This window comes from Glandiceps talaboti, chromosome 1 (genome assembly GCF_964340395.1).
Source record: "Glandiceps talaboti chromosome 1, keGlaTala1.1, whole genome shotgun sequence".
In the NCBI taxonomy this organism is placed as follows: domain Eukaryota; kingdom Metazoa; phylum Hemichordata; class Enteropneusta; family Spengelidae; genus Glandiceps; species Glandiceps talaboti.
The window spans coordinates 19,226,534-19,298,622 of record NC_135549.1 but is presented as its reverse complement, the minus strand read 5'-3'; the positions used below and the strand labels follow the sequence as shown (position 1 = coordinate 19,298,622).

Below are 72,089 nucleotides of genomic sequence, written 5' to 3'. Positions count from 1 at the left end.
TGTCTAATGAAGACAGTTACAGAGAATTAATCTCATTTCTACTATGAAATATTTATGTTGTGGTGGTTGACTGAAATGGACACATACTGAATCAGATGTTTTATAGCTTTACATGCAAATCATCAGTTAATAGATTTCTAATACGTTTATGGGGCATATTTAAAAATACAGTGAAGAAATACTGTACAAGTAAGTGTAGAATTATTAAAAGTAGTTGGTTTATAAAATGTTGAAAAATGATTTTTTTTGCTTGGTATCTGCTATAATCTACACCAATGCCCATTAATATTAAGAAGTGTTTTGCCAAGAGATGGTATATGCATCAGACACTAGGGTATTGAAATCAAGCTGAGAATGGAATCCAGCTTTGACAGGGTAAGAGTCTTTTCTAGGGCGTGGCATCATTCATTGGTTTGAACAAATATCACTGTATTGGGCTGCATAAAGGAACAAACTTGAACATTGACAATTACGCATCGTATTGTGTAGAAATAATATCATTATCTATATTGTTGCCAATGAAAATGCTTCCTGTGTAATAGATCTATGTACCAGTTTTAATAGTGGTGAGTCACAACTCAAAGTTTTATACTTTATGTTATTATGCAAGCAGACAGTGGCATGCTTTAACTTGAATTCAGTTGATTCGTCAAAATTCAAATACAGAATAAAATGTGTGGTCGACATTAGCCAATGCGTACACACTTTTTAGTGAGCATGCTCTATAAAGCACTCTAATTATTTGTCTAAATTTAATTAAGAAGTGATGTCATGTCTTTTTTTTAGCCACTGCAGACACATCTCTCAGAACATAAGCATGCACCACATCATGACTTGTCTTTCACATATAGATCTGTGCAATATTTCAAATCTGATGTTTAGATATAGAAGGGGGTTGGGGGAGGATGCAGCACCGCCATGCATATTGAAGAAGTGTTTTACAAATTTAAAACACACAGTAAGTTTTTTTGAAGAAAAAAATTGAATTATCACAGTGACAGTGACCTTATAACATGGGAAAAGAGATAATCACTTGGAGCTATGTATTTCTCTACCCCGTAGTTACTTCGAGGTCAAAGGTCATATTGTGGTACAAATGTGTAGTTCTTAGCCTGGGATGATAATATATACATTGGTACTCAGTTGTAATATTTTTGTACATATTTGTCATGAAATCATGATGCTACGTTTGGCCCATATAGGTAATGTTTAGAAAACACAAACATGTTTCAACTTGATAATAATATTATAATATATAGATATAATATGACAAGTGGGATGGATTTTTTTCAATTCCTTGTATAGATTGATTGACACACACAGTACATAGTTATGTATTTATTTAAAGAAGTCAGAACAGACCCTTTGAATTAATGTGGAGCTGAAATATTCATTGCAAATGATTTTCGAGTTACTACTATGGAAATCAAGCTACCGTATTAGCAAACTAAGGTACAGACTAGAACTATTGTTGTTGATATAAGCTGTCACTGGATGTTGATGTGTGTTAAATTACACTCTTAGTAGGGTGTTGTCTCTGGTGACAATTTTTCCTTAAGTGGTAACATATTTACAAGGTGATATTATCCACATTAAACCAAGGCAACTGCTAAAACCCACAATAGCAACAGTAATAGTTCAGTTTGTATCTATCTTAGTTTGCCTTTTAGCGTGATAATGATGGTAGTAGCACTATTATAGAGATTCCAATCAACTCTCTCCAACGGTTGCTACAGGTCAAACAAGATATAAAGATATGCCCAACTATTTTTAATTAAAATTACCAGGAACAGATCTTAAAGAGCCAATAGATATTTGAAATACAACTATTGTCTTTCAAAGTGTAGCTACCAAGAGAAAATGAAGGCCATGCCATGTTTAAGTTATAGACATCTTTGAAAACGCTTTCTCTTGTAGTTTGATGTACCTGTATTATATTACTGTAAAGTAGGTGTTCCTTGATGATCTAGACTGTTGTTTCACTTAATAGATTGTTGTAACTAGTAACAACGATACTACTACTCACTGTAGTCTGAAAGGTTCAGCCATTAGTCCACTTATGTAATCACACTCAGTAACCCAGAGCGAGAGAGCATATTACATAAGCAGAAGAAATGCCTGGATCATGCAGGCTATACTCACTGCTTCTCTTTACCAGTCAAGCGCACTTCCATTTCAGTATTTTGATGTCTACAGCTAAGGAGAGAGTGACGGTAATGTGTTTATAGAAATAACCACCTGTTATTATTTTAGATTTTTTAACACGCCACATTTTTTGCATCAGAGCAAAATAAATGTGTTCTGTGTTTTCTGTTGGTTGTAAAATTCCCAAAGTAAGTTTTGGAGTTATTGATGTATGCTGACTCTATTGGTTATAAAATACATATGATTATATATGATGGTGTAGTTGAAAAATGTTCGGTATACTTTTGGGACATTTCTAAATTTCGTTCAAGATTTGAATTTTTCAACAACAAAAATTCAACAGATAAAAAAATTACACAACTAGAAAATTAAAGAGGTTGAGGTAACAAAGTTATTTCTCAAGTAAAACTTGTAAATAATACATTCCTAGAACATATCTGTGATTGTGATGGTATCCATTTTGTAATCAAATATGAAAATGTAATAATGTAAATTTATGTACAGAGCTTGGTGTTGGTTCTTAGCATCAAAATGTTTACAAGTATTTAGGAGCTAGAAAAATTCAACTTTTGTTTTATAGGTAGTATTGGATGCAAGGAATGGATTCCTTTCATTTCATTATCAATCTAATTATCTCATAAGGAATTGTACATGTAATGAGGCAATGCATGGAACTTTATTGGATATTGGATCGCCTCTTTTGCATATTGAAAAATGAATTAAATCATTTATGGGCCAAATTGATCACTAAGTTGTAAAGTGTCTGGGTGTTTTTCTGAGAGGTAGATAGATAATGAGTAATTGTTTTGAATGAGTGACTTCGGGGAGAGATTCCTGAAAAATAGTGCCGATGGTGTTGCAGCACAACTGAAATAATCAATTTGATGCTATTGTGAATAGATAAGTAATTAGTAGCATTTGCCAATAGGGATTGCATGGTGGTTATACTTTCACCTGGAGGAGTACATTGCAAAGAAAGTGATGGGGGTGTGTGGCAAGGAAGAGAAAGTCATCATCTCTTTTCAAACATTAACAATAACAAAATTAACTACACCTTTTGAGACAACACATGGATATTAGACGTCCCTAAAACATCATGAACATGGGGTCAATAAAATATGTGTACCTATTACATACTTTATAAAGATTTTCTCAAATTTGAGAGTAAAAAGGGAAAATCTACTCCAAAATGTTCACAGAAGTCATAGTACATGTATATAGTGTTCAGCATGTTCCTATGACACTGCTATCACATTTCTGTTTTATGGCATGCATGTTTAGATAGCCTTTGGCGTTCCCTGCCCAGTAGTGGTAAATATAGCGCCCCCAACGGTAGGAATATCATTATTCATGGTTTTGTTGGATGTGAGTGATCAGTTTTCACGGCTGAGGCAAATCCGGGACCATTTCTATGAAATCAAAGATGGGGGTTCATAGCTTTACAGGGGGGGGGGGGGGGGGGGTCTCTTACTTTTGACACTGATTTATGGCTCTTTGAACCAAATAAACCTCAGGAAAGGTTTTCATCTTGTATATAGCCAAATTTCTTGCAACTGCACAAAAACATTTACCTATATATAATGGCAAGGCAGGTAATAATCATGCTTCTGTAATGCACACACACACACACACACACACACACACATATATACATACACACACAAACACTTAGTCTAGGTGACCCTGATTTGCTGCCACTCTCCCCTGTGTGTGAAAACTGATCACTCCCTGAACACAACATAAAAACTGGATGATGACAACAAAACTCAACTCAAAAGGGAGGAAATCATATTAAATTGAACGGAAAAGTCAATGTGGTTGCGTAAAACTCAGCTACCACTCTTCCCAGTCTCTATAATTTGAAGAACACCATGTGGACAGAGCATCGTCAGGTGAGCAAAGATATTTATGTTTACATAACAAGGGTAAATTGAGGACAAGGGCCTGGTGATACGTACTGGAAATAAAATTGCTCAATAACCGAGATGTTGAAGACCATTATTCAAGTATTCTATGGCTTTCAATTCTAAATGGATCATGCAACAAACCTGAAATTGTCCTTTATATATATATGCAAAATAAACTTTTTTTCAAAAGTGCATGAGAAAAAGTGTATGTGTATGTGTAGTTTTGATATTGTATGCCTCTGCACCGCACCAGTTACAAATGGAAATGGCTTCCTACATGTCATTTCAAAAACACTTTCACTGTGGGAGATATCTTTCACAAGACACTCAGACATCATGCCTAGCCTATGCATGTGTAGCACCTGTGTTCTGTTGCACTGAATGTGGTAGTGTACGTAGTAGGTTCAACCATTCTTGTATACATGTAGTTTTAAGCTTTACTGTCAATCGGGAAGGTCTGCCTTGTAACTGGGCCATGCAATAGGAAATTTGAATTTCAACCCCAGCATCACAAGCTGAGAGAGGATTGTGGAAATATTTGCAATTACTGGTATAATAATACTAACACATAAATCATAGCTAATCTGTGCTGATAAGAGGAATAATCCTCCTGCAAGGGTCTGAGTAAGAAGGACTACACTGTATGTTGTTACAATGTAACACGATGAAGTGAGGGACATCACGTTTCCCATAATGAGCCATTCAACATTACAGACAGCAAAACTTCCTACTCCATCCACTTGTCACATCATACATTATACACCAGTTGACGTAACAATGCCCTGTCTGCACTACTCACATGGTCATAAACCAAATTTCCACAGGACATGTGACCCATCCTGGCCAACCACGTCGTATATGATAAAGTACACGTATGTATAATACACAACACACAGACAATTAAGCTTGGTTAAAAGATCATTTTCCTGTTTATTCTGAAAAAAAACTTGAGACAGCAAGATGTTTTGGTGACCAATCTACGGTATATGCAAAAGAGAGTTTGTTTGAACTACATTGCGACATGATAACTGGACTAAATACTCAATTACTATACTTGTTAAACCACAGGGTATAAAATACATGCCCCAACGTGGTGGGGAAGAAATCAAGACAAAAATGTGTACCAGGAAAATTTCTTCGCTATTATACAATAATTTGTTTTCTTTTCTTTTCCATTGGTCAACAAAGTATAAAAGCACTAAAACGCAAAAAATGCTAATCACAAAAATTCTTGCGACAGTTCACAAACTGAAACAGGCAGTTGGTTTGTTATGATACATCAGGGAAACGGTTTGGTTTTTCATGTGTCGAAAGGAAAACAAAAATGATTTTTTTTTCTTCTTTTTTTTCTTCTCTCCTTTTGAGAATAAGATTTGAAAATACAGAATTAATAACTTAGTTCTCAAGTTGAGGCCTTGAAACCATACTCTACACCTAGGCACGAGTCTAACACTACGTTTTCGTTTATATATCAGTGCCAGTACACTTGATGTCTCTATGCAGTGTCGTTCATTCCCTAAAATCTGCCCACTTACAAACACTTTACACATATTATTATTTTCTTTGCCTATCGGTATACAAAAAAAAAAGAAACCACTGTTTTTTTTTAAATCTTCATAATGGTAATATGTGAGAAAATTTTCCGAGTACATTTGATTAAATACTAAAGAGACCTACTGTCAGACACTTCGTCACAAAATTACATCAATATTGCTACACTAGGTAATCTTGAATAACAAGCAGATAGCTATTAGGTGAGATTTCAGAAATAAAGGTTGCATTTTCCTGGATAAATTGGCTATATTGAGAGGGGAGGGGGGTGTTTTTTCTTGCATCGCTTGTCGTCCCACATGCAAAGTCGCTGGCGGAAAATGCAAACCATCACTTGCTCGGTGCAAATTCCTGTTTTTTTTCAATAGTCTGACAAAAGTGCATATGACAGCTACACATATAAAGCAAAGACAGTGAGAGTTCTCTATAGTACATTGTGTGCCTAGTTGTAAAGAAGACACTATCTCTAGCTACATCTACAATATCAAACATTTGCCTCGCTTCTTTTTCTTCACTTGTAGTGCAGCTCTTGTGGCCATTTCAAACACTTCTCGGACTCCATCTTTGGTTTTAGCTGAACATTCCAAATAACCAAAGGCACCTATTTTATCTGCCATAGCACGTCCTTCTTCTGTTTTCACTGGTTCCTGCTTCATCTTTGCTAATTCTTTCCGTGTGTTTTCATCGTTTCTTAAATCCTTCTTATTTCCAACTAGAATAATGGGAACATTTGGACAAAAATGTTTCACCTGCAAAGAAACAAGAAAACATCCCATAATTAAAGTTAACGCATGTGCACCACATTAAATCAAGACATCCATAAAAAATATTTTTGGGAATATTTCCAAAACTTTTTTTTCTGGAAATAGTGTGACCCACCCATCTTGGTGAACATTTTAATTATTTATTTATTTATTTATTCATTCATTCATTCAATTGAAAACAAATGAACACTGCAATAATTTAAAGACAAAATCTTCCTTGCCAAATGTACAGTTATCAAACCTTACTGAGTTTGCATGACTACATTACAGAATAACAAGATTTTCACGAAGATACGGCTAGTGACAAGAGTTTCGATTTCAGATTTGGCAGCACTGTTTTTTTTTTGTTTTTTTTTTTGCATTTTGTACAAGGTTCTTAATTACAAATTTACATCAAACAAAATATAGAAACTAATAACACGCAAGCATATAAAAGTATACATTTGACCTCACGGCAAACACAAATCATCATTATCAGATGAAACAATGAAGATTCAAACACAAAATGGTGTTCAGTGAATGAAATGTACCATTTCACATGGCATGTGTTCTATCAGTTTCTGGATTTTATTTGTGTAATTCATAACAAACGCTATGTGAAACATAAAACACATCATGCTGCCTAACTCAAACTCTACAGTCTTTTTGGTTTGGTCGTAAACAGTATATGTTCGACATTAAAATTTGATCATTAAAAATAACTAAGTAACCATGTAACTTTCAAAAATTCAAAATGAAACATTATGTAAACATGTCTGTATGTATTTGTTCATCATTTTAATCTCTCAGTAATTTTCTCTCTCAAAAATCATTTACACTAGATGGGTGTGACAATAATGCATTTCATCTCAATTCATGAAAACTAATCTGTTTTAATTGCTGAATAACATTTTCAGTTTGAACTGTTTCTTTACCTACACCATTGGTAAACTTTACTGCATTATGGCAACATTGGGCACAGACCCAAGAATGGACAAATTTTAGAATTCTCCAAGAATACCAACTATCTGGGTGATGTCATCTCACAGCTACACTTGACAAAAAAAAAAGTTACACTTGACAAAAAATGACCTACCTCTGGCGTCCACTTCTCTGGAATATTTTCTAAGCTATCGGGACTGTCAATTGAGAAGCACATCAATATTACATCTGTGTCTGGATACGAGAGAGGCCTTAGTCTGTCATAGTCCTCCTGTCCTGCGGTATCCCATAACGCTAATTCAACCTGTAATCAACACATGCATCAAGTCAGTGAGTGAGGGAGTGGGTGGGTATAGTAAATTTACATCATAGTATAGTAGTAGTAGTATATAGTAGTGATATAGTAACTTTGTACACATTTGAAATTACTATCATACTGTTATTAATTTCCAGTATGTGAGAAATGGAAGATTAAAAAGCCACTATCTGTGGGCACTGGGGTATTACATTGCAATACAAAAATCTAGTACTTATTGTCATTAACAAACTGATTTATAAACATTCATTTGAATTCTTGAAACACATGTTTCTAACTTTCACTTCCCTTTCCACACGCATATTGAGGCAATGGCTTATCTTTGCGCTCAATTAAATAATTACATCAAAGCAATAAGGGTGTACCAACTTCAAAGACAATGAACTGATGAAATTTGTGTTCCTGTACAAACTGCACCTATTTCTAACTCTGATCTACGTACTGTCTTTTGTCAGACAATAATGTCCTGAGCACGACTAAAAGTGCCTTCCACATAGCTTTCATGACATTTCCCTTTTCTGGAAATACAGCCTGTATGAATAGTACTGGCAAAAGCACTGTCCTTTTCAAGCCATCAAATAAAAGTAGTGGAAACTCACCTGTTTACCATCAACTTCTATATCTGCAACATAATTCTCAAATACTGTTGGTACATATACTTCGGGAAACTGGTCTTTACTAAATACGATTAGCAAGCATGTTTTACCACAAGCTCCATCACCAACGATGACTAGTTTCTTTCGTATAGCTGCCATCCCAAAGCTTGTCTCTCTGAAAGCAAATGATGGCAAAGATTTTAAAAACTGACTCAAGACTTATTTTTAGATCTATTCAGAGTGACTATTGTTCAAACAAACAAACAAACAATCAATCAATGAAAGGTCAGTTAAAATGCGTGTGAAATATCAATTTCACCTAGACACAAAATTGTCCTAATTGCAGCACATGTACTTGCAATACATATAGCAACTGATGAGTCAAAACATCACGGGAAATTCACAATGTACACCCACAAAAATTTGACAATAGGAGGGAAAGTCAGTACTATGCCAGATAGACAGCCCAAAGTGGCACACCCATTTCATAAACAATACAGATATAGAAATGAATCACCTCAAAACTGCCCATGAACTTCATCATATCAGTCCCTTGAAGGATTACCCTACAAGGAACGCCACTTTCACAAACGCAAACTAGCTGCTTCACCTTATCACAGACAAGTAAATCACAGAACTGTCCAAGTTGTGTAAATAAACATGCTAATTAGCACCCACCTAATACAATAAATGAAAGCAGATCTCAAAACTACACCCACAAAAAAAGACTAAGTGCACACATTAAATGCAATGTAGCTGAAACTATATTGCTACAACTGCATGTAGAGTAGAGAAAAACACAACTAAGGTGAATCAGGAACTGGAATTTTTACAGCTTACATGATGCCCTATGACCAAATGGGTGGAGTCCGAATAACAGCGTTGGCCTCACGCCACTTCCTTTTGCATGGCTGTACTTGGGTCTAACAAAAAAAACAGTGTAGGCAGACTATGGCTAGTACATAAACCCTTCGTGCGAGTAAGGGAAAAGAGCAAAGTATTTCCAAGTGTTCTCTAGAACAACGAAATTTTCAATAAAGCGACAGACACAGCGGTATGCCCTTGGAAAGTCTCATGACATGACTCATTCAAATGTATTCAAACAAATGACACCGCCAGCTCGACGAGACTCGAGGAACATAAATGTATTAAACCGCTTATGACAATATTTTACTTGCATACACATCGATCAATCATAAATCATGTGCTTCCATAGAATTTTTGAGTTGCAGATGCTGGAAACAAGAGTTACAGACGTTCTGGGCAAGTTCGATTGACGTCCTGGTTACCTCCTGCAGACAAAATGGCCGACACGACGGTATATTCATTGACAGACACACGAATGTCTCTGATGGGAACATAGAACACCAACAACAACTACAGTCACACATTCGATGTACAGCAATATTAAGAAATCTTACCCTGTACAGATTTTATGTCACTTGTGAACACTGAGGGAAACATGACGGGTTTAATGACAAAATTGACCAACCAACCGGTTAACAAATATGATAGCGAAAAAGTTGTAAAAAATCACTCGTGGAAACCGGACAGCCTCTGTAGGTATCGTACTAACTTCATTCATAATATTATGTACAAATCATAAAGTTACAATTCTTCCGTTACCTGTATTATCCAGTATTATCCAAACACACCAGTCAGATACGATTTCTCCAATTTCAGCTAAAAATTTCCGTTTGAACCACACCTCAATTTGGCCTAGAGGGCTCACATCAATTGATCAATAGCACTACCCCAATAGTGACGTCACTTTGCAAAGCATCATTGGAAATTTAATGCTAATATATTTCAATGTCGTCGCTCATTGGTCAAATGTTAGATACGTCACATGTTCTAAAAATAACTCCTCTATATGTACGATTCTGCTTGTATATGTCCAGTGGCCGTGGATATCAACAAGAAATGCGGAAGTGAACGTCGCTCGCAGTGCGGCTAGTGCGTCACGGTGCAGACTTTACTTTTGGGGAGTGATTTGACTGGCTTAAAATGAAAAAAGACTCACCTCTGTGGTCGAAAACAGCTAAACATTTACTGTAATTTATGTGTTTCTTCTAACAACCACGTTCCGGATAGGCGAGATCCTGGTATTGGTACGGTAACAACTTTTCGGAAGCGACGCACTCGAGTTGATTGTCGAGTGACCAAGGCAATCGTGGTCACTCCCTATATATGCATATCAAACAACTGGAGCTAAAAATAGCCACACCTAAAAACAGCAACTTATGCATCAGACTTCTTGAGTTATGCTAATGAGCAGTGTTTCGAAATAGAATTCGGTATATAATAAACACCAGGGATAAACTCGAACGTATTTTCCATTTGACCACCTCACTACACCTGGGCCATTTCAACTTTTTATCTGCTAGATTGATTTTAATCCCGTATTTATATCTGGATTACATCGAAAAGTTTAGGTCTCTACCACTATCAACCCACTGACGACAAAATAATTAGTGTACAAGTAAGATAAGCTTTCCTTTATAATTAAATTAGTCTATAAATATTTTTTTAGACTGACACAAACACCGGAGAGACTCAAGGTGCAAGAGTTGTGCACATTTGATAGCTGATGATCTCGACTCATTGACACCACAGACCTTCCAGATTACCTGGAATATGTAGTATTTCAGTTTATCAAATTATGAGTTGTATTCCGACCAGGCTACGAAAGGGTATCTGATACCATCATGTTGGACCATTTTAACCGTTTTGTTGTTGTTTCTTTGCCGATTTCGTCATAAAGTTGTCGTTTCACTATGCTCAATATACTTGCATTTGAAGTTGGATGTTTGAATTAACCTGTCAAGGCAACATTTTAAGTGGTTGATGATACATGTACTCTTACAGTACAGGAAGCTGCACATCCCCCAATAACCTAGTATTCAAGTTTGTTGAAGTTAAAATTCCAGTGTGAATGACACTATACTGAGATTGGTAATACTACCATACCATACATTCGTCATACACATCTCAATGAAATGCAGAATTAAAGTTGACTTCAATAAATTCATATCAAGATGTTTTCCTGAATTACACAAGTAGAACACGGCAGCGATGATGGCTAGCTAGCTAGCCATTGCCCATTGTAACTTCACAGCAATAAAGAAAAAAAAATGAAATATGTAACCTGAGACATAACATAACAGCAACATCTTATAGAAAAATTATGCAAGACTGGAAAATGAAGTTGTAATTATGTTAAAGCGGTACTGGATTTTTTTTGTAACTGCTTAGTTAGATATAATAGTGTTCACTCTGCACAGTACTCAATCACCTGTGGGTAAACAGATTTGTATAGCAATACTACAGTGAAATATAACCAATCAAATTTATATTTGGGTCCACACCCAAAAATTATCGCGCACCCCCCCCCCCCCCCCATGAAAATAATTATGTCAACTTATTACTATACTTCTTATTCATAAAATAAACCGTGTCTAATTATCGTTATTTAATCAATTTTTAGAGAATATATAGTTGGTTGTCTGATCAAAAAACTAATACCCCAGTTACAGCTAGTGCAGGTTTAATTTGCATGTATGGTCATCAGTGTAAATGAAAAGCTTTCCTCATACATTGCTAATCTCTAAGTTTCTACCAGTGTAATTTGTCACTGTAAGCATAGACCTTCCTCCTGGAGGGTCTATGGTGTAAGCATGTATGGCACAAAAAAATACCTGACACAAGAAAGAAACTATAAAAACTGTACCTCTCTTGAATGATAGGTTACTTACTTACTTGTATTAAAATCACACAAATCTGAGCATTGTTGATATCAAGTTTACAGAACTTGAAATAAATTATTGTGGATATCAAACTATTTGTTGCACTCTCCTATAATTTGTCTTTTGCTGTACAAAAGTAATTTTAGTACAGCAAGAGACATTCAAAACCATTTGATATTTCTATGGGTATGAGGGTGGATGGGTGTGGATGTAGTACTATAGATGTGTCAAACTGCCATTCAGTAAGGACCAGTATTTCCCATAAGTTTCACACACTGACCAACACCCTAGTCTTCCCAATGGTTCATGTTAATACCTCCTTGTTGTATATATTCAGTGTGATGTTCACAGTTCTATCATTGTTAACAAATTGTATTAATGCATGCCGCCTAGCTAGTACACACAATTCCTGCCTATATCACATCATTCAAATATTTGTTTTTCTATCTCTTTTGGCAAATTTAAACTTGAGTTTCGGACAGTGTCAGTTTTTTTTTTTTATATCCTTACCTTAACATTTTGAGCTCAAAGTAATTGTATTTCCTTTTTTTTCCCATTAACATGACAAGTTCACATTTCAAAGAGCTGAAGGGGTAATATTCTCCCCAGTCCCAAGGGAGTGCTGGTTGGTCATGAATATTCATTCATAAGTTAAATCAATATCAGGAGATCGATAACAATGACACATAGTATCCAAGTTCATTATTTATACAAGTGGTGGAACTGATTAGAAGTATATTTATTACTGGAGGTGTATTTCTGACTGCTGGTGAACAACCCGTGCCAATCAGTGTGGGGAGAACCCTGGGGTTAAATGGGATATGGGCCAACTTGTGATTGGTCTTAATTCTTAATCATTTATATAAAACTCATACAATATTGTATTCATGACGTTTTTCTCTCTGAAAGAGCATAATATATCCACATAGCATTGAAGTTTACATATGTGTATATTTCCTATGATCCTGATATCTGTGGCATTTTGGGCGCACCACCCTGGAAGTATATAATGTAATTGTTTATTTCGTTTTGTCTGAACTGCTATGCTATAGATCTCAATGTCATTTGTAATGATTAAACATGTTTCACTAAGTAAAACAAATATGGCACACAAATCTGGCCTATGCCCCTTTAACATATTACACTGGTAACTGTGGTTTTGGTTTATAAGACAGACACAAATTAAATGTAAACTACATCGATTGTTGCAACATTTTGATACAACATTGATAAAATGCTGAGTAGACATTGGTTTAATTAGATATTGAATTGGTTTAATTATAGTCTCAGTTGGGAGGCATCTCTGAAAGCTAGTTCCATAAACTAACAATGTACTGTTTTGGGACTCCCAATGTTTACATTATCTTGATCACAGGGTTAATTAGATTCACACAACAGAGGAACTGCTATCACCAACTTGTGTAATTTACCACATTAAAGAACAACAATAGTTTTAAGTTTGTGTCTATCTTAGTAAACAAAAGCCTGGATTACCAGAGTTGTACTTCACCATGATGATCAGATCATATTCTAAGACAGACACCACAATTGAACACTGGTTTTTAGCTATAACACATTTTAATTATAATTTTGTCCACAAAATTCTGGTTAAACTTTACAAAGTTTGAAGTCATTCTTATTCACTAAAACATGTTAGTCCAACAAACATCATCATCTGTTCAACTTATATTAAATAGTGTCTTGATAACCATATATCCACAGCTTTTTTGTACATTTCTGCAATGTTGTCATCCAAAAAAAGAAGAAGCTGTAATTGATGGTGCTTTTCTTCATAAAATACACATATTGACTGGTACACACCAACCACAAACACTTTACAATTCTAGTATCGAACCCAGTACATTCCACCTCTAACTCTGTTGTAATCCGGTAACTGTTCAATGGGACCTACAACAAATCAACCAAGAGAGGTGTATTATTAGCTTGGCATTTGTAAAAGTTGTGACAATGTGTGTGCAACACGTAAAGGAGACTAAATATATGCAGTAACCTTTAACCTATTCAAATTGTCATGGTACTGTTTGGTAACTGAACAGGCTGGACTCAGCCTGGTCACATTCAAAATTCATCACACAAGAAAATTCACTGGTATAGATCTTGTCCAGAGTTGGTTGAATATTCTATATTCAAAGGTGAACTTAGGAAAACACTAGCCTTACATCAACACAAAATATCAATCATATAACTTCAATCGCATTGAATGTGACAGCGCCCTCAACCACAAATGTACATATTGTGGTTGAGGGCGCTATAAGTGAAAATTTTACTTGAGTGAAGTCAATCATGCCTTGACATTATGAAGCAATGTAATAATGCCCCATTTCATATGAAATTTCTTGAATTCAGATTACATATACAGAGTTAAATTGGATGCAGCTTCACCATCATTTTTACAGTAGATTACACAAATACTGAAAATGGAACACTCAATTTAAGTGTTTAACCAATGCACTAAATGCACACTCAATCACTTACATGTATGGTTTTTAAAATCTTCAGTAATTCATAAATATTCACTTTTAGAGATGGATTTTACCCGGTTTGTCAAACTAATAACATTCAAAACATGCAAGCACAGTCATGGCCGTCTAAAACAGACCAATCCTATATTCCCCTTGCCCACTGAAATACTGTACACGATATATGTATATGTGATTCAATACATCCACTTTACACTGCACAAAACTACCTTGACTCTTATTTGCACAAAAATGAGAGGACTGTAATCATAAAAAAATTACTGTTCGCAATAGTGGATTCACTCACCTACACCAGCTACAGCGGGACATTTGTCATAAATATACCTAAAACATGCATCTCTGACAGTCTTAGCAGTGATAGCGTTAATGCGGGCGTCAAGTTCTGGCAGGGAAATACGACGTCCATAACACAGCATTTGTCTGCCAATATCTTCACAGATGGGAGTAGAACCTGTACAAACCAAATATAAGAATTGATATATGACACCTATATAAAGAGACAAGTGACAAAATATAACAGTTTCATGCTAAGAAAACAATATGTCCTCTATTAATGCATGCATCAGTACACACACACACGCAATCTTGCCATTTGTTTCAGATAGGGACATTTGGGTTACTTGCCAGGCAGGCAAGTGAAGTTTATACTGTTCATGCGAAATGCTAAATACGACAAATTGGAAGTACCTCATCAAAAAATTCTGATTTTGCATGATATTCTTATACTTTGGCTATATACCTGCATGAAATTGTATTGACAAAATCTAATATACATTACCTACAATAACGTTACAGCCAAAGTATGTATATTTGAATCTTTGGATCAGGATTTTATAGATACCTCTCATGCCAGCCAGATTCCTATCTGGTCCTCACGCCTAAACACCCATATTTGGGCATCTAATATATTTGCATCTATTGTAAAAGTTTGTAACTTCATCACAAAACTATGTATTTCCAACCTAAATATTCCAAGTGGACTGAGTCCCAAGTAATGTCAAACTATTAAATTCTACATTCAGTAAAAGTTTATTGATATGATATAGCATTCTTACCATCTAGTTGTAGTAACATGTTGGTCTTCAAAAGATTCTTTGCTCTGTCGACCTCACTCTCTGTAACACTTGTACAGATTCTCATCCACTCTTTCTGAACATAGAACATCATGTCCTCTACGGTCAAACCATCACTTACAAAGTACATACCCCTGTACAAAACACACACAAATAAAAAAAATCAATCCATTTTTATATTTTGACCATAATTTACAAAAGAAAGCATATGGCATATCATTGATTAGACATAGTGAGATATACAAGACATGTACCGGGGGGTAGGTACATTCTGCAAGTACGTTCATATCAAACTCTCATTCTGTACAGATATAGAGTCTTAACTGATATTTACCTAATATTCACCTAACATTCCTATTTTGAATAGACTCACATACTGCATTTTATAATGACCAATAGTCAATTTTCCGGTTCCAAGGTGCATTGCGCGAGAGGACGTCGCTTATGTTGTTAGTCGTATTTTGTCTTTATTACATTTGAAATAACATTTTCATCAGGAAATGATGGAAAGACATGTTTACGTCTTTGATTAGGAGTGATTTTATAGAACAAAGATTTAACACCATCAATAACACAGGAATTTACAGATGAACCCAGGGTACAGTCAGGTGACAACCATCCTGCTGAGTAGCACGTGCAAACCCCTCAGCACATACACAATGTATGGTATTGTATGGGTAGATGCGTAATGCATCTTGGAACCGAAAACAGGTCAATCCTTTAACTCACATGGTTTTTAGGGAAATAAAAATCCCGACAGATTGCAGGATAGATCAGTTCTGCCATGATCCCCCCCCCACCCCAACCCACCTATAATCAGACTCATCTCTCCTAGCTTGAAAATATGTGACTATATTGAACCTACAGTCAGTACACAGTTCTCCACCCACATCACTATTACCTGTCAGCACTATACAATGCCCTTACATTTGCAATGGTATTTGCTAGTTGATACTCAAGAGATATACAAGATAGCTTTGAATGACTTACCAGAGACCAGTGTCAGTGTAACATGTATTGAAAGACTGGAAGGAGTGACACAGGTTAGCTTCTGCACAGACAGATGCTAGCTTGCTGGCAACATTCTACAAGACAAGATAAATAGAAGCACATGGATTTCATTTTCTCTACATGTACATCACATACTTCTGTTCATCATTCTATGATTCATTTCAATTTTGCATTAATCAAATGAATTGATTTCATAAAAAATACCAAGAACGGCATTGTATCATGATAATTTTAAGTGACTCTGCGTAATATCCCTATCAAATACTATGGCAATCAGATTTTTTATTATCACACACACACACACACACACACACACACACATGTATGCACACACACACATAGGCACGCACGCACACACACACATGCATGCATGCATGCGTGCACACACACACATGCATGCATACATACATACGCACATAGGCACGCACGCATACACACACACACACACACAAACACAGAAAGAACTACAATGCAATAACTAAACATATTAGTACTCTTACACTTCTCCTTTCAAAATTTCATTAAATATATGATTGTAACAAACTTGAAATCCAACAAAAGAATGCAAGAAATATATACTTACGGTACCACCACCATGAGAACGGTCCCAAGTACCAATCAACTGTTACAAGAAGACAGAATTAATTTAATCATTGAATTGTGTGATTCCTTCTTGTTCAATACTTCAAATGTAGTAATAACTATATGGAAAGTTTATTGTCAACTTATAAATCTTCAACATACATGTATTGAGTACATTACCATGCTTAGCTTAAATTTGTGTGACACAGAGTAAAAATCAAAATCATTCATGAATGGCAATATGACATTGATATTACTGGTACATGTTTTACTTGAATCAATATCTATCCAGTAGTTTGACACAATGTTTTGGAGTGGGTCAACTCTACAGCAGTGGGTAATATAATGCAAATATATAGTATTGGTTATTTGGCTGTATCAGATGAAACAAAAACTAGCTGTACCAGAACATAATACCATTCAGTATATTAACCCATGTCATATCAACCACACACACTATTCATGGTATGGCAATGGGGAATTTGTGTTGATGTTAACACCTCTGATACAAATTGAAATCTAATGTCTGTAATGTGACAGACACGCTTTTTTCTACAGACATAAAAAGTTCTGATTTGGAAACAGAATAGAAATACTTACTGTGTTAGCTACCATCAATGGAATGGTATCAGGATGTGCCCAGCCTACACTCTCTACAGCTATAGCAATATGAGCCAATGGCATCGAATCATCTCTCACACGGATCTACAGAATCAAAAGAACTTTAAAATCAACTCTTCGAAGTCTATTTATGATTTGTCCTAGGTCATCATAGTTGTCCAGTTGATAAGGACATCAACAAGCCTGCATTATAAATGGGATTGTACTAAATCCTTTAGTCACTAAAAGTTTGTGTCGTCCTCGTTGGTTAGTAACAACAATTTCAAGCCTGCACTCTTGATTGGATAGCACTAGCAGTGTGCATTCTGATTGGTCAATACTAAAGTCTGTCCCTTAATACCGACTGACACAACAAATCTGTTTTCTGATTGGTCAGTTTTAAACATCTGGGTTCTGATTGGCTACTGTAGAATACACTCGTTTTCCAATTTGCAGCTTCTTACCTCACTACCTGTAAACCTACAAGGTGGTAGAACAGGGATTTCATTCTCATACTCTGTTCCAAGATAACCAAGATTCTGACTGGCTAGTTTGACAAGTTCGTCATGATTGATACCACCTGATGCGGCCAATACAATTCTAGGTCCCTTGTAGTGGGTGGAGATATAGTCAACCAGGTCGTCCTTGCTGATAGATCTACAGTGAATTAAGAGAAGTGAATGTCACGTTGCTACGAGCAAAGTGGAGATTTGCTAAAATTCATGCCAAACATACTGGAAGCTCTTGTTGATCAGTAGAGATGTCAAAAAACTGCTGAAGTCAAACAGTTATCAACATGGAGGTTTAGTTGAAGTACAACACTTACTTGATATTTTCTGTTGGCCCTAATATTGTCCTCCCTAGTGCTGTTCCCTGATAGGCTGTGGCATGAAGGTGATCAAAGATGACTTCCTGTAGGTTGGTTTCTACTTCCTGTCAAACCCAAATAAGGACATGGTTACAGTAAACATTGATAGAGGTCAAATTTTACTCAAATCTCATAGAAATGGCCTTGTAAGTTACAAGTTGCTGTTCTCATTATTTACAGAACAACTAAAGACAACTACATGTATAAACATGCCATACATCATGTATTATGTGAACATCATGTTGATTCAAAATAGACATTTAAACTTTTGAGACAAAAAACACAACTCATGTGACCAACCCAGAACATATTAGACTGGTGAACAAGTCCACAAGCTTCAGTTTCGCTGTCACTAGATATCACTTGCGTGTAGTGTTTGAAAAGTTGAAATATCTATGCTGAATACAGTACCCTACACAGATGAGGTTACATCACTATGTATCATATGATTGACTGCCGAGATGTCCACGGGATGACTAACGCAGCAATCATGTTCATGTTTTGATAAATTTTGTACTTTACAGTGTTAAGAGTCTATAATCATCATTTTTGCAAAAAAATACCTGTAAGACTCAACAAACCCAACCATCTTTTTTGATTGGCACTTGATTCACACTATATGCAAATTACATCAAGGCAATAAATCCATCACAAGATTCCTGCATGTGTCACTTTCAATCCCTAAAAAAATGTTCTCCACATCAATAAACTCCACATCCAACCTGCCTGTTGTACATCATTTCAGGCATGCCATTATTTGCATATATTTGCATAAATGTTAATATTGGCCTACCTCCATTTCTCTGAGGATAACTCCCCTTTCTCTGTTGATTTCAGCTTCACCAAGTGTACTGTTCTGAACGATGTCAGCTAAGATTTCAACAGCTATGAAGTAACAAGACAGTACATCATAAAGCATTACATTCATACCATAACTACAGTATGGTCAAAAACGAATTTTCATGTGCTGCCCAACTAATATACAACAGTCTACCCATTACACCACGTCAATCACCCACCCTTGATATATTCAGGAAAGATATTCAGACTCATCTCTTTGCAAGGACATTTTAGATATATTTTTTTTGTTCTTCAGTGACTCAGCCTCTCTCAACATTACTGTGTATTGAATTCAGGAGCTTTACATGTATATAATATTATGTTTTTCACTCACCTGGTCAACATAAAACTTACCTTTGGGTAAATCATTAGAGAAGGCCTTGGCATAGTAAACAGTTTGTTCTCGTGAGGTATATGCATTCAGATGAGCTCCCATGTTTTCAATTTCTAACTCTAACTGCATTTGTGAACGGTTCTTAGTACCCTGTTGTGGAAAAAAAACAAAGGGGGTATATTGACTCAAATCTGACCAAGTTTAAACTTCAAATATTATTATCAACTTGGCAGAGTATAAATAAGTCAACTCAACAAGCTAGCATATGTTAATGAATGTCCGTAACAACGCCTTTCCACTGAAAATTTCATAGTTGTTCCTGGACCCTCAAGTACAAATGGTTCAGCCTTATTTAGAGTAAGTTGGCTTTTGAGTGAACACTATGGCGACGAAGTTTTCAATCTTTACATTCAAAAAAAAATTAGTTTGTAGCTATATGTCTCCTTTGGCCCAGTAAATTGATCTCCTTACACCACAGGAGTCTACATTCAATGTTAAACAATCCTGGGCCCACTTGATAGCAAAAACATTTCCTGATGTTGTTTTTTTAAATTCATACAAGTTTGTTGTAATAATGAAAGTTTATCATGGTTAGCTTAATCTTGCAAATACTCACCTTGAAAATCATATGTTCTAGAAAATGTGCAACACCATTGGTTTTGTCTGTTTCATATCTGCTTCCAGCATCTATCCACAAACCAACCTGAGAGAAAAGACAGTGAGTCATCTTCACATCAGCTTAAATGATAGAATTATCCAGCAAAATAATTAGTAGTAAAAAATAAATACTGAACAAATGATGGCTGGTGGCCCTCACTGGACTTCTTGGAAGCCAAGTTTATAAAAACCTAAAGAACTATCCAGAGTAAACTGAGATGATTACATGTATTATCAGAAGTTTTTCAAATGAAAATTATTCAGTAGATTTCATGAAATACACCGATGTTTGGTGATACAAAATAAAGGTATGGAAGGAATATAGAAAATAGAAGTCAAACGCTTCTGTCACAATAAAAATTGTTATCAGGTTAGCCTACATCATCATGTAGGTGTTATTGGGAATGACAATAATGGTGATCACTACATTGGTATAATGGGAGCCTTTGGAGGTGGTGGTGGTGGTAGTGGGTCATCATCTTAATATACAATAGGTTCTCTATTGATTATGCGACTGGAAAGATACACAATACAGGATGAAAAATTGATAACACAGCTTGGTCTTTTTGAAGTAATTGGACCTGTTCTCTCAGTTCTTTTGAACATTACTGATTTCTACTTACAGTACAAGTTTGGATTCCTGAATCTTCTGATGCTACTCTAAGACCATTTTCTAAAGTTGTTACTTTAGTCTCTGGAACATTGAGAAGTGTTTGCGGATATGTTGCTGCATGTCTCCTCTGCCACTTCTGTGAGCACACTGAGCCAGTTCCTCGCACCTATTGATATGATATGTGTGTGTGATAAAACTAATATTAAAACACAGTACATTGACTACTCTTGGCACAGTACTGTACCATGACACACAGTAAGGAATACATGTGTTCTGCGAAGACTGCTGCAAGAAAATTTCTGCAAAATGGAGATATCAGATTGTGTTGACTTTCACAACAGTTGAGTTTTTTCCCCACAGGTCAGTTGTGCTGTCCCTGTACAAAAAATATACCTACTACTGTTTTACATTTAGCCAGATTGGCTGATGCTATAATCAACTTTCAAATTTGTATATACAAAGAGATGTTTTAGAGGATTGCATGTTTTCAGTAAATTCAAATACCTCGGATATCATGCTATTGAGAATAACACATTTCAAATACATGTGGGTGAGGTTTTTTTTTAAATTTCACACACATGTACAGTACAGTTACCAAGACACTGAATTTCTCATTGGATAGAAGGCAAAAGCCATCCTAATACTACTGTACCCAGGTCAAGAGCAAAATTTGAGTATGAACTTGTATAGCTAAGTAATGAAAGGAAAATCTACAAGATTTTGAAATTCCTTTCATCTTATAGATAAAGCAACTCTTCCTTTTCCCAGAAAGTATATATACGGATGTACATATGTACATGTACATATATGTTTCTTTCAGTTTTCAAGATTTAGGAACATGCTAAAAAATATGGAAATATGGAAATTAAATAAGGTTTTAGGAGTGGTAATACTTAACATTATTTTTTAGAGAAATTTGGATGTTATGTTATAAAGCTGAAACGTGAAACTTTCTGTTATCATCTGTATCGTCTTCGCCATCATTGCTTCTTTGTAGGGCTTTCCTTTATCTAATGTTTAGAATTTAGCTTTAGCTTTAGAATTAGAGCGAAATATCACTAGCTACTTCAAACATGTCAAATGTTCACCAAATCAAATGTTCAATTTCAATGATGATGTATGGATGATTTAATATTCAAAACCCATTCAAATCTATATATTACATTTTCGTTCACACTCACAGCATTAAATTGATTTGACATCAAAAGTCTAACACATATTTCAAATGTAGCGGAAAGCGATTAACTGTCTCTTTGGAGTTTCGGCGAGAGCAACCGGTATATAACTGTAATGTAAAGAAACGTGTGTACGTGTGGAAGGTCACTGTTAAATTCGCCGGGTTTTCGGCGTTCAATAACCAGTGCAGTTCATAATTTTGTCACTAGATTTTTTCATACATCGGTAAGGGTATACTTACCGAATCTGTGACATTCATCAATAGCACGTATTTTACTTACCAAAGACTGTCGTGGTGCATTTTTACATAGTAAAGTTGCAGCTCTCACCAACTTCGACGCCATTTTGGACCGCGTATTGCTCGTGCGCTTGCGTAAGGATATTTAGATCAAAATATTAGTTTCGTACATTGGACTTGACTCATTTTTTTCTAAATCTTCCAATTTTTCTTCATTTTATCGTAACATTTGTGTTTAAATACTTTTAATACCTCATTTAATATAATGAATTTGATTTATAACCCTTACCACTATATATTTGTGTCAAGAATATTATTGTTGAATCACATAGCGAAACATAAAATATTGTTTTATTTCCTGCCTCGTTTTAGTTATTTTGAAAGGTCACTGTAAAGGTCATGTTGCCTAACAGCAACAAGACGAGAACTGCATATCGCTAATTTTCCACAAATTTTCTCATCTTGTTTAACCCCATTCAAAAGCTGGGCGGTCTGTACTAATTATTCGATGTTGCATATTGTGACGTACATGATTTCATGAGCAATTTGGCATTCAAATTACATCAGCCTGGTAAACATGGATAGATGACTTGATCCATCATCGACACATGATCATGAGCCGTCTGTTGGTGATCGAGTCGTTCAACTTCGAACTTCCTGAGTTTATAATGTTCAGTTCGTGTATGCTATGGTTTTGACACGATCATTGAAATCAGCGTGTCATTTAGATTATTGCAGAGGGCTAACTTGGCGCAAATTTTACAAGTCAACGATCATCTCTGTGAGTTATATTCTGTTTCGCAGGTAAGCGAAATGCATCTTAACTTCTAGTCTTGTGAACCTTCGCCCTCCTAGTCCTACTCGGTGATTTCAACAATCTAATAGACATTTTAAGGTTATTTATCTACATATGTCAATCTTGGGGAAGTTTATCGCATTTTTGCTACAAGAAGGTGGATAATGCCCCGGGGGATACTGTTTCACATTTGCTGTGGTGAATTTGATTTCACGTCATACACCCCTTGTAGTCATCAACATGTCCACACACTGCCACAGATGAGCGAACATCCAAACTGACAGAGGTCCAATAAATCTTGTATGAACTTTGAACCAAGTCAAATTCTCGAATGTCGATCGCCGCGCAGAGGACGGCGTATAATTTACATGTATATCCTGCTTTGGCAGGTCACTGAATTGAAAGTTCCGGGTTCTTTGATTCATCAGTCAGTCAGTCAGTCAGTCAGTCACGGCCATCGCTGAACTACACTGCAGTGAAAGTAACGCCGTCAAAATGTTCGGATCGGCAGGAAGAAAAAGTCAACAATGTCAAGAACCAGTTCTTTTGTTGTATGTTTGCTATTTCACAATATCTTTTGTTCACAGAATCATGTGTTGATTTATTCCCATGGAAAAATAACACACGTCTTACGTTGTTGTGTGTTGCGACACTAGGCATACTAGTATTCTGTGGTTGTTATAACTTATGATAGCTATGGGTTGCTGTCCCTTACATCGGGTTGGGTGTTTATGGTAAACGTTCGTACAAATGATGCAATTTCTTGTGGAGCCGTTTATTTATTAACCACAGTGCAAATGACACACACAACTGATCAAATGATACTATTGTTCTCATAATTTCTGGTTTTATGCAGGAAAATGACCAGTACTGAAGAATCAGGAGCAGCTGGGCCTGCTCAACCAATTTATGAAAGCATGCCAGGAGCAGAAGGGGAGTTTGATTATGAAAGTGTAAGGTACCCAAACCCACATCAAATAAATAACAATGAAGGACAACACTCAGAGGAAGTTACTTCAAGACAACCACCACCAGGAAGCAGCTGTGAACGGAGTAAGAGACCTTCTAGTAGCCTTGATCCTCGCCAGATGGAAGATGTCCAACAATCTGTTAGGAAGAATGGAAGGTTTGTCAACCCATGGCCCAACTTCAAGATGCCTTCACTTGGTGCTGTGATGAAATGGAGTCTTTTGTCTAAAGACAACAGCAGTGTGCCTTCAAAACAGGTAAGGTTAGAGCAGCACAGTGAACATTACATGATTATGAGATTGCAGCACATAGTAGCCTAGACATTACGTGATAAATAATGAGAGTGTGGTGAACATCACACAATGGCAGCACACATACTGGACATGGCATTCAATGAGATGACAGGACAAATTGTCATTACACTGTATAAGATGACACCACACTTGGCATTATTAGATGATAGTACACTGGACATAACATTATACAGGATGACAGTACACTGGACATTACATTATGTAACATGACAATACACTTTGCATTATAGTATATAGGATGACTACACTGGACTTCACATTAAAAAGGATGACAGTATAATGGAAATTACATTCAATATGTAAGGTGACAGTACAGTGGACATTACATTATATAGGCTGACAGTACACTTGGCATTACGGTATATTGGCTGACTACATTGGACATTACATTATATAGGGTGACAGTACAATGGACATTAAGTTATATAAGATGACAGTACACTGGACATTACAGTATACAGGATGACAGTACACTGGACATTACATTATGTAATATGACAGTACACTTTGCATTACAGTATATAAACATGACTACACTGGACTTCACATTATGTAGGATGACAGTACACTGGACATATATGTAAGATGACAGTACAATGGACATATATGTATATAGGATGACAGTACACAGTACACTACAGTGTTTTAATTAATGCTGTGATTTGAATTAATGCAATCAACTTACCGTCGACAAAGTTAAAATATGAAATCAGAGTGTGAATTGATTTGATCAGCCACACAAAATCATTCAAATGAAATCGAGTTTTGAAATGAACTAAGTCACAGCATACAACTACATGTATAGCTACATGTGTACAATATACTAGAATTGTAAGTATCTTTTATGTTGTAATTTCACCATGTGTCACCATTTGGTGGATTTATATGATTTTACATATTATGTAATGAGTTGATGAACTTGAAGTCTACTGGTACTCAATTGCATAATATACCGTGAAATAGACATGATCAGGATATCAGTTAATATACATGTATATCCATCGTCATTTATCATATTTTTGTCCTTATCAACCACTTCATAAGTTCATAAAGTGAAATAAAAAATAATGTTTTGTTTCTGATAACATGACTTCAGAAAATAGAGTATGTACTAGGTTGAAATCTCATTTTATTTTACTTCAAATTTTTAAAAGTCACTTTGATTCTAAGATAAGATATTTGTGAGTCACAATACTTCTGTGAGAGTTCATGAGGTGTAAAGGAAGTAAATAAAAACAATTATAGTTAAGTAGATGAACACGTTATGCAGACTGTACTGTTATAGTCTAAAAAGACCTGGTTTCTCTCTGGAATAGGATTTACCATTTTATCTTTTTTGCTTACAAAAAAAAATGTGTAGGGCCGGATGCTTAAATTACATGTAGGGTCGGTTAGGTTATCGGAAGCAAATTATTCCTGTTATTTGTCCCAATGTGTGTATTATTTATTGTAGTACACTGTATTCCTTTATTATAAATCACAATTTGTGACTTTCACTTTCTGTTATTATAAGCTACTGACTCATGTACTATTTTTTGTTATTGCATGTCTTTTATGACAGTGTGATGTGTGAGGTCATACATACAAATGTACTGACTCACTGACTAGAATAAGTACACAATGTACACAGTGTACTTGTTTTGCAATATCCCAGTGTTTGCTAAATATTTATGTTTTGACAAACAAACTGATCCAAACAAAAACGAAAGATCAGGTATGTATGTATGCATGTATGTATGTATTTATGTATGTATGTATGTATGTATGTATGTATGTATGTATGTATGTATGTATGTATGTATGTATGTATGTATGTATATAGCGGTATATATAGAGCTGCCTCAGTAGGCCCAATCCATCACAACTACTTATAGCTTATGTCCAGTCACATGACCCACAATGGTAATCCGAACAGTTGCTATTGTTTGCTGTTTATTCCATTTTCTCCGTATGTGTAGAGTTTTTTTATCCAGAAACTTTCACGTGTTAGTCTGAATGATTTGTTCTTCCATATCTTATATTTAAAGTCCTACTATTTTTACTATTTTGAAGTCGGCAAGGGAGTGGTTGGTTGAGTTGAAGTGGTTTGGTGTTGGATCTGTTTTGTTTTTGTTCCTTATCAGTGGTAATTGATCCTGCATGCGGGTATAGATGGTATCGCCTGTTTCTCCAACATATATTATTTATTTTTTCATTTTTCCATATATATATATATATATATATATATATATATATATATATATATATATATATATATATATATATATATATATATATATATATATATATATATATATATATATATATATATATATATATATATATATATATATATATATATATATATATATATATATATATATATATATATATGTTGAGGGTAGAAGAAAATCAAGTCGGGTTTTTCGTCTCTACAAGCCTGTTTCGTGAGTAAATCACTCTTCAGGAGATGTTGATGTACATCAACATCTCCTGACGAGTGATTTACTCACGAAACAGGCTTGTAGAGACGAAAAACCCGACTTGATTTTCTTCTACCCTCAACATATACTCCGCTCTGCGTGCAGACGTATCGAGCACTGTACTACGGACAAATCTTACCACTGACTTCCTATATATATATATATATATATATATATATATATCGTCCTAACTTTATATTTAGAAGAAATCTAAATTAAGAAATGATATTTATTTATTCATACCAGAGCAACACAGTCTGAAATAGGAAAAGGGAACAATGGGTTTACTGAGTCTTGCTGGTGAATGTCTGCAGTCATTCCTTATTTGAATAGTAGCACTGTGATGTTCTAGTTACATTAGTATGACAAAGGGGTCAGCTGACAGTCACACAATACTTCAACAGTAAGGTATGGCATGGACATGTATGTATATGGTTAGTTACAAATACATTTATACCATGCATGAGCCAAGTTGAACAAAAATATGGAATTTACAAATGTATACTCCGGATGTTCTACATCACGACAATGTGTGTCTATGTCATGACAACACGTTTCTACGTCACTGGTTCTACCGTGTTCGAAATATTAGTCAAAACATTCAAAATTGCCATTACTTTCACTGTTCTTTCGTTGATATCACTGGCGCTGGTGTAATTATGTTATTCTCCAATATGTTTCTTCATTCAGCCAGAAAATACCAAATTTTGTCAGTACTCATCTTGCGACTCGTGACAAAGGCCCCTTAGGTCACTCATATTTTCCTTGGCTGAATGAAGAAACATATTGAGGAATAACATCTAAGTAGAACTATTTTGAGTTCTCTAAATCTTTCTGTGTAGGGATTTGCAGGATTATAATCTGAACTTCAGTAATACAAACTCCTGTGTAAAGTTTTTGATGTTCATGAATAATTAATATAATTACTTTATGAAATAACCAACATAATAATAGGTGGATATGCTTTGCAATGAAAATGACAGAACATACAACATGTGTCAATATACAGATATATATTGTAAATTATCATAGATTGGACTGGCATGGTGGTTGTTACATATAAATTCCAATACCCAAAGCTCTGCCTTTAGTTAGTGATATAAATTTTGCTATTATAGTAAGAAATCAATCATTTTATCAACTGTAGTAAATATAGACTGTAAGATATGTTGTGTCACTCTCTGCCTTCACCAGCCTGTGAGAGGGGTTGACCAGATGTGTGAGGGCACCTTGTCGCAGCGTGCCTTACAGACTATAGTAAATAATCATAACTTTTTCTATCAAGGACCTTATCATAATTTTTATGTAATCTGTTATGTTTTACAATGCAGATTATTTACAGTCGTATTTAGTATTGAAACAATTCACAGTACATGACTTGTACATAGCATCACAAGTGTAAGGCAGTGGATACACATCTGTATTCAGACTAGGGAGTCACTGTTAGGGTTAGTCTAAGTTAGTACTAGGGTGAGACCCCCTAATATAAGCCTGATTAATGTGATTTGCATCATTGACCGCATGTTATAGCACCATTGTACACACAATTTGCCCTCAGGCTCTAATGGAAGAATGTTGGTAAGGGTCAAAGCGATAACAATGAGTTTTAATGTGAGTCAAAACATGTACATTTTGTAGTTAGCAATTCATAGGGAAATGCCAAATTTTGGTACATCACGAGATATTGCTACAGGTTCGTGATGATGTGTCAAATTGAGATAGCGTAGGGCTTGTACCCTTGTTGCAATGAAAGTTGCAACTGGAACTGTTTTGTTAGATATAATGACTTACCCATAATAGTGTACACTCTAAACAGTATTAAATCACCTGTACTGTTGGTGAACATACATGTAATTGTGTAGCAGTACACATAAATACTGTGCAATATATCCTATCAAATGGATTTTTGGGTCTGCACCCAAAAATAAGCTCCCCAAATGCAAACTCAGCTGTACTGGTTGGATCGCACGAGATGTCACATACATGTATCTGTAGATTGATTTTCATCTGGAACACTTGCAGTAACAAATGAAGACAATTTAAACTAAATGAATATAACAGAAAGTTTTTTGCTGTCAACAATTTATTTTCATGATCAGTGAGTGAGTTGTCACTTGTTACAGATTTTTTTCTCATTGGTTCAGATTGTACACTAATAATGTAGTATGTGCCTCTGAGTGAAAAATCCTTAACTTTTGCTGTTACTTCGTTCAAGAAAACACTGACCTATTACCAGTTTAAGATCAAGAACAAAATAATGGATCATTGTACAAATTTTTTAAGAAGTTAAATGATATCAAAAGTGGGTCATTTTAGAATCCAATATGGCCGTTGTTGAAGTTGGTCCCTGTGGTGCACATACATTTTTGTAAAAAGAAATTAATGCAAATTTTGTTTTATTCACAGCAATTGGATCAGACATTACCGATCTTAAAACCCAATGAAAAGGAGTTGGAGAGACCACCTGACTGTGGTGTCCGGGTAACTTGGATTGGCCATGCCACAGTTCTGGTTCAGTTTGATGGTGTCACAATTCTCACAGATCCCATCTTTAGCCAGCGGTGTGCACCAGTACAAATGCTGGGCCCCAAACGTTTCCGAGACGTCCCTTGTACTATCCATGAACTGCCACAGATCCATGCTGTCATGATAAGCCATACCCACTACGATCATTTGGACGCAAACACGGTCAGACTTTTGAACGCACGGTTCGGAAGCAGCTTGAGGTGGTTTGTGCCATTAAATCTACTGGAGTGGATGAATGATATGGGATGTGAAAACGTCATTGAGATGGACTGGTGGCAAGAGAACTGTATCCCAGAACATCCAGATGTGACCTTTGTGTTCACTCCAGCCCAGCACTGGTGTAAACGAGGTCCAGCTGACGACAATAAGGTCCTGTGGGGTAGTTGGACAGTGGTTGGACCTAACTATAAGTTTTTCTTTGCCGGGGATACAGGCTACTGTGAAGCCTTCCAACAGATTGGGAATCGTTACGGACCATTTGATTTGGCTGCTATACCTATCGGAGCATATGAACCAAGGTTTGTGAAAGAAAATATTATCCAAATTTAGATTTGATTTGATTTGATAATTTTAATTCAGAATGCCATGCTAGTGTATACACTAACACAGAAGTGAAGGTAGGAGTCGTGTCATTTCACTATCCCAATACATAGGATTTAAGAACATTTTAACGTCATTAATTTTGCAAACTGTTTTGTTTGTAAAAATTCAACATTGACTTAACAAAACAGGCTGTAATTTAACTTCTACACCTAGTAGTCACATGCGTATACATGTGTATAGCCAAGTGAAGTAACTGTATTTCAGCTACAATTTTCTATTGATTTCTAGTGGTCTAACAGACTACCACCTTATTAATTTGGTAGTCTAGATACAATGTTTAGTAGTTTATGTGTACTCTTCCAGTGGAGTACTGCTAATTTGGTAGTCTCGATACAATTTGTTTAATTGTCTATGTTCCCTTACCTGGACTACTGCTAATTTCAAACCTTGAATTTAAACAGTAGATCTAAAACTTCCTTGGTTTTCTAAATGTTGTTATTGATTGTTTCATAGAATCTGCACCTAGATTTTATGGTTGTAAGGTGCATGTAAAATAATCTCACTGCACCTGGCGTATTATATATCTACATGTATATATGTGTATAGTACAAATGTACATTCCAGTCAAAGAACGACTGACTCACAGTTTTACACTTGTATAATTTAGTAGTCAAGCAATTCACAAGATTCTGGTTATCAGAAAGATGAAAGATTAATGCAGTTAAGTTTGGTCACTTAGGGGTGCTATTCAGAACAGAGTTTTGGTCAAAACTGCTGTAAAAATCATCCTTTTCCAAGTATATCATAGCAGATATCAATCCAAATAGTTCTGATTTTTTTTCCAATTTTTGATTGATTCAAGATTTAAGAACTCTGTAAGTCCATTTACACTCATTGCATTGACGGCTTCTTGCACTTTGTGCCAAAGAGTTGAACCTCTCATCTTCCATAATCTTAGGTACCCAACTACCGTCACATGATGCAGCTATTTACAAAAAACTCTCAAACAGTAGGTAACCAGACTATGGCCCATTGAGCTCTGAATACAGTCTAGTTAAAGCACTGTTTACCAACATTTTAAACACACACTACAGAGCTTCAGGACAAATCATTGTTAAAGACTTCCGGCTGGTGAAATTGTATCCCCTGTTTCCAATCAATTAAAAAGACTCATTCTATAACATTCAATTCATGCTGTAAAGTAGAACCCGTACACTGGGTCTAATATTACAAGTGTTTGTGTTAACTTTTAAGATGAGTGTAATGAAGAAAACAAGTTACAGTAAGCCTAGCATAGTTTCCCATAAATTATACTACAATTTTGGAGAGGAGTGTGGTAGTAAGAATTTGAAGACATCTGATAGATTTTATACATTTACAAAAAATCTTCTATAATCTAAGAGTTGAAAGTGTGACATACATGTAATTTATAAAGATGAAACTTGAAAGAGAAAACATACATGTAGAAATGAATTTTTTTCATCCAACCAAAATGTATTGTCAAGTGTTGGATTACTAAATATTACATGTATGTGGTATACAAACTCAGAGAAGGCAAACATTTACTTTCTGAGCTTACACTGGATGTTAATACATATTGTCTCATTGTATAAGTGCTTATTTAAAAGTTAACTCAGGGAATCAAAAGCATGACCCTCCATCCACTATGTACATATGTCAACAGACAAGAGGATATGTGTAAGGACTGTGTACATAAAGATTAATTTAAATTATATGCTGAATTGGCACTTATCTACATCTGTGTAGAGTATTTGATGAAGTTTAGGTCACCCTGGTAACAGAGGAAAGAAATTTGACAACACTTACACACAGTACATTGTTGTATTAGATTTCCATACCTAGCGATGTACAATTTTGTGGAACTGCAGTGAAATGCTTTGGGAACGCAAGACTGTTACGATTTTATCTGCATACATGTACTGCCCCTGACAAAACATTGTGTGTGTGGGTGTGGGGGGGGGGGAGAGATAGAGTTAATTTACAGTTTACATGATAACAGTAAGAATCCAAAATACTCCCTCATAAAACATGTTAAAACACAAACATATATGATTTGAAAACTGTCAAAGTATGACTATGTTCTGGAGACATGAAAAGTTAAATCATTGCATGATCAAGGTCAGTATTAGACAGATTGAAAAGTTGTTTACCATTCCAAAGTAACTATATTTCTCTGTCTACAAACTTATGATTGTATTTGCTATTGTGTCTGTGTAGATGGTTCATGAAATACCAACACGTTGACCCAGAAGAAGCTGTACAAGTTCACCAAGATCTACAGGCCAAGAAGTCTATTGGAATACACTGGGGAACATTTAGTCTGGCAAATGAGGTAAGAATGAACAATTAGAATTAACACCTCTAACATTCAGCACACAATATCAAATGTTGAGTTTCATGTGTGTGTGTTGTGTCACAGTAACTTTTAATTTCAAAACAGCCTGAGAGTAAATTTCACCATGCCCGATTTAGAGTACGATGTATGAGACACTATACACATTTCCACGGAATGGGCTTGTAAATGTACATTTGCTGTACAAGGTACATGGTACTCTAGAGTGAATAGTATTACTAGCAGAGTAGTGACTGTAACGATAACTCCCATGATTTTAACCCAACAGAGATATTTCTAAACAGTGTTTGCCCAGGTTTCTGGTATGGGAATAAAAGGGGAATTTATTATGTTTTTGTCTCAAATAGACTACTAGTATTATAGTTTTAGTCCAATGGGTTCAAAAATGGAGGCACATGTGTGCCTGCCCAGGACTCAGGCTCACCACACAGGCTTGGTTGAACATCAGTTTTGGGTGTGTCGTGACACCCATAATGTATATAGATAGAGAATACAACCTACATCACAATTTTAAAATGCAGTATTCTCCCTTGAGGGCTCAGTGACCAGTTATACCGCCTATATTTTGTTGGTGGAAACGCTGGTGGAAATTTGTAGAAACATGGTGGCTTTTGGTGACTTTTTTAATTTCAGTTTTATAAAAACTGAAATTACATCATGTTTCACTCAAATGGTTGGAGTATGATTTCATTTTTACATTGAGGGTGCCTCAGAAAAGGACCAGAGTGAACTGAACACCTATGTTATGTTTGGGCGAGCACTGCAAATGAGGGGTGGGGGTAGGGGTAGGGGTGGGGATGGGGATGGGGCATGTACAATGAATTTCGATTTAGTAACACAATCACCCAAGATAGCAACAAGGTCTTTTCTTGTTGTTTGAACCGCGTTCACGTCAACATTGAATCAGCGGTAAAAATCAAAGTGCACAACTAGAATTTGATGATGATAAATACATAAATACAATGTATACAACTTGTCTACTGCATTGCACACAGTTTCATACACATTGATCATTCTATCTATAGCTTTTATAAATCAAATCCCACTCATGTAATTCCACGCTTGAAATTTATTAACAGGAAATACTTTTGAAAGGTGAAATCTGAAAACTCAATTTTTGTCAGCATACAGAGAATGGTGACTACTACTAGTGGATTCATGGCTGTACAGGTGTAAATTGAATTAACTTCATTATTAAGTATAATTAAAATGAGTTTACTTCCTGTTATGTTCAGTCTAGGGGGGAAATCACGATATTAATAGCATATATCTATATATATGTATGAACACTAAAATACATATAATTAATTTGGTAAGGAGGAAAAATAAAGTTGATTCGTATTTAATTCGATCCAACCCAGATAAATATGTATTGGATTCTTTAGAATGACATAAAAAGACTTTTTAGTGGTCCATGCTGATTTAGCGGTTTTGAAAAAGCATTATCGTAATAAAGTATCGCCCAAGCTTGATATCGCATTTGAAAGTTTTCAATCGATCATAAATATAGAAACTAGTAACTTAACTGCAGCATCTGTTGTGGGCAAGCACAAGAAAAGTCCTGTTGATATCCTGATCGTACACGTTATCAAATAAAAAAAGCCAAGTACTACTAACGAACCATGTGTTACCTCACAACCAGCAAATGACGACGTGGCTATTTAAGGGAACACAACAGCCACAACTCTACCGTTGGAATAAAACTCGGCAACACCAATATACCAGCCCGGTGTTTTTCAGCCTCTTATGTATCCGTACTATCCATACCAGTACCTGTGGTATACATCCCCAAATATTGGCCAGTGGTACCAGACACCTGCTACTCATTCACAAACCCAAGCTGTAAGTGGCAATACAGACCGTCCCCGTTACCTACAAGTCCACCTCGGAAACAGCCTCCACCACCGCCGTTACCTGCTTCTCCAGAACGGTACAATGAAGGACACAAACATTGATTGCTAATCAGACAATAAACACTTTCAATTTCTGTTGTTAGCATGTTCTGTTCAGTACCTCATTTGTCAATACTCAAAGAGGTGCAGACACCATTTTTTTCATGTTTGCTGTGTTTTGCAAACATATTTGACGCTTGACTACCATGTCTAAAGTTTTAGGGGTTGTTGTTAATAAAATTTTAATACTATTGTAACTAATCTGAGTGTGTGATTCCTATAAAAAGTGGAGTCTATTAGAATTATGCTTGGGCTAATAAGTTTTATTCTCAGCCATGTCGATCCAACCATCAACCACATTGAAAATTGTTTTTAAAAAATTCAAGTCTAGTTTAATTAATAGAATATAGAACACGAGTGTTCTGATTTCTAAAAGCCGAATTCAAGGTTTGTGATGAAACCATGTATAGTAACTGTTGTAGATAAGTTGTATACATTGTATTTATTTATTTATCATCATCAAATTCTAGTTGTGCACCTTGATTTTTACCGATGATTTCAGTGTTTACGCAAATGTGATTCAAACAACAAGAAAAGACCTTGTTGCTATCATGGGTGATTGTGTTACTAAATGAAAATCTGTTGTATTCTACTTGGGTCAGTACTTGGATGTAAATAGTGTACTGTGCATGTTATAGAGCCAAAGAAGACAGATTAATAGTTCAATAAATGAGTGAATCCCACTGAAGGTGTACCAAAAATCAGCTATCTTTGAAACTGAAAATAAAGTAATTAGTTCTATGAATAACTATCATAATATTTTGATGTCTTTTTCCACACACACAGTTTTACTTGGAGCCACCCCGCAAACTGAAGGAAAGCTTAGACGCGAAGCATATTCCACAAGAAGACTTCTTCACTTTAAAACATGGAGAAACAAGATGGTTGTATAATGATGGTATGGATCAGATGGATTAAAACAAGTTGGTCGAGTTGTAATGTCTGTGTGTCTACACCATATTCCAGTTATCATAAAGACAAAAGAACTTATAATGTGACCACTAGGAGTGCTGTTCAGAAGCAGTGCTTGGTCCAGAAGAAAGGGTTATGATATAAATGACTGCCTCTGAAAAATCACACTTTCTCCTAGTTTCACTACATAAGTGGCACATTTAGCCAGTCTAAAAAAATTAAATTCTGTTATGTTTGAGATCAAGTATTTTCACGAACTTTATACATTTTGATACATTTTGTTGACTACGTCATGAACTTCCATTTGATATAAGCCTCTTTTTTTCTCGCCTGGAGCGCCTTCTTGTAACACTTCATTTGAAAATGACTGCCAGGTGGATAAGTGGAGTATGGTGTATTTCAAAATCTGACAAACTTGAAGAGTTAACAGTGGTGTGTGGTTTATGAAGTACAAGGTATAACTTATATATAGGATATATTTACAATCATTTAATAGGCAAGATGTGAATGTAAACTTTTTTTTGTGTATGTGCTATTCTACTTTGTTGATGAATTTCTGTATTAATCTATACTTGTAACTATAGAAGTTGTTATATTCTGAATTTCTGATTGTTTTTGAATTTCAAGGGTTGTGTCTAGAAAACAGAGTTGCATAGAATCTGGTTCTATAATCACCTATCACAACAGCTGAATGAAATGTATGAAAGTTCGTCAAATCGTCAAATCATCATGTACAGCAAATGTGTTGATACCATCTCAAAGTTTAGTGTGTTGAAAATAGTCCTAAGTGGACAACATGATGAATTGCAGAAATTATCATGTACTAATACTGTGGGGTATTTCATTTCAAAGGGACTTATATTAACTGTCATCAATGAAAATAGTAGCTGGCTGTTTTTGTTCCTCTACTGTTTTCTCTGTACGATACTTAGAATAGGTAGAAAAAGCACCCAAGCATTAAAAATTGTAAACCTATTTTGTGATTAGAAGCATTGAGTTGAAATTTTTTTTATACAGTTGTGGAAGTAAAATATAAATTTATTTCATGATATTGTGTTGCGTTAGTTTACAATCTAAAAACCCATGCTTTGGATAACACTTGGAGATTAATGATTATCTCATGATATTGCTTTGCTTTAGTTTTATAATCTAAACCCGGGTTTTGGATAACACTTAGAGATTAATAACTACTGCCCACTTGTGCAGTGACTACACGTACTATCCATTTGTGCAGTGAATACTGCCCACTTGTGGCATGACTTCTGCCCGTTTGTGGTATGGGTACTAATTTAAGACATGACTACTGCCTACTTGTGTAGTGACTACTGCCCTCTTGTGGCTTGACTACTGCCCAGCTGGGTAGTAACTGCAGCCCACTTGTGTGCAATAACTGCTGCTCACATGTGCAGTCACTACACTTTAGTCCCTTTCCAATATGTAATTTTAGTGGGTAATATTATAATATAGAATATCAAGCAAAATAGCTATTATATTATTACAAGGAATTTATAGTGTCACATGTTACATTTTGGTCTCATGGTCACAAGCTATTTGATAATGCAATGATAGTTATATTCAAATCAGCTTACCTTACCACCATTACTTTTTATGGATTATTGCATGATTATATATCAGCTATTTGTATATTTCACTTGTGAGAAAACATCTTAGTATGTTCTACTCTTGGTTTGTAAGACAGGACAAGACAAGACAAGACAAAACGATGTACAGATGATGACATGGTTGATGTGTAAATATTGGCAAAAATGTTGTATTTTTTATCAAACCTGCTGTTTTATCAGTGTTTCCCAATGTGTGTGCCTGCTGTATATTTTAACATTTCACTCCATTTTTACCAATTTTATATTATGCATTTGTATCTATAAACTATATAATCAGTGGAGAGCTTGTTTTCCTTTAAACAGAATATTTCCTGAAATGAAGTTACGCTACTACCTTAAGCTTACAGTAGAATAGCAAGGGATAGTATCGTTGATTTCAGACTAATTTGATAACGTAGATTTCAGGATGGAAAAGACAGCATGGATTCAAGGCAAGGGAACTATACTGCATGGATTCCAGACTAGCTAGTGATAAAATCAAAACAGATCCCAGGCTAGGTAAAAAGGCAACAGGACGTCAAAGCTACCTAGATTGATAAGAATGGATTTCAGGCTGAAACAATAGAGTGTGGATTCCAGGCGAGAGCAATAGAGTGTGGATTCCAGGCTAAAACAATAGAGTGTGGATTCCAGGCTAAAACAATAGAGTGTGGATTCCAGGCTAAAACAATAGAGTGTGGATTCCAGGCTAAAATAATAGAGAGTGGATTCCAGGCGAGAGCAATAGAGTGGATTCCAGGCTAGAACAGTAAAGTGTGGATTCCAGGCTAAAACAATAAGAGTGTTGATTCCAGTCTATAACAATAGTGTGTGGATTCCAGGCTAAAATAATAGAGAGTGGATTCCAGGCTAGAGCAATAGAGTGGATTCCAGGCTAGAACATTAGAGTGTGGATTCCAGACAACCAAAATGATATGGAATCCACACTAGGAAAGGACACCATAGATTCCAGGCTAGAACAATGGAGTATGGATTCCAGTCTAGAACAATAGAGTGTGGATACCAGGCTAGAACAATAAAGCATGGATTCCAGGCTAGAACAATAGAGTGGATTCCAGGCTAGAACAATGGAGTGTGGATTCCAGTCTAGAACAATAGAGTGTGGATTCCAGACTATAACATAATGATATGGATTCCAGGCGAGGAAACAAAATCATGGATTTCCACCTTAGGAATAATACAACATTGAATTCCAGTCATAGAAAAGACAGCATTGATTCCACACAAGGTGAAGACAGCATAGCACACTAGTGGAACACAGCATGGATTTCATACCAGGGCAAGACATTGTGGCTCATAGTCTTACTGAACAGAAATATTAACTTTACCCGCAAGAGTTTATTCTAAGGGCTGAAAAGGGCCATCATCATCTTGGATGTTCTTGGTACTTTCTTGTTTTAATAAGCTGATAAAAACAATATATTGCATTTTGTATGAAATATATATTTTGTGTCATTTTAAAGCAATACAAAAAAAAAAAAAAAAAATTGTCTCCAAAATAAATATCTGGTATGTAGCTAACATATTTTTCTTCTTCTTGATTTTCAGTTAGGTGCCATCAATTAAATTCTTTGTTTGCCATCCACATGCGGGTAGGTTTGTCGGTAGATTTAGAGAAAACAAACACATTTAGTTATACTCAAAATTTGTGCACATGGCTGTATTTCATTTCATACTATTGTAAATGGAAAGACTGTTCAAATACCTTTAGAATACATACACATACACATTAAGTTTTTATTCATATTTACTACTAGAGTTAAATTGAAATAATTCTGTGTTTGAAATATTATAAATCATAGATGTTTTATTTCAATTGTATTATTTTTAATTACTTATAAACTCAGTTGTACACTAGGTGGATTGCTTGTAGTTGTTGCAAGGAAATGTCTATCATCAAGTTATGTGAAATGACTGTACACAGTTTGGTGCTTTTATCTCTGTGTTTTATATTGTGTGATGTGTCTCAAAGTTTGTTGCGTTTTGTGTCTGTGCATAGGGCATCATTCTGTCATAATAACTACCATATATGGTACATATATAGAAGTTATTTGGAGCGAAGATCGCAAACATTTTTTTCTCAAAGACAAATTACTGTGCACAAGTATTATTTAAATGAACTTTGACCTGAGTAATAAGTTCATCCATACATCACTGAACTTTGACCTCAGTTATGAGCTCACCAATTACATCAGTGAACTTTGACCTTAGTGATGTGCTCACTATTACATCAGTGACCTTTAAACCCGGTGATGCTCTCACTATTACATCAAATGAACTTTGACCTTAGTGATGTGCTTTCAATTACATGAATGAACTTTCATCTTAGCAATTTACATACATATTACTTAAAAGAATTTGTGGTTGAGGCCAGTAATGATGTTAATGTATGGAGTCTAGCCCATTGGGACATTTTCATTATTGCATATGAATTATGATGGTCATTTACATTACTGTTTTAGGGTGGATTACCAATGTAGATAACCAATGTAGATCATTCAGATACAGGTAGGGTGGATTAAGGTAATCACACTTACCAATGTAGATCATTCAGATACAGGTAGGGTGGATTAAGGTAATCACACTAACCAATGTAAATCATTCAGATACAGGTAGGGTGGATTAAGGTAATCACACGTACAAGTATATAACCAATGTAGATCATTCAGATACAGGTAGGGTAGACTAAGGTAACCACACTTACCAATGTAGATCATTCAGATACAGGTAGGGTAGACTAAGGTAACCACACTTACCAATGTAGATCATTCAGATACAGGTAGGGTAGACTAAGGTAATCACACTTACAAGTATATAACCAATGTAGATCATTCAGATACAGGTAGGGTGGATTAAGGTAATCACACTAACCAATGTAGATCATTCAGATACAGCTAGGGTAGACTAAGGTAACCACACTTACAAGGATATAACCAATGTAGATCATTCAGATACAGGTAGGGTGGATTAAGGTAATCACACTAACCAATGTAGATCATTCAGATACAGGTAGGGTAGATTAAGGTAATCACACTTACAAGTATATAACCAATGTAGATCATTCAGATATAGGTAGGGTGGATTAAGGTAATCACACTAACCAATGTAGATCATTCAGATACAGTTAGGGTAGATTAAGGTAATCACACGTACAAGTATATAACCAATGTAGATCATTCAGATACAGGTAGGGTGGATTAAGGTAATCACACTTACCAATGTAGATCATTCAGATACAGGTAGGGTGGATTAAGGTAACCACACTTACAAGTATATAACCAATGTAGATCATTCAGATACAGGTAGGGTAGACTAAGGTAATCACACTTACAAGTATATAACCAATGTAGATCATTCAGATACAGGTAGGGTGGATTAAGGTAATCACACTTGCCAATGTAGATCATTCAGATACAGGTAGGGTGGATTAAGGTAACCACACTTACAAGTATATAACCAATGTAGATCATTCAGATACAGGTAGGGTAGACTAAGGTAATCACACTTACAAGTATATAACCAATGTAGATCATTCAGATACAGGTAGGGTGGATTAAGGTAATCACACGTACAAGTATATAATCAATGTAGATCATTCAAATACCTCTAGGGTAGACTAAGGTAGCCACAACCAATCTAAGATACTAGGGGAGTTATGAGCTCCGAACATGTAAGAAAGGTTTGTTAATCAATGTGGAAGTTTACCAAGCCTTAGTCCATATTACAAGTTCATATGTGTCCATCTATGTTTGTTGTACTGTCATGTTTCAGTAGGAGGTCATAGATTTCAATTGATATGATCAACACCACAACACACACAAAAAGGGACATTTACACATCATCATTATGGAGAAGGATAAAGTACACATAGTTGTCTGTGTTATGTATCAACATCCAAATAGAATTTTGCCATCAAAATAGAATTTTGCCATACTAAATATTTCCAGTGTGTTGAGTTTAGGAATACTTCAAAAATAGTATAACGATGTAGATAGTTCATTTTTTTAATAAAATGGGTATCATATCACAGAGGGTGTCGTTCAGGGGTTGTGCGTGGTTCGATTAGTAGTTTAGTACTTTTTTTCTGTTGCCATAGAGGGCGCTGTTCAGGGAGCAATTATGGTCGTGGTAATGTGGTTCGTATTCTTGCAATAAGATTAGTGGTATTTATGTCGACAAATTTCTACTACATTTGGTAGGTGATTTTGCATATACAGAGGTGATTACTTTCAATAGATAATGTGCCCTAGAAAACCCTCTATGGTGAAAAAGCTGTTCAAGAGATTCAAAGAAAAAAAAATGGTGATCATTGACTACTATTACTACTACAAAGAAGCTGGACTTTTTTGGATATTTTGGTGTCGAAAACTGTTGAAGTGCTAGCTCTTCTTCTTCAGAACATATCTAAAATCTGTAGGTGGGGAAAAAAATATTTCAACTTTTTGTAATCTCAACAAAATGTGACTTAAACTACTGAGATACGCACAATGAGGACTCCTCAGCATCACAACACCCATGGACTCGAAAAGAGGTAGATATTTCTTGTATTAATGTCAATGAGGTAACTTTTTAGCCTTGACTTTGATATACATCTCTCATTATCTGCATTTCTGTGTGTCTGTGTGTAATGGCACAGCTTGTAGTACATACATTTAAAAAAAAAATGTCTGGTATTATCAGAATAATAAGGCCATTGTTAGAAGTAAAACTATACTAATTGTGTCATACATCATTTATCCAAAACATAATCCAAAAATAGAAGACATCTGCATATCATTGGAATATGTTAATTATATTCAGTGTTTGCTAATTAGACAGCTTTCTAGTGTTGGTAAAATTATAATCAATCTTAGATTACAGACACTGTGATTTGTATTAGTTTGCAACACGAGGTGTATTAAATTGTATATGAAATGTATTAACTTTCAGTGTTTTGTATAGCTCTTTTATCAACGTACGCAATAAAAAATACACCGCAATGTAAAAAAATCGAAATGTTTACATGCTTTGTGTTGGTTTATTGTGTGTGCTTAGTGGAATCTCTCTCTCTCTCTCTCTCTCTCTCTCTCTCTCTCTCTCTCTCTCTCTCTCTCTCTCTCTCTCTCTCTCTCTCTCTCTCTCTCTCTCTCTCTCTCTCTCTCTCTCTCTCTCTCTCTCTCTCTCTCTCTCTCTCTCTCTCTCTCTCTCTCTCTCTCTCTCTCTCTCTCTCTCTCTCTCTCTCTCTCTCTCTCTCTCTCTCTAATGAAACTTGTTACACATCTTATAGTAATGACAAGAGCTGATTAGGTTTTGTTACACATCCTATGAATAATATAATTAGTCATTTGCAATTATCAGATGATTTAGTACATTGACGATCATGCCAAAACGATTGTCTCCCATACTATAACATTGTATACTACAAATATACAATTAGGTATATATATGTTGATGATAACAAATGGTATAGGAACAACAATCCTAGCTGAAGGCATTCAGGTTACACCTGGTGTTGTTTTTGGTTTACAAACCAGATAACATTCTACACATCCAATATAGTATGCTCCCATGTATCGTCACCTGCTTCACAGGAGTTTCGTCAAAAAGCACCAACTAGTTTTGTCAGATGTTTTTCGTGATAAAATAAGGTGGTTACCTTACTTTAAATAGAAATTGTAGATTTTGTATCACATTGTTTCAACTAGAACCAGGATTATACTGATTACCTCCATTAAGGGCAAAACCATAGATTTTTGGGCCTACAGACATTGTTGGTTGGAATGCAAAATTCTGAGTTATAGCTACCATACATGATGTACCCTGTAATTGGAAAATTAGTTGCATGAAACTATATGAAATTTGAAGTTTGCATAGTTAACATATTGCCTGTTGGCAAACTGATGTTACACCATCAAGCTTTAAATGACACATGCACTTCTTTACTGTCAATACACATGTACTAAATTATCTGAAATTTGAAGTTTGCACACTTTAGATATAACCTAATAACCGAAAATTGTTAAATTTGCAAATTACTCATTTTAAAATTTAAAAACTATACCAACAGGCTTTAGAGGATATGTGTGCTTTCTCATGGTTGATGTATGTGCCAAATTATGTGAAATTTGAAGCATGCACTCCACACATATAGCTTAATTACTTAAGTTCATTAATTATTCAAATTACTTATTAAAAGGAAAATCTATATCACCAAACTTCATAAGACATGTGTGCATGATTATGGTTGATACATGTACCAAATAATATAAAATTTGAAGCTTAAGATATATCCTAATTACCGAAAACCATTAATTATGCAAATTATTCATTAAAGCTTTAAGATAAATCAACAAACGATATAGGACATTTCCACTTTATTATGGTTAATGTATGTACCAAATTACATTGAATTTGAAGCATGCATTCAAAAGATATGGTCTAATTACTGAAAACCTTTAATTATGCAAATGATTAATTAACGTTCATTGGATGTTTATCAAAATGTAATCAGTTCTTGTCATTACCATATGGAAAATGTGTAGCAAATTTCACTAGAATCGATGCAGTTGTTTTTTTCGATATTGTGTTCACAGGCACAGACAGACAGACAGACAGACAGACAGACAGAAGCATACCATAACATCCCCTAATGGGGAGGTAAAAATCATAGTTTATTATTAAAAGTGCTAGTGGCCATATGGATGAGGATTTGGTACTTATTTTCGATTTTCGATTTATAAAAAAAAATTATCTTTGCTTCTTAGGGACCGGACAGAATTTACGGCAGAGGGGGGGGCCTGGGGAGAAATTGGGGGGGGCCATGAAAAAAATGGGAGGCTTGAAGGGGGGGCCATGAAAATTCTCATGGTTTGAAAGGGGGGGGGGCCGCGAAATATTTTGTCATTGAAAAAAATGAATATGTTAGAAAAGTTAGCATTGCATGAGATAGCACTTGATATCGCCTTTAATATTGAATGTCTACACTTTCATTTATGTATTAAAATGGAAGTGTGTACGTTTGTATGTACATATTTAGTGAAGCATAAAAACACTACTCAAGATTAATTTGATACACCCTGAATTACTCTTATATACTCCAAGTTGTTCACACACACACTTACACACACACATATGTATATATACATACATACATACATACATACATACATACATACATACATACATACATACATTTTAGCACTGTGGAAACAGGTTCAGTGTGTAATTACCATCAAGGATACATATATATATATATGGTAATATACTAGCATAGGACCTGTAATTTATGTGATTAAAAAGTGACCTTTTGGTGAAAAATGTCAATACAAAAACGTCTGACCAGATTAATTTAGATAGGTGTTTTATTTCTTTCCTTGACACTATTCTTGAGTTTCACTCTCAGACTCACTAGAGTCTGAAGATGTGAGGCAAGACTTGTCTTTCTTTCTATCTAAAACCAGTGAAATTAAACTATTTCCCTCCTCAGCATCATCAAATGCATCTATCTGTACTAAATATTGTAAAGCATTTAGATGTCTGCGTGGTGTTAAGTGTTTTTTTCATCAGTGACTTTGCACTAACTTTGGTAGTTGCCTTCTGACCGTATTTTCCTACAACCTTATCCACAAGTTGCTCACTAAAAACAGTTAACAACAGTCTTTTTGCTTGACTAATTGTTCTTTTCTCTTTCCATCTTCTTACTTTTCTTTTATTTTCCTTCTTTCTCCTTGTCTTCCTGTGTCGTTCGCTAACAACAACTTCATTCTGTGGGAATCTTCTTGCAATGTCACTTATATGAGAAACATCATTTTGTTTGGCTTTCACTAAACCAAGCCAATGTTTCATGAAGTCACAAATGCCTGACACTATAGGTTTAAATATGTATGGTTTTGGAACTGAAAGCATATTGATTACATCTAAGTATTCCACAACATTCTGAATTTTTTTGCACTTTCATAAAGTCACAAATGTCTTACATTTACATATGTATTGGTAATGCATTTGGTGTAGGAAAGTGAAAGCTATATTTGTCAGACCTCAGTGTGCATAAAATCCTTAGTTTGCTAGCACTTCATGACATCACAAATGTCTGACATTAGATAGTTATTGTGTTATGAGTATAAATAGATATTTGAATACACTATGTAGGTGATGTGATGTCCTTAGATACTCCCCACAAATGTCCCCACTACAGTTTTTCACAAATCACGCGTGTGAATGTGTGTTTACTCTGTGTCTGTGTTTCTGTGTATGTATCAGCGAATGACAGTTAAAACCACCACATCAAATGCCTTGGTATTAAGTGATGACTACTTATGGTGTCTAGTTGGGAAATAAACAAGATTATACCACATGTGTATGATTACATGTATGGTCAAAATGTTTTATTTTGTTTTGTTTTCTAAAAAACTTCCTCTACAACTACTAAGTTGTTTGGGCTGAAATAGTAACATAATAGTAGTACCAAAAGAAATATTACAGTTGTGCTACAGTAACAGACTGTCTACAGTCGCTCGCGCCTTTTTTTCCTACGTTTTATCTAAACTCCGGTCCGGCGCAACACTAGTATAATCGCAAACTGATTTCGAGGGCCGAATTGCGAAGGCCCAAGCGAGTCGCTCGGGCCTTCGGCCCTCGATCACTGTGACTCGGGCCTTCGGCCCTCGATATCAGTTTGCGATTAGACTAGTGTTGCGCCGGATCGGAGTTTAGGTAAAACGTAGGGGGAAAAAGGAGCGAGCGACTGTCGACAGTCTACTACAGTAACAAAAAAAATTGTACTCTTTTTAGTTATTGTAGGGGGACAGGATATTGTGCACTTTTTTTCTTTCTTTTTTTTTTGGGGGGGGGCATGAAATTTTTATACTTTTGAAAGGGGGGGGGGCTGTGAAATTTTGGTCACAGTGGATGGGGGGGCCAGGAAAAAAACCAAGTCAGAGATAATTTCTCCCCAGCCCCCCCCCCCCCTGCCGTAAATTCTGTCCGGTCCCTTACTTGAAAAACAAATGTGAAACAACATATGCCAAAGTCCTTGTTTGTAACGTAATAAATAGCAAAAACTTTGTCAGTGTTGTTTCACATTAGTTTTTCAAGTAGGAAGCCATGATAAAATGTGTTTCATAAATTTAAAATCCAAAATAAATACCCAATCCTTATCCATATGCTCACTTTATATTCAATTATTGGTTTGTTCAACGGATCCGGATACTGAATATTGAAAGCGAAATGGTCTTGTTGAAATGCAAACCTCGAACATTGCAAGTGGGGATTGAAAATATTAAGTAAAGACACCGGCTGTTACTAAAGAGTTCCACTGCTGCGCGCATTTCATGTATTAACTCACAATCCCTTTGTAAAATTAGACGTAAATCATGTATTGCATTCAAAGGCTATTAGTCCAAAAGACAAATCACTTTGAACAAAAAAAAACACAAAACGGTTTAAGTTACAGTTCCCAATCATTAGCTCTTATTGATAAGAGTACTTATATAGTAAAACTAAATAGTGAGTTGTGGATAGAGTTTCATTCGCTGTGTAGAAATCTCAACAAAACTTAATTTCATAAATCAACACTGCAATAAAATATCAGAGTCGTTCAATATTTCGACGACTAACATCCATCTTCATCTGAGAATGATCCCATTGCTACGGAAGGAGACCCGGGGGAACCGGTTTATAGGCTTGATCATGAGGTCATGACCTTTTTGTCATGGCCTCATTCCCAGGTGAAGATGATCAGTCGTCGAAATATTGGAAGACTTTAGACTGATATTTTATTGCACTGTTGATTGATGAAATTAAGTTTAGTTGGTGGATTTAGATTTAGGGGGAATTATTCTTATAGTGACAAACATTTGCAAGTGTTTTGGTTTAATAGGCCATTCCAGACCGCAAACAGGAAATTGAGAATACAGCGCCCTCGCTCAAATTAGGTTATTATCACCTCATAGTCCCGTTTGGTATTCAGGGATTTTTGATAAATCAGGGATTTGTTCGTATTGTTCAGATATCGAGGAAAGCAGCAGAGCTCTATACCGAGTAACCTATACCATGTATACCCCCAAGGTACACACAGACAGGAAGTAGAGCGCCACCATGGTAAATTTCGGAAAGGCTTATTGTTGTTAATTGTCATGTGATGACGTCATGGTAGACATACTGCTATAGGTAAGTATTGAATTACAAAAAAAAGGAATTGACATATGTTGATTTTTCAAGTAAGAAGCCATGACAAAATTGTTTTATAAAATGAAAAAGTCGAAAATAAATACCCATTCTCCATCCATATGGCCACTTTCACACCACAGGTAACCTTGCGTAAGAAAACAGGATCAGCTAATCACTAAGTTAAACATTTTCTAATTAAGATGCAAGCATAATGGCAACACCACGTGACACATTAAAGATTGGGTTGAAATTTTTAACCGATTGCGGTATACATGTATTGCTAAGCATGGTGGCCCGGTGTGAGACGACACTGCAGTGCCTAAAGTTTAAAGTTTAAAGTTTATTTATTTTCTAAAGCGCCTTTTCTATTTATTAATATTCAAAAGCGCTGTACATAAAATAGATTTAAAAGCATGGTAAAACAATATAATAAAGCTAAAAACAACAAATTGGTTACAATAATTACAAAAAGGCTAAAATGACTACTTAGTAAAAAACACGTGGTAATACATTAATACAGTTTATAATATTGTTTAAACAGATGTGTTTTAAGTTCACCTTTAAAAAGTTCAATGTCAGTGATCAGCTTTAGTTCTCCAGGAATTGAGTTCCATGATAGCTTTGGTCCACAAATGGTAAGCGCTCTGTCATTTAGTGTATTATATGATCGAGGTACAACAAGATTTTGACTACAGTCGTTACGTAAATTGTAACGAGAATTGTTGGTACGTGTGAACGAATCCTGGATATACAAAGGTGCTTTACCATTCAAAGCCTTAAAAACTAGTAAAATTACTTTAAAATCAACTCTTGCCTTGACAGGCAGCCAGTGAAGCTCAATAAGAGATTGTGTTATTCCATCATACTTTCTCAAATCTTTTACAACTCGTGCGGCATTATTTTGTACTCGCTGCAATCTGTCAAACAAATACTGTGGCATTCCATACAATATGGAGTTTGCATAATCAAGATGAGAACTGACTAGAGAATGGACCAATGTTTCACAAGCTTTCTGATTCAGATATTTACGGATACGACGGAGATCGTATAAGTTATGATTGACTTTCTTACAGATTTGGTTAACATGACGAACCATCGATAGATTTGAATCTAACCAGCCTCCCAGATTGCGGACATGGTCAACTATTTTGATCTGATTATCTCCGACAGTAATATGCTTACTTGTTACTTTAGTTAATTGTTGTTTTGTCCCTACACTGTAGCATAACTTCAGTTTTGTTCTCATTTAACTTCGACATCCAGGCTTGTATGTCACCGACACACCTCTCTATACACTTTATAGCACCAGTTTCATCATGTAATCGAGGTTTAAAGTTGTGTATCATCAGCATAGCCGTATGAATTAATCATATGGTTGTTTATGACGCGAAACAGTGTACTCGAATAGGCCGTAAAAAGGACTGGACCAAGGCATGATCCTTGTGGGACGCCAAACTTCAGTTGAACACTTTCAGATAAACTGCCAGATACTATGACTTTCTGTCACCTGTTGAGGTAAGAGGCTAGCCAAGTGAGTGCGACATTCTGTACTCCAAATTAACGTTCCATTGTCTCCAATAGAATTGCATGGTCAACGGCATCAAAGGCTGCGCTTAGATCAAGTAGAACCAAAAGTGCAACTTGTTTCTGACCCATACACTCAAGTATGTCTGACATAACTTTACTGAGGACAGTCTCTGTACAGTGATATTGTCTGTACGCTGATTGATGAACTGGTAGCGGGGCATTGATCTGCATGTGAGTGATGAGTTGATCTACAACAACCCGTTCTACTAGCTTGGAAATGAATGACAGGTTACGAACAGGTCGATAATTAGACAAGTCTATACCGCCAGCTGCTTTTTTGACCAATGTTACGACGGTTGCCTCCTTCCAGACATCTGTAAATGTACCATAATTTTGAAGGGAGTGATTGATCATGCAGGTGATGATAGGTAGCAAGACATCGATACCTCGTTGGAATAGGGTCACTTGCGCACTGTTTTGACGGTGCTTTCATTATGTGTTTCTTTATTTCATCTGGTGTTACAGGTTCGAAGTTGTCAAACTTATTGTTAACAATCCTGGTGTTGAACATGTCTGTCTCACTATTTCCAGCTTGACTATCCAATTTATGTCGTATTTTGGTGACTTTATCGACGAAAAATTCGTTAAACCTGTTCGCCAACTCAACTTTAGAGGCATGGTCTGGCAACGATGACGTATTTGATAGTTTCATGAGCTAGTTCACGATAGTGTACAGCTTCTTCTGATCCCCTTGGCATTCGGCAATGTTGTTGGAATAATATTCAGTACACGCCCGATCGAGTCTCTTTGTCATTTTATTCCTGAACTGTTTGAAAGTCAATCTGCTGTTGTAGTTTTGATGTTTTCTCCATTTTCTCCAGCACGTCTTCTAAGCTGTCTTGGAAGTCTTATTTGATCATTGATCCAAGGTAAATGAGGTCTTGTTGCCAACTGCTTTGTAGTCAAAGGGGCGTGTTTATCTAAAAGTTGACTCTACACAGAATCATAGATGGAGACCAATCTATCGAGATCGCAGTTTGATAAAACGGCTTGATCACATAGTGGTGAAAGGGATATATCATTTCTGAAAGCTGCTTTGTCAATCTTGTTGTATTTTCGGAAAGTTATGGTTTTTTCTTCAATGTACCGAGAAATGTTCGTCAAATTTGCAAACACGCAGCAATGGTCTGAAATGTAGAAATGCCTACATACATTCCCAATTCACAATAATACCTAATTGCACCGAAGAACAATCAGTAATGCTTACGTCATTCATTATGCAGAATACGGATCGACGTATTCAGTTTTCGCCGCCTGTCCATGTAATATATGTGTATACAACGTGCCAAGAGCATTGACTTGACTTCATAGATTCCATAGGGGTAGGAAAGGGTTTAGCAATATAAAACAAATAAAACAACAGACAATGCGAAGGCAACAGCTGTGCACGAGGAGTTTTTGTGGCAGGTCTTTGGTCTTTGCAGTCCCGCTTGGTCCCTCTCTTCTCGCGGCTGCGCCGCACGGTATACATAAACAGATTAGGGACGATAGTCACGAGTCTGGCAGCGAGACTAGTTTAATTAAACCTAAAGCGAAATCCTTACCGGTACTTCTTCATTAGCTCACGATGAAGACACGTCGTTATGGAGTACTTCTGACTTTGGTAATAATATCAGCCATTTTCATAGCTTTGGGGTCGAAATTTATCCCTACTATTCGATTCAAAGGACGTGGCAGTGATTTCAAGCCTAGCCAAAATGATGTGGATGAAAACGTCCATCTAACTGCAGACACAATCGGTCGCAAAGGTACAAATATTATGATTTTTGCACGTAAGCGTACAGGTTCAACCATGACTGGGGAATTATTCAGCATCCATCCCGATTGTTTTTATGTCTACGAGCCAGGGAGGATCGTTGCACAACACGTTTCAAGAATAAGCTTTGAAAATTGGGAAAGTCTCGAAGACTTTCGTCCCCAAGTCATGAATTTTCTTGATGGTATATATTCATGTAATTTTACAAATCATGAATATATGATGTCAGACCTGAATGACACTAATCTCTACAGAAATCGTGGAAGATACCCATCTCCAAATAACCTTACAATACGAAGCATCACAAATTATTGCAAGTCGAAAAAGAACGTGGTCACCAAGGTATTACGTCTTTACAATATATTTTTAGCCGCACCACTGCTTATTAAACACGATATCAAAGTTATTCATCTAATTCGAGATCCACGCGGCATGATCAAATCTCGCGAACTTTTCAGAAAACGTTCGAAAGCATTATCAACACCAGGAGAATTCCACATCAACGAACACATGGAAGAGGAAATAGCTGACTATTGTAGATGGCTTGACACTAATTATCTAGTTTCTCGACATGCCCCTGACTGGTTCAGAAACAATTACATGTTGGTTAGGTATGAAGACATTGCGGAGGATCCGGGTACAATGGTCCCCAAGCTCTATGAGTTTGTTGGAATGCCAACTGATGACGTCATGGACAGAATAAGCAAAGATATCATTGGTGAAAAACCAGGGAACGCACAAGCCTGGAGGAATGGTGTAACCTTTGATAATGTGAAGGAAATACAAAAATTGTGTCCGACCAGAATATGGAATATGTTTGGATATAAATTAGTAGATAATTCTGATATGTTGACAGACAACTCAATTAATCTTGTTACCAAAATGGATTTGGATAGTTATTTTAATTACAATGATGTAACTGTGAATTCAACCAGAGAAATAATCAAAGACAAAGAATATGTGGCAAATAAGAGTATTGGCATTTAGTGAAACTCTATTGGGTTATATCACAAAATAGTATATTACTGAAAATGTGCTATCATTTCCAAATCATGTGCTGCTTTATCTTGATGTTTAGCGCTCATTGAAAGAAAAACTTCGAAAAAACACATTTCAGAGAGAAAAATCTTTATCAATATAAACATTTGCAAAGGGAAAGAGTCGTATCATCTATACCTTTACTACTAGTCCAGAAAACTTAAATAAATAAAAATTAAAATCATATAATTCATGTACGTACAGTACATAAATCGGAAAACTCTGGTATAACAACAGTATAGTATTACCCCTTTCCCCCCCTCCTCCCCAGCGGCCACATTTCAGTTTACATGGTGCAATTGGAGCCATATCTTATCTACTTCTGGGAAGACTGTTTATTTCAGAGTCAATCTGTTTATAGTACCGTGTTCTCTCAACCTGTAATGTAACTGGCTTTCAGTATTTTTTACTAATATTTGACAAACTGGGAAATGGAAGTATGGTGTTTTAAGATGGTATCTTCTCTGTATTATTTAATTTTATACAATTTAGTCAATTATTAAAAACAAATTCCTGCAAACACTGCTGGTTTAGTGCCTTATTATTTTCTTTTCTTTGATGAGATAACAGAATCCGTCAAACGTAGTATTTTTATGATCTGGTCAAAAAGTAAAACCCATATCACCTAATTACACAGACCCTTGTCTGGCTCAACCGATATAGCCAGCTTCAAAACCGGAAATAACTGGAATGGTAGCTCATAGTTTTTACTCATCCAAATATGGCCCCGGGATGACGGCGCCGCACAGCTACAACAAATCATTAGTTGAATTAGTAGGTTGTTCGATAAATGTTACAGTAAATTGGCTCTGACGAAATGTGGGCAAACTTTTGCAAACATCTGTAACTGGATATATACAATACCATCACACATAGGTAAAGAGAACGGCTGTGAATTACTTACATGTATCATTAATAGTGCTAAACATACCCTTTGTTACTGAGTCACCCATTCGCCAATCTTTGTGATCAGATATCATTAAATATGCAAATTAATCATGTTATATGCAAGGCACATCCATCGAACATATGTAGGCCATATATAGTACCATCTCTGACCACTAAAAAATTCGTTAGAGGTCTGAGGTACCATCAATAAATTCATGAATCAGATGATATTCAAACAAACAATTATATATAAAGCAATTGGAAAATATCGGTAATTATGCTAATTAGATAAATTTGATATGCATCTCACAGCCATACCATCTATAGGGCACACTATAGGACAAACAGACAGACAGACAGACAGACAGACAGACAGACAGACAGACAGACAGACAGACAAAACATGATTTTATACGCTTTTCGGGATGCCAGAGTATCTTTATTCATGATTAGCTCAAGTGATTGAAAGTGGTCACTACTAATGAATTGGGAATCTGTAACACATGCACAGTGCCTACTTTGATGGATTATCATGAATAGCTACCGATATTTGATTTGTAATCTCGCAAGCCCACTTCAATTGCTGATAATCTGAATATTCTATGGACGAGCGCGAGTCTCTAACTTGTTAATGGTTACAGATGGTAAGTTTCAAATTACACTATATTTTATATTTGACCCTAATCTATTCCGATAAAATCTAGTCTGTGTCTATTGCACAAAACTTTGATACTATTTAGTGCCTGAACTGTAATTGTGAGCAATACGTATGCCATACAAACTCCAGAAAATAGAATCGACGTCATAATTTGCCTTATTTCATTTCACACAGCTCTTCATTCGGATCTAAGATGCCTTCAAGGGAATGCGGGTTTGAAATTGCACTCCGTGTCCATTTCTGTTTCACTACAACAGAAATCGACTAATTGTCTTTATAACAGAGGGAATAATAAACTTTTAATTTTGTTTTTCATTTTTATGGTCCTTTATGATTGTTTCGGGTCTCGGTATAATTATGCCTTTTTATTTTGTATTATTTTAAGTTTTATAGTCCACCCTCAATGCCCTTTATTGATATTGGTTTATAGTTAAGAACTAATTTATAGCTATATATTTTCTGAAAGCTCTTGATCCACTCTTTTCAATGAAATTGGTAAAATTTGGTTTTATGCACTTCTTTTGTCCTTCCGGTCACGTGACTTGTACAACCGTGATAATTTGCATTTTTGATTCCACAGATTTCTCAGATTTCGACACTGTTTTGTAGCCACTGGCGTGGTGATAAATACCATGCGTTGTTTTCTATTGTTGGTCGTCATTTGAAGGAGCTCATTTTTGTTGAACCAAGTCACGTGACCAGAAGTACATTAAACGAAATGATACAATTTCATTGAAAAGAGTGGATCAAGAGCTTTCAGAAAACATATAGTTATGGATGTGTATAATCATTACTTTCCTACCTACAAACCAATAAGGGGCATTGGACGTCGTCTATAACTTTGACAGTTTTGATTATAAAGTCCTTATAAAAGATTTCTAAACGTGAAGTGAATAATAATCACGCTAAGATCTATCATAAGGTTGTCAGGTCCGTGACTGATCGCGGCCAACCTATATCTTGTTGAAGAGTATTTCTCATTTTCAATTTTCATAAACAAAATAGCAAATAGGTTGACCGCACTTGTTCACAGATGTAGTCGGTTGCTTTGTCTTTAAATTCACTCCTGGGGTCTAACACGTTCGCTTTCAGTATATGTTCATCATTGCAATTTGTACGACTGGATTAACATAGTGATGCCATGCCTCCATATTATTTGAATTTGCTTCAAATTGTCGAACACTACAGAGATAACACACCAACTCAATCCTGCACAATGGTCAGAGAACGCATATGGTGTGATGCAAATGACATTTTCGTTGACACATATTCCAGACCCAAATGTTTATGACAACATACTAATAACAGAGAAAGTGGTCTCACTTATTTTTGTCGATGCTGGACCAAAAACAGTTTATACATTCAAGTGAATTGCAAATTAGAATTTAAGAATTGTTTTTGCTGATGTTTTTTTCAGCACAAACTTACACGCAATACTGCAGATTTGGTGTTTCACTTACTGTGGCCACTGGATGACGGCGCCGCACAGCTACAACAAATCATTAGTTGAATTAATAGGTTGTTCGATAAATGTTACAATAAATTGGCTCTGACGAAATGTGGGCAAACTTTTGCAAACATCTGTAACTGGATATTTACAATACCATCACACATAGGTAAAGAGAACGGCTGTGAATTACTTACATGTATCATCAATAGTGCTAACCATACACTTCAAACACATTATTAAAATACATTATGCATAGCAAGGGACAGGAAGTTAAGGATTGAAGTAGGAAAAATTATGTCGAACCATTGTTGTTTTGTCGGCTATTTAATCACAATACATGAAATAGAGTGCCTTATACATAATTGATGATAGTGACATGATCTCCAACCGTTGTCACGATAGTCTGTGCTGAAGGAGTCAATTTGTGGTGTGCCAGTGTGCGGTACCTTTATGTGATCTGTAAGTTTTTATTTGACAGCTAGACAGAGTGGTCATTTTTATCAGGGGTGGGGGTGGGAGGCAGTGGTTTTATTAGAGGGGTCACCTTTAGAAAACTATACCTGAAAGTATTGGGGGGGGGGGGGGGGTTACAACAACAGGTTCAGTGTAGGTGTCATTTGGTAGCGTGAAGTGACTCCCGAGTAACTAGAATTTGTCAAAAATGATTGCTGCATGAGGGGGATGCCCCCTCCCGTACGCTCTCCCTATCCGTATATATATATATATATATATATATATATATATATATATATATATATATATATATATATATATATATATATATATATATATATATATATACGCCTCATGACACTATTACTAAAATAACAAAGTACTTAACCCGTTATACTTTACAGCAAACGTGGCCCATCACATGCAAACAGTATCTGTAATCAGTAACTCTTCGAACGATAATTATTTACTAAAATCACATATTACATGTCAGTGAAAAAAACCATTTTTGACTGAATTTTGAACTGTTCAATCAATTCTCAAAATAAAAACTTGTTCTGAAAGAAACTGAGGAGGGTTGATGGTATTTGCTGAATTTATTGACAGTAGGGTACCTTGCACTCTGTGAAGACTTGTATTTCATATTGCACATTTTCTTTACAACACCGCAGTGTATAATACCACAGACACGCAATGTACCATAGGTAGCATAATTAGAAAACGTCACTTCCTGTCATCATTTCCTACATTTGTGTAGACCAATCTTGATAGAAAGATATATCGCATGTAACGAGTCTCCATGCAATGATTTATAATGTGTACTGATGAGACACCCAGAGAGCAATGATATGTTTCATGGACTCCAGATTACAACAGAAATATAGAAGGGTCGCGTATCGTACACATTTTATGTTCCCCAAGAACAAGTTAGATAAATAAGAAACAGGTTCCCACGGACCACTCATTACAAATATAAACAATACCATCAGACCCCAGCTGACACACAGGCACATACACAAAATCCTTGGAACAAAGAAGCTATTTAATGTCATCACATAATGCCATTGCAGGCTCAAATTTTGACACATACAAATTGATGATAGCAAAATTTGAATCTGCTTGCATGGTTCCCCATGGTGACGTGTGTACACATACAGTGTCTGCTTCGGTTGGAAGCCTGTTACTATCTAAATTGTCTCTTGAGGAACATAAAATGTGCATGATACGCACAATCTTTCGGCGACTATTCGATATTTCTGCTGTAACATATTCAGAGACGAGAAAAATTGTACAGAAAGTAATTTATGTTTTAAATACAATATTCGATTCCATTCAATTGATGTAACCACACTATAGTATGACCATGGTGTGCTTCTGCGTGATGTAAAAAATATACATGGGTAACATGGGGAGGGGGCAGTCATTTTTGGAAAACATGGTCTTTACTAGTGGGGGTCATTTTGGCTTTGGTCATTGGAGCTTGGGGTGGAGTTTGAGAAATCCTGTGTTCAAATCCTAAATCCACCCTCCCAGCCATTTAAAATGACTTACCCCTAATGGTCGTGAATCAAATGTACCTATAAGTCAACAGCTGTAGATAAGCTTCAGCACTTTATGAGACCATATAAAATCCCCAGTGACAATTCCAACAGTGCGATATAGTACGGTGAAAGATGAAGCCTCGTCGATATGGAATGATGTTTGCTCTGCCAGTAATGGTGTCTATCATTTGGATAACATGGAAGTTTGCAGTTTTTCCTTCATTTCAGGTCAAAAGAAATAATGCTTATTATGGTTTTATCCGATCTCAAAATGTTACGGATATCAGAATTTATCCCGAAGAACACGACATAAGTACTCAGAAAGGTTCGAAAATAATGGTATTTGCCAGAAAACGAATCGGTTCTAGCATGACTGGCGAGCTATTCGGCAGGCACCCAGATTGCTTCTATTTCTACGAGCCGGGAAGAATAGTTGCACAACATGTTTCTAATATTGGAACGGAGAAATGGGAAGACCTCGAAGACTTTCGGCATCAATTGTTGAGTTTTCTTGATGGTATATATTCGTGCAATTTTACAAATCATGAATATATGATGTCAGACTTACAAGACACTGGTCTTTACAGAATACAAGGGAAATTCCCGTCTCCAAATAACCTTACAATACAAAGCATAACAAATTATTGCAAGTCGAAGAAGAGCGTTGTCACCAAGGTGTTACGTCTCTACAATATCTTTTTAGCCGCACCACTGCTTATTAAACACGATATCAAAGTTATTCATCTAATTCGAGATCCACGTGGCATGATCAAATCTCGTGAATTTTTCAGGAATTATTCGAAAGCTTTGTCAACACCAGGTGAAATCCACATCAACGAACACATGGAAGGGGAAATAGTTGACTATTGTAGATGGCTTGACACTAATTATCTAGTTTCTCGACATGCCCCTGATTGGTTCAAAAACAATTACATGTTGGTTAGGTATGAAGATATTGTGGAGCATCCGGATACAGTTGTCCCCAAACTCTATGAATTTGTTGGAATGCCGACTGATGACGTCATGAAAAGTATTACTGAAGACGTCCTAGGTAAAAAAACAGGGAACGCACAAGCCTGGAGGAACGGTGTAACGTTTGATAATGTAAAGAAAATACAAAATTTGTGCCCGACCAGAGTATGGAATATGTTTGGATACAAGCTAGTAAACAGCCCAGCATTGTTAAAAGACAACTCAAGTAGCCTTGTTGTTAATATGAAGTTAGACAAGTATTCTGATTACAACAAATAATCTTTAATTCAGAATGAACTATAATTATAAGCGACCAAATGAATGACGTATTAAAATGGTAGAATTTGTGTTAAATGGCGGTTAGCGGAAAGTGCCCCTGTAACATAACCATAGTTCATATGCAAATATCGAAATAATATAGGCAATGTAATTCAAGACCCAGTGAAGGTTGGGTGAAGGTAGGTATGGAGTCAACGGAAATGTATTTCGTCAGGCCTGCGAGAATACACGATATTTGTATGATAGTGCTGGTATGGTCGTTCAGCGCGCTACGTGGACAAATCGTGTTGAAGGAATAAATGAGACATTAATGATACTCCACTTACGAAGGGATGACGTCACAAGAACGATGATGGATGAATAACTGTTAATTGCCTACTATTTAACCCAAATCCCCCTCCCCCCACTCTCTATTGAAATTCATTATGTACAGTTGTAGAAAAGTTCAGAACATAAAAATATTACATGAATTTCATACACTTAAACTATAATCCATGAGTTTAAAGGTCAACATATTTCAGATCGTTTTGGCAATTAAAATGATGCGAAGGAGACATGCTAGGACACTGTACATATGGTTTATTGTGAAATCATAATTAGATTGATGGTTTTTGTTGTTGTTGTTGTTGTTGTTGTTGTTGTTGTTGTTGTTGTTTTGATCTTCTCGTTTTTATTGTGTGTATGTATGTGTATGTGTGTGGTAGTCCCGCACTGTGTAGAATAGCATACGGACCCATATATACTTGAAAACTGTAACATATGAGACTCTGTTCAAGTGTCTACAACTATATTTTATCAGTTGCTAGGTTTCTAACAAAACCTTAACCTTTTGATTGTGAAAAATGTTAAACCATCTACTACATGGTTTTTCCCACAAGTAACACACACGTCCTATAGAAATCAGAGGGGATCCAGATTGATTGTCTGATTTGTGTGTGTTTGTGTCGAGAGTGGCTATCTTCAGTCGCACAGTGTGGCCATTTGTTTAGCTACATAGCTACCATTATTTCTCTCAGTGCTGTGTGTGAGTTTAATCCACCATTTGTGGATCAATATCGGAACAGAAAATTTAATAGCAAATGAGAGCATACAATACAGGCTTAAAACTTGTGGGTAACAGCTGTGAACAGTGGAGGATTTTTACGACAGAAAATAAAACCTCCCCAACTATCCATTTCAGCTAAATGACTATTTGAACGGTATGAAATCGTCATGAGCTGTTTCTTTCTTTGCTTTGACATTGATAGCAGTAATTTTGATTGCAGTGAAATTGCAGTCCAGTCCTGCAACTAACTACGGTTGCCATGGTGATACGCATTATAACCAAAGATCTCAAAAGACGAATGTCAATAGAACCGAAGAGAACAGCAGCAAACGGAAAGGCAAAATGGTAATGATCTTTTCACGTAAGCGTTCTGGTTCAACTGTTTCTACTTTTATGAACCAGGGAGAATCATTGCACAACATGTTTCTACTCTTGCCGCTGAGAAATGGGAAAACCTCGAAGACTTTCGCCCTCTACTATTGAGTTTCCTCGATGGTGTATATTCGTGTAATTTCACACATCATATGATGTCAGATCTGTACAGCACTAATCTATATATAGTCGTGGAAACTACCCATCTCCAAATAACCTTACAATACGAAGCATCACAAATTATTGCAAGTCGAAGAAGAACGTGGTCACCAAGGTATTACGTCTCTACAATATCTTTTTAGCCGCACCACTGCTAATTAAACACGATATCAAAATCATTCATCTCATTCGAGATCCACGTGGCATGATCAAATCTGGAGAACTTTTCAGAGAACATTCGAAGGCATTATCAACACCAGGTGAATTCCATATGAATGGGATGTTGAAAGAGGAAATAGTTGACTATTGTAGATGGCTTGACACTAATTATCTAGTTTCTTGACATGCCCCTGATTGGGTTAGGTATGAAGATATTGTGGAACATCCGGATAAAGTGGTCTCCAAACTCTATGAATTTGTTGGAATGCCGACTGATGACGTCATGGAAAGAATAAGTAAAGATATCATTGATGATATACCAGGGAACGCACAAGCCTGGAGGAATGGGGGGGGGGGCGGATTCGTCTAAGAAAAATATTGCATGAATGGGGAACGACATTCTTTGTGTCTTTGTACAGTGGAGATTCAGATTTTTCATTTTATTTCAGGATCAGGCATTTATACGATGCTATTTCATTCCTACACTTCTATTACTATACAAATTGTCTCGATATTTTGTGCCATCATCATGCCTATCTCTTACACGATTTCAATGATGGCCCATGTCACAATGTTGAAACTCATTGTCTGTTAAATTATTGGTATTATGGTAGTTGTCTCGTAACGAACCACTTAATTATCAAGGTATACATTTTCAACAGGCAGCAGATAGAAAACGGAAAGATTCGCTGGCCCTATTTTCATGTTTTGGGAAGTTTTCTAATGACGGAGTCTGTCTCTGTGTCTATTTCTCCATTTCCTTTCTAATTTGTCTGTCTGTCTGTCTGTCTGTCTGTCTGTCTGTCTGTCTGTCTGTCTGTCTGTCTGTCTGTCTGTCTGCCTGTCCATGCTCTCTCTCACTCTCCGTCTGCTTGTCTGTATATCCCTTCTGTGTCCCTGTCTGTCTCAGACGGTAGTTATCCTATTCAAGAAATAGCACATAATGAAGGATTTGTTGAAACACATTAGATGAGAAGATCAATTATTTATTACTAATTACAATTGGTAAGTATTTAAATCAACACCAAAGATTATTATCACTGTTCGACATAATCTATGCATCATGAAGTACATGACAATGTTTTGTCAATTCTAAGCCGAATTACCGATAGATAATGGGTATGTAAAGTGATTTGCATGTAAAGTCGTCAACAAACTGTCTGTTGGTTTCGGTCTACTGATGAGATAGCCACTGGAATAACTTCTCTGTCCATTGTTAGCCGACGCATACGCAAATGCTCACCCTAACCTCAATCCGAATCCATTTCCATCCACGCCATACCCATTTCCACTGCCATCTGAATACTGGCCAGCATCCACTTCCACACGAAGCAGCTGTGTTAGGAACAGAAATTTCGATAAAGGTAAGCATTTACGGTTTCTGTTCACAGTGTAACGGTGGCCTTATTGTTTCTGTTTCTCATTACCAAATCGACCCCACTTTTGCTTTATTCCCGCAAGTAAAAAAGAAACTAGCGCCCACTATGGAGGATAAGAAAAACAATGTTACTGATGGTAAAATGGCGATGCACAAGTGTGTTTCTTGGTGAAAATTATCGTTTAAATTTTGGACCTTTAAAGTTATTGATACAAGTGTTTTCTTCTGACTTCAACTGGACACTAAGACTGCTAATGTACCCGGACGAACATGAATGGACAGCATTATCGTGGCAAAGTGCAGTGTACCACCACCGTACCCCCTGTTTTGGCGATGTCTGATCACGTCGTTCCAATCTCAACGCTTCCAACATCAACTCGTCTGATTTTTTACTTGACCCAATATCAACTACTAGTCTTGCAACGAAAACGCTTCTTCCACTCTGATTAGACACTAACTGAGAAAACACATAGTTTTAATTGACTTGGCTTACCTGCTATACCAGGTTGAGCAGTCTCCAGCCAATATTTGTTTCTCCCTTCACATAGCTCAGTAATACACTAGTAGAAAAAATAGTACAGTTTACGACACTTTCCGTACTATAGTTCAGATTGAGTTCAATTCTGTACTTTTATGCTGATGAGGTGGACGTTTCTGTACTTTCCCATTAGCGCCTGTCTAATCGGATTATACTCGATCTGAAAAATAGTTCAGATTGCGAGTCGGAAGTGATTTGAATACATTTGCATTTAGTTCAGAATATATTCATGAGTTCACCCCCATAACCGGGCAGTAAACAAATGAATATTCAAATCTATCTCGCCTGCATGTGATTCAAGGCGTGTACACTAATTGTTTGACCCACAGAAAACTAACAGTAACACTATTTAGTTAGTTAGTTGTCTGTGTTTGACCACATGAAGGCGGAGGGGGAGGGTGCAAAAGAAAAGGGTTACACACATGTACAGTGTATGATATGATGAGAGCTACATTTAATGTACATGTACATACGAACTGACATGTATACGTACATGTACAACTACGCTAGCATGTAAACGTTAGCAAAAACTCTTACTACTACCTCAGACCACTAAAATACTAGAGTGGTCTGAGCTACTACTACTTGCAAAAAGTATTTACAAGCATTTCCATGTAGGTCAATGAAATATCACCTATGTGGGTTATACTTCAATAGTCGGTCAAACAGCGTAAAGGTCTACATTCTACAATGACAGACATGATTGTTCAACTCGGTGCGATCTAAGATGAATTCACGGTGTATATTTGGTTACGTCGCCTTTGAATTGATGATGACGACTCGTCCGACCTAGACTGTTCTGGTCCAGTTTCAAGTGAAAGTCAGAATTATCACGGTGCCATTGATTATACTAACTGTGATGAAACTCGCCCACTCTAGTCTCTATGACTTCATTAGCCCCAAAATGCAAGAACTTAATAATGGTATTGTAAATCGAAGTTCATGCATGCTCTGACTGTCGCCTGTTTTTTGTTTTCTTACATTTTATACAATTTTGAATTGTTAGCTTTGTATTTCCTGCATTAATGTTGAAAACTGGTCTTTTTACTGTGCGTCTTCAATGCGCAGGTAAAATAGTGTGTTAATCTAGCATCGTGAGTACGCGCTCGCTTATGGTTTCGCATACCTTGGACTGCCTGTCATTCAGTATTGTTTTAGCCTATTTATTTCTAAAGAAAAATGGTCTGTAAAGGGACTGCTTTAGTTGTCACAGTGCCTTTGTGGATTTATAAATCGATTTATGACAAGTGAGTCTACCTATTTTTTTTCCGACCCACTCAGTCAAGGAGTGCGATACACCAATCACCGTGTATTTAGCTTTGTATACAGTGTATGGATAATAGCAAGTTTCGGGACTGAAAAATCATAAATTGTTTGTTAGACTTATTTTTTATTCAATGTAATCTGGGTTGATTGGGAATTTTCAGATATCAGGATTTAAACCTCGGATTTCAACTCAGAAAGGCTATATTTTTTGCCTCAGTCTGAATTATATTAGTAGAACTCTCACCAACGTTCCCAATGTGAAGTGATCTGAAAGTTGGTGAGAGGTCCTCACGTTGGATTGCAGCACTGCATGTTCTTGCCGAGAAGATAAAGAGGTGTAGTAATTATGGTTTAAAACTGACTTTTACAAACGCCAGTCGTGTAGGGTCTATGATTTTTTATGTTGTGGATGAATGCGGCACTTTGATCTGAACCTCGGACCACTATAATAGGAACAGACTAGAATCGCTTTTTGTTTTAGGTGTAAATGGGGCTCTAAACCCATCTTCTCTGTCGTGCATGGTTACCCTTCAAACCTGCTTCAAGCCGAACGTTGTGCAAAACGATACTTCGTGTCTTTACGGTTTTTTTTTGCAATTGTGTTTTAGTGGCCTGAGTCTGAACAAGTGTTCATACAGTACAGCAAAGTCCCACCAACAAAATCCATAGCAATAGATGCAGGAAAACCTCAGTATGGGCGACGGTGAAATCATGGTGTTAATTCTAAAACTTTTGAAAGCAAGAACATATGTTTGTGCAACATTTGTATTAAAAGCATACCATTCCAATTCAAGGACAACGATTTTGTTCAGAAATGGTGGTAGGACTATAATCCTTCCTACCTCCTTCCTTCCTACCTCCATAGTTCAAAACCGCTGATCGTAACTGCATGGTACAGCGCATCTACATTTATTTCTGAGTTCCGGAGGGCATTATTTGATAAGTACCCCATTCGTCCCTGTATTAGATCTTGTATAGTCATAACATTACAAAGATATGTGATTGTTGTGATCATTTCATTTGCTCATTATGTATTCAAGTGTAGTCAAATTTTCTTAGGTGTATGAGCAACTTTACTTCACCAATAAATTCTACTTTCTCACGAGTATTGTAAAATAACATGGCTATAATATGATACTACACAGCACGTTTTAGACGTATTTGCATATCAATGTCATCTTCAAATTTTCTGGAAGAATTCTTCATCCAGATACTCTAACATACCTGCACACCAAATGTCAGCCCATTCAATCGATTAGTTTTGCGGCTGTCATTCATTTTTACTTTGAATTCTTTTATTTACAAAACAAATGACAGTTTTTGACCCCAAAAATGACCAAAAACAGAAAATTGAAAATATCTTGCTGTCATAAACAAATATGAATAGACTTCTCGATAAAATTCCATTTACTCATTGGGAACATCGAACGTACAATGTCAAAAAGTCGCACTGGCGCAAAGTATCATGGGAAAACTTTCTTTGGCACACCTCACTTAGGAAATATAGCCGCAACAAAAAAGTTAATACTGGGATCATGTCTTTTTAAATTTAGCCTTTACCTTATAGAATAGAAGTATCAAAAGTGTATGCACTAACAAGTATCTGTGGTTTGTGCAAACATGCCAAATCGCTGATGATTGTTAAACAACAAAACTTTGCATACCATTGTCATTAATAATTCTACGTTTTACTTCTGAATCAGTTCTAAACACTTACGATTGAAATGATCGTCAACGATACGCTGATTTGTAGTTGAGGGTAATTAAAAATATTTTACAATGACGATTTCGACCATTAGCCGATGGAGGTGACCCCAACCAAACCTGTCACAAGATGTAAACTTGCACACTTTTTGTGTGTCAATATGTCTGTTCTGGTCAGTCTGTTTTGGGAATTTATGGTACACTCACTGTCGCAGTTTTCAGCCAGGGTCACGTTATTCGACGATTACTATTTGGATAAACACTGCAAAAAAGTAACACCCGTCATTGTTGCTTAGACATTTTCCTAGGGTCTTTTTCAACATGATTTATAGTAAGAAGTAACTTTGTTGATGGTGTAGTCACTGAATTTATAACCCTACATCGATGACTTAGTAATTGAACACGCAAATGAATTATCATGAACACTGATCTACTACCGATCCGACCCTGGGATTCGATCACAATTCATGGCGTCGCTTGCCAGTCTATGTCTATGTCTTGGTCACGCAAACGTGAACACTCTGATATCTGAAACACTTCTTTGCTCCAGATACGCACCTTTTTTTCATGGAAAATGTCATATAGTTTGAAGTAAGCTGGGAGAAAATATTAATGAGATATTTGTAGATTTAAATAAGAGTGAAATGATAGTCAAGTGATTTTGAACCATCTCCGTGTATTTTGCTTTAGCGAAAACACTGACAACTACTAGTATGTGATCGCCCGGTCGTCAAATTGCAAAGAACAATGAAGAACAGCTGAACACCTTCCTGTGGTCATCTGTTCCTTTCCGTACCGACTCTCAATTGTTTTGCTGCGTTTACTTGTATATCTTTAATAACAATAGTTTTTTAACTAACACCAATGTTCTTCCACTTTCTTTGCTTTCAAAATCAGTCACTTACTGTTGTAGCCAGTCAAAGACAGCCATCCTCAACTGGAAACACACCATGACAACAAAGATATACCAGAAAGTCATGACGTTTTGAATCATATCATTCGGCCCCCAACCCTGTTTTTGACAATTAAAAAATGCTCTACTACCCATCACAGCCAGTATCAATCAGACTTTTTCCATATATTATATTCCACCCTAACTTAACCCATATGACCGCCCCATTTATAACTCGTATGTCCGGACATGAACATGATTGGCTTTTCGCTGACCAAGGGGTATGAGACCATATGTGGAAGTGGGGGATAAGCTTATCAAATATGTTCCATGTAAATTAAAACTTATAGTTATGCTTATAGTCGTTACGTTTTCAGTTTATTGTGGTACCCGCTTGATGCTTTCTCTGAAGATGCCGACGGGATCAGTCTAAAATTCAGTTCTGGTGTATAAACTACAATGTATCACACATATCATGACTCTCACTATCCAATCCATCGGCTATACACTGGAGAACACAAGGACTATACTGACTGTTTTCTATCCAGCACGAAATAAATTGAGAATACGTGGAACTTATATGTACATGAACAGTAGCTCCGACAACTCTGACAAGTCTCTATATACCCCACCAGGCCTCTTTGCTGGAGTTCGCGGAGCGTGTGTTGTCAGTGCTAATCTCGTCTAGTTCCTATCACCGTGTTCCTAAACAGTATCGTTACCATTTACACCTCCACTCACTAAACTTGGTTTAGTCATAGAAAATAGAGAGGACCCTCTCTATTGTCTATGGTTTAGTTAGATACCAATTGGCATCTGGACTAGAGCTAATCACGAGTCCATCACAACGTGCATGCATCATTTTCTGATGTCCGCATTTGATTTGGACATTGAAGTAAATGATTTTACATTTCTGAGTCTCATTCGGTATTTTTCCACTGTTCTATATGTGGTAGCTACTACTTTTGGCACAATAAAAAAAAAGATGTTACGAAGACGAAAAAAAATATAATCGAGATGCACGATAAACATTTTTGGAAAAAAAGTCACATAAATGACTGCAGTATCCATATTTTTAATTGGCATGATTGAAGACTTTAAAAAATGAATGATGATAAAAGTGAGATTTTGCCTCAGTGATGGTTTTTCTATACAAGCGATAACATCACGATACCGGGTACTTCACAAACATTATCTCACTGACTTCAAAACCATAGTGACTAAATCGTTTCGTACAATTAGACGGCATGATGTTTTTTACGTCTCGCACAAGCATATACAATGGTACACTTTACCAAATTGTAATAGACCATGTAAATATTACATTGACCGATGCAGATCTTGCTCGCGCAGGTTGGGTAGATTTATATGCTACGTTATGCCTTAGGCCTAAAAAATAACTGTTTGGTTTCTGTTACCCGACCCACCTAGTTTTTCACTGCCGACCCTTAACTTTTTTTTACGTGTTCTTGAAAAACTAACAAAATCGCAACAATTGTGAAGTCTCACGAGACATAGTGGATGCAGAAACTGACATCAACTTAAAAAGACAATATAAAACTGTTCCTCCAATCTGTAATGGTTGTACATCTAATGGAAAGAAGCCAATAACACAGAGATCATTTGGAAAAAATGGAAAACCAGAATTAGACACTCGCACATGAATAAAAATAAATCTACCTACCCCACCTATTTATTTATTTTGCCTAATCGGAACAACACAATTTTTTTAATAGGCCTATTTCCTAACTCAAGCTTAAATTATTGGACCCTTGTGAACCAAAAATGTGCGAAAATACAACGCCAAAATAGTAACGCTTTGCACGGTTTTCACACTGAGCAATACGATTAGATCATAGACAGTGAAGTTCTCCAGTGTCTCTGGTTAGACCGACAACAATGAAACCGTTAGCGGGATCTCAGAGTCATACTCATTCACATACAATTTTTTATGGCTGTTCACGTTGGTTAGCAACATCTCTGTCTTTGAGTTTGAATGAAATCGCTGCCATTCCCTACAGGAAACTGTTCTATGGAATTACATGCCAGGAGCGCTTTCAATATCATAGAATGTTTTGTTGATCTTTTTTTTTCTTTTTTTCTTTTTTTTTTCTTCTTTTTTTTTTTGGGGGGGGGGGTCGACAACTTTTACCAAGACAACCATTATATTAATCATTATAGTAACTACCTAGCATGGCTAATAGCCATACTGAGGTAGAACTGTAGATTGCTAAAATGTTATGGGTTGCTGGTTGTACACAACCTCAGCATATGCCACTTGACTTTCAGGCATTAATAGGTGGCAGAAATAGTCCGCACCAGGGCCGCTCTGTAGTCCGCATAAAAGGGTGACTAAGCCCAGACAATATTGTCCAGACCAGATTTGGAGGTGTGAACGCATTTAAAGCTGACTCGGTTCTAAATCTTGGTGCATATTCATGAGGTCGACACCTAGAAAATGAACCATGTGTACATTTCTTTTGTCTTTTGTTAGTTAATTTATGCGGGTAAACTGTGTCTTCACTAACATTTTCCACTAAAAGTTTCAAAATTGTCTTGTTTTTTGAAGGACTACTATAATAATATTTCACCGCCCTTGCTTTATTGTCATATCAGGAAAGTCAAGAACTTGACAAAAGCTATTCAAAACAAAGTAATCAAAGTTGTAAAACCAAAATGGTGCCGTGGAGAGTTGTGTCTGGTCATGTTCTGATCATGGAAGTATAACCCACGGTCTGATCTAGTAGCAGTATATCAACGACGAATCTACATTACAAACAAACAAACAAACAACACACACACACACACGGTGATATTAAAAAGCACGCAACACAAAGGTTGGTTCACATCCCTCGCATCAGTACCGGTACCCATTCTACTGAGTTATAAATATAAATCACATTCTCAGCTACAACATTGAACTTGTATGATACAAAAATCTTCAGAATGTGCGGGCCATATTTTCACTACCGGCATTGGCAGTCACCATCACTGCCTTTAAAAAAAATTAATACAGATAAATGGAAGCAAAAACAATCCTCTTGACGGTAGTTTAGTAGTCAGTTATGAATTATGTAACGTTAAATAACGCTATTCAAATATTTCCCTCTATGCCTCCCATATACCGATAGTAAATCTTCAAACATCCATACAGACATGCGGACTTTGCTCCCTACTAGATACATCCATGTTTTACGTTACTTTCGTATTGCAAATTTAGCTGATGATGTCATGTCAAAGCCACGTGGTCTAAAAACCTGAATCTCCGTACATACATTTCGATATGAAATTATTTATCCGTGATGTTTAGAATTTTGGTCGGTCAATATAGTTTCAATGACCAAGTGTGACCCCCACTGATGTCTAAAGTACTAATATCAGTACCTGACCGGCCATGGCCATGCCCTTGTTTTTGTTTTTGATTTTCTTCAATATTCAAATCTACGTAATGTCTGGTTTGTTAGGCCATAAATTCCAAGCATATTTACCATGATATCACAAATATAGACCAGTTACAGAAAGTAATAAGTGTCAGCAAAATACTGTAATATCGACACTGTTTCACGGATTTTAGGGACGCTGGTGCTTGGATTATTTTACGGTTGACATTACCTAGCCAGTAATATAAGGAGTAGTACATGGGTATTTTATCCCTGGACTCTGTTTATATCGAAATGGAATAAGCTGAAACAGTTCTTCTTTGAGCAGGAAATATGTTGTGATTATGGATATTATATATATACATGTATATAATTGCCAACACATCGGCAACGAGAGTAATGACATTGACTATACGTGATATGTAAAGATGTAGTGTAAAATTGGAATACGGTCGTCAGGAACTAGATTAGGGTAGGGGGAGGCTCAGGAGAAAAATTGTTGTCACGGGAAAAAAACGAATTGGGACGTGCGTGAAAATTCGGATTGTCTGAAAGGGGCCCGGAGTCACGTACAAATATTTTGCTCATGAGTTGAACCAAATTTAACTCCAGGAGCAGACGTTTAACAAGCGTATTTTTAAAAGGGTGACTGTCAGAGAATGTGTGTCTCTTGAAGGGTAGACAATATACTCGCGATAGACTATGGGTTTCAGGCCACTGTGTCAGACGTGGTCTTGGAGGAGTCAGTACAATTCCTCCAAGAGTGGTAAGAGGCCAAGCCTGAAATAGACGGGTTTGCAAGTAGAAGTTTACATGCCTTGTCTGTGGTTTACATTGTGCACGCAAAACATCTCACAAAACCGGCCATAACTAAAGCGGCATATCAGTAAATATGAAAAACGTGATCTTGGTAATTTGGATACCAGTTCTGAAAATATTCTCTGGGAAAATAGGTTAAAATGAACATCGAGATAGCTGCCTATTTCCCATTGTTTATAAATCGTCAAGAGGTTAAGCTATCCACTCAGATGAACCACTCTTTGTCACTTTATAATCTGGCATTATACATGGGATAATTTCCAAAATGTACATGTTTTATCGTTTCATTTTGGACTTTATAGAAGTTGATGACTAAAATTACCTTACCCTCGATGAAAGTTATGAATGCGACTAGGTTTTACCATAGACAGGGTGGAGGGTCTATGGTTTTACCTACTAGAATTAGTTGCGACAAGATTGTAAATGCACATGGGCGAGTTTTGCCAGATTGCTTTATTTCAAGTGATTTGAAAATTGTGAATGGCGGACTTGGCCGTGGTCCATCGAATTGTCGAGTACTACCGTGGTGGCACTAGTCGTTCCTCACTGGAACGGCAAGTGCCACCTTCCGGCGATATTTATTGTCTTTGAACCTTTCTCAACAAATAAATCACACATAACTCCCCAAACGCTTCCATTCTAGAAATCCGGTGCCGACCCTAAACTTTTTTAATAAAGAAGAAAAATCAGTAAAATCGAGAAAATTGTGAGTGAAGTCTTGCCAGAAATGGTCATCAACTTAAAAAAGACAATAAAAAAAACGCGGTTCTTCCAATCTGGAATGCAGAGCAGATGTCTTTGAAATAGAATTATTTAGTTTGGTTTAAAATTTAGTTGAAGTGGGCACAAAACTTGATTTGGTTCTGACTGTTCTGAATTTAGGGACACGAAATCGTCTCCCTGATGGCAGGAGTTCAAAGTGTTGGGACATAATGTGGCCTTGTCATTTACCATTTTCCCAGCTTTGTTTTGTACACGAGATGTAAACATTTCATTCAAATTAGTCTACTTTTCACTCAATACTTTACTAAACACATTTACAATTTTGTTCAAGACACTCTTGTAGCTAGTCCCTAGACTACCAAACCAGCACAAAAAAGAAAATGTTAAACCGACTCAAAACTCCGATAGAATGTCTGTAATACCTTGGCATTTACAAAATTTTAGGCCCCTCAATTGTTGTAGACAGTAAACTCTAGATTGACATTTCTTGTTAATGAAATCTGTGTTGGCCTTAACATTTGATTTATTATCCAAGACTGTTCCTATATATATATATATATATATATATATATATATATATATATATATATATATATATATATATATATATATATATATATATATATATATATATATATATATATATTTAGTCACCTGTTCAACTTTAACATTGTCAATAAAAAGGTCGGGCACTACTTTAGGGTTCTTCCTAAAGTCGACCTTTCGTCCAAGTAGTTTTCTTTACACCAAGTAACAAACCTATCAACTTCATCGAAATAAGTACGGTCAGAATTTGACAGGTCAACTAATGCAGAGTTATCAGAATATTTGATAAGTGGATTTGTATCGGTACCTGATGAGCAGTCATTTGTGTAAAGTGTAAATAGTTTGTGTGAGAGTATCGTGCTCTGTGAGGCACCCCTAAATGTTGAATGGAAGGCTGAACTTAATTTTTGGTAGCGAACAAACTGGGAAAGGTTGACAAGAAAATCCATTATCCAGAGGATGAGTTTGGGGTTAACGTTTAAATAACTAAGTTTATGAGCCATCATGTTTGGTTGACTTCTGTTAACGACTGATGAAAAATCAATAACCAATAGTCTTACAAATGAACTTGGTTTTTCAAGATGTGTATACGCATCGTGAAGTAATGTGAGAGTTGCATTATCAGTACCTCTATTACTTTAATATGTAAATTGGTATGGGTCAAGGTGTGAATGTTTTTGTGGGTTTTGACAAAGTAAAATACGCTCGAAGCATTTCATCACAATGGAAGTCAGTGCTACAGGACGATGCCTTGGAAGTTTTTAGGGACCGGACAGATGGTAGATGTTTTCCAAATGGTTGATATCGTATGATCATTGTACGACCAATTGAACAATCTACTGGAAACACTAGCGAACTGCGATGCATAGACATTCAGTAACCTACCACATATGTTATCAGGACCCATAGCTTTCCTTATATTTAGTTTCTTAAAAATAGACAACTCGTTTATCACTGATTTCAAATTAACTCTTCTTTTCTTCTTATTTACTCTCAAGATCTAACCCGATGTTATCTATTTCCTTTCCAAAATCGTGAATATCAAAGCGACAGTACATTACAACTTCGCCTCGCCACCACCCTGTGTTGCTTGGCAAGGTGGTAAATAAAACAAGTTTGCCTTTGGGATTATATTAACTGGGATTGTCGACACTGAATAATCCGGTCAATCATGGCACTGCGCTCATTGTATGTCACGGCGTACAAGTATAAACGACGTTCATACTTCCATGACCATAGTTTCTGCGACCTGTCATTTGTTTGACCATAGACACTCCACCTTTGTGGAGGGTCCATGGTTTGATGGGATGCGTTAATTCTGGCAAACTTGTTTGGCAAATCGATCTGACGCAATATAGCTTGTGACCGTGGCATGCATAGCTTGGGTCAAAATCTATAACACCATTAAAGTATAAATAATGTTTAAACTTC

General features: G+C 36.2%; 6 protein-coding genes across 8 annotated transcripts in view; 4 read left to right on the top strand and 2 right to left on the bottom strand.

Moving 5' to 3' along the window:
• LOC144437673 (protein MON2 homolog) overlaps positions 1-2,871 on the top strand; it is a 47,813-nt gene extending 44,942 nt beyond the window's left edge. Inside the window, exon 30 of the mRNA XM_078126715.1 lies at positions 1-2,871. This exon is cut by the window's left edge and continues 1,221 nt beyond it. The gene's annotated coding sequence lies outside the window, so the exon portion shown is untranslated.
• A 2,087-nt stretch (positions 2,872-4,958) lies between these two features.
• On the bottom strand, positions 4,959-10,372 carry LOC144449581 (transforming protein RhoA). Of its 2 annotated transcripts, none has more exons than XM_078140182.1 (4): positions 10,224-10,372; positions 8,204-8,375; positions 7,443-7,592; positions 4,959-6,352 (listed from the first exon to the last, which is right to left on the bottom strand). In XM_078140182.1, exons 1-4 carry the CDS (start codon positions 10,247-10,249, stop codon positions 6,080-6,082), a joined length of 621 nt encoding a protein of 206 aa, XP_077996308.1. In that variant the 5' UTR covers positions 10,250-10,372; the 3' UTR covers positions 4,959-6,079. The 2 variants fall into 2 exon arrangements, with proteins under 2 accessions (XP_077996308.1, XP_077996382.1); XM_078140256.1 differs by lacking the exon at positions 10,224-10,372 and adding an exon at positions 9,827-9,967.
• Positions 10,373-13,543: 3,171 nt separating this feature from the next.
• LOC144437537 (mitochondrial-processing peptidase subunit beta-like) lies at positions 13,544-22,545 on the bottom strand. The gene is made up of 13 exons (XM_078126488.1): positions 22,479-22,545; positions 21,036-21,184; positions 20,372-20,458; positions 19,776-19,905; positions 19,375-19,466; positions 18,540-18,646; positions 18,178-18,370; positions 17,714-17,818; positions 17,115-17,153; positions 16,511-16,605; positions 15,503-15,654; positions 14,734-14,898; positions 13,544-13,854 (listed from the first exon to the last, which is right to left on the bottom strand). The coding sequence occupies exons 1-13, from the start codon at positions 22,543-22,545 to the stop codon at positions 13,790-13,792; spliced, it is 1,446 nt and encodes a 481-aa protein (XP_077982614.1). The 3' UTR covers positions 13,544-13,789.
• Positions 22,546-22,863: 318 nt separating this feature from the next.
• On the top strand, positions 22,864-41,860 carry LOC144432569 (N-acyl-phosphatidylethanolamine-hydrolyzing phospholipase D-like). 2 transcript variants are annotated; one of them, XM_078120814.1, is made up of 5 exons: positions 22,864-23,243; positions 24,092-24,461; positions 29,387-30,024; positions 32,288-32,402; positions 35,162-41,860. In XM_078120814.1, the coding sequence occupies exons 1-5, from the start codon at positions 23,128-23,130 to the stop codon at positions 35,291-35,293; spliced, it is 1,371 nt and encodes a 456-aa protein (XP_077976940.1). In that variant the 5' UTR covers positions 22,864-23,127; the 3' UTR covers positions 35,294-41,860. The 2 variants fall into 2 exon arrangements, with proteins under 2 accessions (XP_077976940.1, XP_077976947.1); XM_078120821.1 differs by lacking the exon at positions 22,864-23,243 and adding an exon at positions 23,566-23,786.
• An 8,349-nt stretch (positions 41,861-50,209) lies between these two features.
• On the top strand, positions 50,210-51,385 carry LOC144434065 (carbohydrate sulfotransferase 5-like). The gene has a single exon (XM_078122522.1). The coding sequence runs from the start codon at positions 50,210-50,212 to the stop codon at positions 51,383-51,385; it is 1,176 nt and encodes a 391-aa protein (XP_077978648.1).
• Positions 51,386-56,558: 5,173 nt separating this feature from the next.
• Positions 56,559-57,677, top strand: LOC144434055 (carbohydrate sulfotransferase 3-like). Its single transcript, XM_078122511.1, has one exon. The coding sequence runs from the start codon at positions 56,559-56,561 to the stop codon at positions 57,675-57,677; it is 1,119 nt and encodes a 372-aa protein (XP_077978637.1).
• The last annotated feature ends 14,412 nt before the right edge of the window (positions 57,678-72,089 follow it).

Bases quoted from the DNA above. Each gene is read 5' to 3' on its own strand.
- LOC144449581 (XM_078140182.1), bottom strand. From the start codon at position 10,249: ATGTTTAGCTGTTTTCGACCACAGAG. The intron at 7,593-8,203 runs GTGAGTTTCCAC...TGTTGATTACAG, and splicing joins TAGAAGTTGATGGTAAACAG to GTTGAATTAGCGTTATGGGA. The intron at 6,353-7,442 runs GTAGGTCATTTT...GTTTCTTTGCAG, and splicing joins CAGAGAAGTGGACGCCAGAG to GTGAAACATTTTTGTCCAAA.
- LOC144437537 (XM_078126488.1), bottom strand. From the start codon at position 22,545: ATGGCGTCGAAGTTGGTGAGAGCTGCAACTTTACTATGTAAAAATGCA. The intron at 21,185-22,478 runs GTAAAATACGTG...AATAGGTGCGAG, and splicing joins ACCACGACAGTCTTTGGTAA to GAACTGGCTCAGTGTGCTCA. The intron at 16,606-17,114 runs GTAAGTATATAT...CTTGTCTTGTAG, and splicing joins GTTCTCATGGTGGTGGTACC to AATGTTGCCAGCAAGCTAGC.
- LOC144432569 (XM_078120814.1), top strand. From the start codon at position 23,128: ATGGTTTTGACACGATCATTGAAATCAGCGTGTCATTTAGATTATTGC. The intron at 23,244-24,091 runs GTAAGCGAAATG...GGTTTTATGCAG, and splicing joins AGTTATATTCTGTTTCGCAG to GAAAATGACCAGTACTGAAG. The intron at 24,462-29,386 runs GTAAGGTTAGAG...TTTTATTCACAG, and splicing joins GCAGTGTGCCTTCAAAACAG to CAATTGGATCAGACATTACC.
- LOC144434065 (XM_078122522.1), top strand. From the start codon at position 50,210: ATGAAGACACGTCGTTATGGAGTACTTCTGACTTTGGTAATAATATCA.
- LOC144434055 (XM_078122511.1), top strand. From the start codon at position 56,559: ATGAAGCCTCGTCGATATGGAATGATGTTTGCTCTGCCAGTAATGGTG.